Below are 66,756 nucleotides of genomic sequence, written 5' to 3'. Positions count from 1 at the left end.
AGATCAGTAGACAAATATATGTATATATTATTATACATTATATATAATTATATATGTGTATAATTATAGATAATATATATATATTATATATATATATATAAATATAATATGTAATTATAGATATATATATAATATATATATATATATATATATATAATTATATTAATATATATAAAGTTCAAACCGCTTTATGACGGAAACTTAATCTGTCTTGTAATTGTTATATGGGGCTTACAAGCACAGATACAGTAAAAGTGACCGCCGGTAGATTGTATTTTTGTATTTCAGCCAGGGAAAAAAATTCTAAAACGCTATGCTATGACGGTGAGGAAAGGGTCTAGTCCAGCTTTAGCAAAATGTATGTGATTTCGTCTGGTATGCTATGTACGATATGAGAGGCGATGTTTAGCCTTCTTCGTGGCCAGGTGGTTTAGTTTAACCTCAGTCCAACCCATCGTGCGAATCTCCAAACTAGAAATTGGGGTATGTTCATTTGTTCCTAATTCAGGATTTTAGGTTTTGCAGCGACAAGCGTACCCAAAAAAAGAAAGAAAAAAACTGTGAAGAAATCGAAAAGAGGAAACTGCAAAAACTGGAAGAAGGTATTTGCATGGACCATTTCAAACCCTTTCATATTGTAAGCAAAAAAAAAATGCGTCTGCTCTAAACGTGAGGATTTGTTACCCGACTGATCATCATGTGGCCTGGATCTTGCTGCTGCTGGAATGGTCGGGTTTTGGGAGTCTGCTGTGTGGAATGAGGGTGAAAGGAATCTCAAAGGAATCTCTTCTCTCTCATCGCATTTGTCGTCACGAACTTTCCGACGTGATGGTGTCAATCGTCGTTGGTGCTTTCGTGTGTGGAAATTGAGGAGGAGTGGGGGCCAGAGGGGAGAGGGAGGGAGGGAGGGGAGGACGAGGAATAAGTGGTATCTGTCGTATCAAAATGAATGCTATTGATAGCACGTCATGATACGGTTAAAGTTTCCAGAGGTCGGTTCAAGCGCTTCCGTGATGCTGTTCGTGCGCAGGCTCGCATATTTCAGAGAAATGTCGAGGATTTATAATTGTTTGATTTTATTATTATTATTATTATTATTATTATTATTATTATTATTATTATTATTATTATTATTATTTCTCATAAATCTTATTACATTGACATCCCTGGGTTTTTGAAACGTTATTCTGAAAAATAATCTTACATTATTCATATTGTTCCTTTCAGTTGTTTATATTTTGAAGTATTCATTGCATCGTTGCAGTTATAACATCTAGACCCCTTAATGTTGTACTCTCTCTCTCTCTGACTTAATCTCTTCTGTTCTCCATTTTAAGCCTCCTCTCTCCTCTCTCTCTCTCTCTCTCTCTCTCTCTCTCTCTCTCTCTCTCTCTGATCGTGATATTTGATATCTAAAATGTTGAGAACTTCTTACTCGTTTCTTGTTCTTTCAAAGGATCGTCTTCTAGGACAACAGTGTGTTGTGCAAAGGTCTGGAATCCGGGATAAGAGGATAAGAGGATTTTTCTCTTTATTTATTTATGTATTTATTTTTTGTCTTTAAGGTATTTCGCATTTGTTTCAGCTTCAGGAAATGATAATTTACAATGAAAATGAGAAGTCAAGCGTTCTTTGTAAGGCCTTTTGTATTGGATATATATATATATATATATATATATATATATATATATATATATATGTGTGTGTGTGTGTGTGTGTGTGTGTGTGTGTGTGTGTATTATAGATAAACATACTTACATAAATACATGCATACATACATAGTATATACTTCATATATTTTATGACTGAAAAAAGATGAAAGCTAAAAGATTTTATGGGGAAAAATTTTATTTTGACAACTCATTGTTATGCACGTTTTACAAATGTCTCATACATGAACGAAGGTTGAAATCATTTGGAAACTTTGGGCAAATATTTTTCGAATAAACAAATGCAAAAGAAAATATATTTTACGTTACATGTAAAAGAGCGTGTGTATACCGTGGTTTGGTAGACAGAGGTGGAGGATTTGTTGGGGATGGGGTTTTGGGTGGGGTGGGGTGGGGGCTGTGTTGGAGGCATCGGTGGTGGACAAGCTTTTTCGTGTATCTTTTATGATCTGAGCTTTGATAATCTGTGGTGAGCGCCTTAGGGGAATTCTTATAACTTTTTTTTTTTTTGCGAGCGATCTCAGGAAACATATTCAAGAGTGAGCTTATTATGCTATCATGAGAGAGAAAATTCGCTAGAATATGAAAGACTGAAAGAATGGTGCGAGATTATTCTTTAGGATATAAGTATAATCATTGTACAAGTAAATTCGTTATGTGAATCTCTCATCATTTAAACAAGATCATTTCTTTACATTGGTTTGAATATCATACCGATTTTTATTTATTTATTTATTTATTTTACATGGTAATGAAATGTATTTCCCTACAGGAATGTGGAGACGGAATTTTTGGTATTAGAAGATTGCATTGGAGACGTATTTACCGGAAGAGATTTTGAATATTAAGAACTTATACGACCTGTAGTAAGGATGACTGACTTAGTTTTCCAATAGTGTTATTTTTAGGAGTTAAAAATATTATTTTTGAGTTATTTTTACATTACGAAATTGCGAAATGTATATTATAACATTAAAGGAACAGTTAAAGATTTTCAAGTTCCTTTTTCCCCTCTCATGACAGCTTCGAAATCTGACAGAGGTCGAAATCTGACAGCTCCATGGCGGTGGTGTCCTAATGTTAATAACCTGTCACACCACTAGTATTAAACCCTTCTGTAAGTGCATATTCTCTCTCTCTCTCTCTCTCTCTCTCTCTCTCTCTCTCTCTCTCTCTCTCTCTCTGGCAAGAGTAATTCTTCATTCAAGATCTGCAAAGTGGCCTGTCCTGTTCTTTGCTGTGTCTCGCACTGAGAGTCCTCCTTTGAAGGGTGCTCGACCATGACATCATCAACGCGACCAAATACGTCGTTGACGACATCTTTCGTGCATTGCGGATATCCGAGAGGAGAGTTTGGTGGACGAAAGGAAATCGCTGTTGACGTCAGTTGTATACATCGGAACCTCCGTTTCTGATCGTGCAAATGTTAAAGCGACATCCGGCCATAGGAGTATGTCCGTCGGACGTTCTCTCTCTCTCTCTCTCTCTCTCTCTCTCTCTCTCTCTCTCTCTCTCTCTCTCTCTCTCTCGGGGATGGTGATGGGGATACCATTTTGGGGAAATTCTGTTTGCATAGTTGTAAAAATCAGTCATTGCAGTTCACGATTCTGTTTTGTTTTATTTTATTTTATTTTTATTTTTTTTATTAAGTGACACGTTTCTCTCTCTTCTCATTCTAATCCAGCAATGGCATTGGTCCGCATTTATTTGACACGTTATTTGTATGCAACGTGGTTTTATCTTTAATCAGCGGAGGATGATATATGTTATGAATAGTGAGTAGAAAACTTGTTTTGAAGACTCGAGGATTAATTCTCGGGTTGATTGTGTATCTGCTGGGATATTGTTGCTTGTAAGTGTATTTTAAATTGTAAGTAGTCGAGTTTATTTTATAATTGTGAACAGTCGAGTCATAGAACATTTCAAACCAGGTCAGAATGAGGAGACCCGTTATGCTCATCTAAATCTCCAGGAAGGTATATACACTAACTGTCTCTCTAGATCACCCGTCCAGACCTAACCAGATCGTCCTAACCTAACCACACGTAGAAAGGCGGTTGTTGTTGTTGCTGTTGGTCTTTGTGCTACATCCTTTCAACACACTCACTCTGCTGCCCCTGCAGGTTGATAACCGAAGGATGCGTCAGACTTTTTAATTTGCAGGACCTGCCCCTCGAACCCAGCTTGTACCCAATCTGCCATTCACCATTATGGAAGACGAGGAAATTGGGGAGGGTGACGTAAGGTACATTTAGGATGAAAAATTGTTCAACAGCTTAATGATTTCATTATTAGCTAGGGGGGTTTGAGTGGTACGTTTTTGAGGGAGAGAGAGAGTGGAATCATGCATAAAAACTATATATAAAAAATACACTTTATACTTTGAAGTCGCCATCATCCGCAGTATGTATTTAACTCTGGACATACTACTATTACTGTTAAGCAGTATTATTATCATTGTTAATTAAAAATTAACACCAGCGTTAATAGAAATTGTAATATTAATAACGGTAGTAATAATAATGTTATGAGGGTTTGCGTGACTTCGAGCATTTGCATGCTTCGTTCAAAATGAATGGCGGTCAAGAAAGAAGAGACAGCGAGATGTAACTTCGCTGGACATGAACTTATCAAGACTAATGTAATTATCCCAAGATGAGGGAATTTTCCACAACAGGTTGATTACCAAGTTCATATTTGTTTAAATTCGGTCTCCGCCATATTACGTCACAAGTGTCATGTGACCTGAACTTGTAATCTGATTGTGTTTTGGGGTGAAGTTGAAATGCCTTCGGAGGAGGACGTTGGGGTACCTCAGGGGAATTAACTCTTACCCTGAGTGTTCAGGTGGGTATTGGGACACACTCTCTCTCTCTCTCTCTTTTTTAAGTCTGTTTCCCTTGTGCATGTCCTTTGTAGCTTAAATATTTGCAAGTCCATTAAACTTTGCAGAAGTCACTGGACTTTTTGCGGTTGGTCCCTTAGTTTTGATTGCATTTTGTCTCAGTGGTGTAGTGCGGTTGGTCAGTTGAACTCCACTTTTTATGCCTCGTTATAGCAATTAGTTATCATCGTATCTCTTATTCTTGCATCCAAGCTCCTCGTGTATAAATTGCCAGGAGTCACGCAGTTATCATAAGAGAGCCAGTCTTGCGCTACCACCCCGCGCTCGGGGTTGGGAAATGCGTTGCAGTGTAGTGGACTGTGGCCCATTTTGCAAACATCCTCTGGTCGTTCTTTGTAGCATATGGTAAGACGTTGGGCAAGTGCGGAAATGCAGTCGCACAATAGCGTTGTGTAACACGCCATTTCTTGCAGTTGTTCGTCTTGCAGCGACGTTTTCGGCAAAAATACGCGGATTCGGTTCAAAAGGTTCCTTTGTATTTTTGTGGTCTCAAATGCATAGACATTTTTCTGTTATTACTGGCCTTTTCGTCAATGAGGAAATCTTTCAGTAAGTTTTAGTTGTACGGTTTCTCTTCCCTCCCGTCTCTGTTTGCACAACCCGATCTCAAAAGCGTCATTTCAGGAATTAGATTATTTATATTTTTTACTGGTAAGGTGATAAATGATCGATTGCTATAACGACTTGTAGTCATTATATCCATTTGACGACCTTATAGAAAATTTTTATCCTGCGAGTATTTTTTTTACACTGGCTATCACAGAGCAAATGCCGAGTTGACGGAAGTCCAGCTGATTCAAACGAGCAACAAACCAAAACAAGAAAGTCGGAATCACCTGAGTTTCGAAGCAGCAGACACGATAGCAGCGCTTATGAAACGGTTACCCTAATTATTACTCAAAATACGCTCTCATTCAATTGGGACAAGAGAAAATGCTCGCCGACCTCCCAAGCGTGTTACAGGAAAATCAATGCATGGATAACCACATGAGAAAACAGAGCTAAGAGAAGAATAAAGAAGAATAGAAAAGCACAGGAGATAATAGCGCATAAATAAGAAAGGCATCCTTAACTTTCTTCTCCCCTGAGGTGCGAAAGTCCCGTCTTTTCTTAACCACAGGCATTTCCCGTTCGTCCGTGAATTCAGAAAGGCACTGCTGACCAGGGAGACTGGATGATTGTTTAGCTTTTGAAGGAAAAACCGCTAATTGAGTGTCGTCACTCAAATGGGCCTATCAGCCGGAAGAAAGCGTGTCGGTGTAGGCCTTGTGTGTATGTGTGTGTGCGCACTTACACGAGTGTACGGGTCATGTCGTCGGTGGGGGTTGTATTTTGGCGTTATTATTATCATCGTTGTTTTCAGCCGTTATTGACTTTGTTCTGATGACGCTAAAAGTGTTGCAATTGCTGAGGTTTCTCCTAAAATGGTAGAGATTTTGGTGTTTTTGAATTATTAGTATAATTTATTGATGCTGCTTTTTTCGATACCGATTGTAATTTCATTTTCTTATTTATTACTTAAGATTTAGATATTCTGAGTGTGAACTTTAAAAAAGATTGTCAAATAAAAGTTCGAGCCTGAATTTCAGGTAAACTTTGTATACGTTTCATTTAATTCAGTTTTGTGAGAGAATATTTCGTGTGTACGAACCTGAATTTCAGGTAAACTTTGTGTACGTTTCATTTAATTCAGTTTTGTGAGAGAATATTTCCAGTGTACACACACACTCTCTCTCTCTCTCTCTTGCTTAGCACTCGAGACACATACCACACACTTGTGTGGTCCTTATGCTCTTGCCCGGATTTCCAAATATGCTCATGGGGTCAATCTTTTTCGGAATTCGTCGCCCTAGGAGTTGGTCCCTTCAGTGTGCTAAGAGACCCTATCCACGGCTTTTATTTATTCATAATTATTAATATAATTTTGGAGGTCAAGTAATTGCCTCATGACTTTCCTCTTTCCCTATAGAAAAGGAAAGCGATCTTCCCTGAATATAGGCTAATGCAACCTTTACGTCAAAGTTCATGTAATGGGAAGACAAAAACTGATAAGTTTTATTATTATTATTATTATTGTTATTATTATTATCATGGAGTTAGACGGTTCAGGAAACACAGGAGAAGGTCTTCAGGATACAAGACTTCGTATTGTATGAGCCTCTTCACTGATCTTCTATTGGGAGTCCGTGCGTTGCCGATCATGTAATGCCTTTGCAACGCTTCGTGCTGATAAAAGCAAGTCTGCGCTTGCATTGAAAACATCTTTGTGCTTCTGTGACCTTCGAAGGGAGGCGTGTGTGTGTGTGTGTGTGTGTTTGTGCCCGCGCGGTGCTCGAGCTTCGAATTGCTTTCAGGTATTAGTTGCCAAGTGACCGAGGCTGAGAGGATATATTGGGAGTGGTTTGGTATTTCTTTAGCGTACGTTGGTCATGATGTGCAACTAGACAGGTTTAAAATATTACCCTGGTTTACATTTTTACCCTGAATTATGGATGGTCAAGTTATTTCTGCTTTCCTGTGGTTTGTCGAGTTGTGGCTTCTTTTCCCGTCTCTCATTTCGGTTGTGATTTGTTTCTAGTTGTTATCAGATTACCAGGTTGTTTCCTCTCTCTCTCTCTCTCTCTCCAACCCTTGGCAGTAGCTACACCCTTCATCATCATAATTTTTACCTTCCTTAGGTGTGGGCACTCTATAGTAATGCTTATTGTCCAGATCTTCAGCCTACTAACCGCAGTTCATCCTCAGGTTAACCTTAATGTATATGTATGAGTCGACAATTGTGTATTGGGAGGTGGGGCGGGGGGGATAACGACCGGAAGTGGGAAAGGGGGTCTTGATTGGAACATTTCGTGATAGGCTGGTCGTAATGATGGTTTTGATATCTTAGGATTTGTTTTCACCTTTAGTTAAACATATTTGCAAATTTATAATTGGTAATTACATGCTTACACAAGGGTTTGTTGAAAGTTATGCGCTCAATTTTCGAGAAATTAAATGATCTTGATGTGTCAAAATATTAATACTCCATCACAAGTTAGCGTTGCGCTCTCTCTCTCTCTCTCTCTCTCTCAGGGAACGTGTCCAGTATCATTCATTGTTTTTCACAGACCATGCAGAGCATATCAAGCAGATAACTGCAGCGTATATTACTTTTTATACGAAAAAGCAATAAACTCTTCAACACTAGTCTGGGATGTCAGGGATTAGTCAATTTCAGCTTAATGAAAATCCATCTAAATTTGACAGACATGTGTACGTATTAGCTGAAATAGAATTACACCCTTCTTAGTAGAATGGTTTGGGTTAACCACGCCTTAGCATACCATATGTTGGTTCGAATCCCACTGCTGTAGGTTGGACAGGGTTTCTAAGCAAATATTTCCATCTGAATTCAAGGCCTGCAATAATATGTAAATCTATAGGGTGAGGAAATTAATTTTCGTAATTGTTAACAGAAGGGGAATTTTTTTGTTGATATTGATGATAATTTCGTCCTCTCATGGATTTGAACAAACGCAGTGAAGTTACCGACTCGGCAAACATGTGATGTGATAATAATTCACACACACACATATATATATAGATATATATATATATATATATATATATATATATATATATATATAAATTTGTGTGTGTACATATACATACATATAGCTTATGTGTGTGGGAGATACTGTTTATGAAACCAATTTTTCAATGCCATTTCCTGTTCATGAGAAGGAACTTTGAAATATTTGAGATCTTTATTTTTACTTATTTTTAAGATAAGTTTACATTAATGTGATCCATCCTTTCTAGTTAACTGCCTAATAGAGAAATCTTACATCCACTAAACATTATATATACGTATAATAATGACAAATTTTCTTGGGTTGCTGCTAAAGGACAAAAAGAAATTGCACCATGTAAATATCACCGTATAATTTTTGTTGTTCTTTTTCAGGAGATTGGTGAAGTCCTACCAACCTAAGAAGAAAGAATGTGAAGAATTAAAGTAAGTGTATTTTATTTTACCTTTTGGGAAAATGGTAGTATGCTTGTTTGTTTCAGGATGGGGTGCGTGTGGTGAAAATGGGGTTACTGTTGACATTTATATTTTGAGAGTGACAGCAGAAGTGGAAATCCAAGTGTTGAAGGTGAGAAAAACGGGTATGCAAGGATGATAAGATATTGCAGCGTTGTTGAGGGTGGTTTAATCATGTAGAGAGAATGGGTGATAAAGTTTAACCATAATTACTCATGGCGAGCAAGTGGAGGAGACTTAGCAAATAGTTGTTAAATTGAAAGGGCATTGGCATACAGACATTTTGAGAATATATCTTAAGATTTTAAAGCCAATTTGAGCTGTCTCTAATTGAGACTTAACATTGATGATGAGGCATCTGTTTTGATATGAATGTATATCAAATGTGTTTATGTATCTATGTATCATGATTTTCATTTATCATCATCATCTTACCAGGTTCAGCACCGTGAGGTCGTTCCGGGACACTGTCAATGAGACAGCTGATATGGCCGGTCAACACGAGGTCATCTCAGAAACTTTGACCGCCGTTGTCTTGAACGAAATAGGCTCCTTAGTCAAAGAATTAAAAGAGGACAGGAAAAAGGTGAGAACTGCCCAGTTAGTTATTGTAAAACTATGTTTAGTTAATGCAATTGCATAGGAGACTTGAGAAATTAACATAAATTAGAGAAAATTAGTATATCTGATCATTTTTTTTTTACGTATTTACTTATGCTTTTAGGTAGATTTTATCGGATTTGCCGTACATTTATTTCCTGTAAAGCCATTAAGGTTTACAGCAGATCTTTTATAAAGTTCTGTGAATAATATTCTCTCTAAGCATAAATTTTCGTTAAACCAAGAGCTGTACTTCATTATTTTCAATGAAAACATTTCGGTAAAGTATTGGAAGAAAACCTTGTAGTTCCTTAAAATTACAGTAATACAGCTAACTTTCTCTTTATACCAAGTGTTTTAATCACAGGATGCTAAAAAAAAAATACTCATGCCTTTGCATTTACGTGAGTGCCGTGCTTAATTAAGAATGCATGTGCATTCATGGTTTCAGTAACTGTCAGATTCTCTTCGAACTTCAAGAAAAAAAATGAGTGGAAAGCAGAAGCAGAACTGCTAGGGTGCCTTTCAAAAGCATAATTTTGAGTGACACAGTAGAGTAAAATAGCTTATGGAAAATAAACCAAGCCCAAGAATATAGTGATGAAAAAGCAAAGCACTTGTAGTATAATAATGTAGTTCCTGGCCAGATATGAACAGATGGTTTTATATTTTTTGCCATCCAGTATTATGGTGTATTATCAGAAATTTACAAGGAAAATAGTACAGGAATGTATGTGTCGTTTAAAAAGTTATTTCTAAGATAGGATATGAATTAAATAAACAGGAGATAACAGCAGTTTAGTTTGATGTAGTTTGGAAAGCTACCTCATGCTGTTATTTGAGAACTTTCAGCAACAGAGGTTTCTCATTTTTAAGTTTAGTATTTACTTTCTGAAAACGAGCTATAGTAGTCCTAGAAGTGGATATACAAAGATAGTACATAATCATGTTCCTTATTAAATAAGTCTGTGGCATGTGAATTCATTACCGACTGTGCAAGCAAGCAGCAAGATTGTGTCTGTGTGACGTGTCACCACATGAAAACACTTTACTAGCTTTGGCTAGAGATAGTACTATGACCATTGAATCAGTCAAGTCCTAAAATTATATGCTCACAGTAAAAAATATTATCAAATGATAAAGGACTTTGTATTGCAAAACTTATTCAATGGATTTATGTATTTGTTTTATTTAAATGTTCTGTTGTTCATATGTGTTGTATGGCTTTCGTACGTTCAGTTCTAAGGCTTGATTCATACCTACTGTGTGAAATTTCCTTAATATTCTCTGGTTCATTTTATGGTTATGAATCAAGTTCTTGTGTAACTGTTCATTGTATTGGTTGAAATATTGTACTGTCCTGCATTATGCACAAGTAATTAATTTTTTGAAATTGCTTTTTACTTTCCAGAGTTTATCAGAAGGGGGCAGAGTGCAACAGAATTTAGCACATTCTTTGCAACAACTAGAAAAGGCTAAGAAAAACTACGAAAAGGCTTTTAGAGAAGCGGAGAAGGTGAGCAAAGCAACTTTGTGGGAGTTACTTTCAGTCCTACTTGTCTCACCCATTCATCCACCCAGCCTGATTATATTCTGTTTTTAAACTGGAAGTTAATTTTATTTTGAAGTTTTCACAAAGAAATGTGGGGTTCTGACATCATTTTTTTTCAGGCTCATGAAAACTTCACCAAAGCAGATGCAGACCTTCACTTATCTCGTGCCGAAGTTGAGAAGCAGCGCATGAATGCCAGTATCAAAAGTCAGCAGTGTGAAGACAGCAAGAATGAGTATGCTAACCAGTTGCAGAAAACAAATAGGTTACAGGTAAGTGTTTCTCAAATGCATTTAGTACTGAAACTGCTCATCTGCTTTGTAGTAAACCACTCTACAAAAATTTAAGGAGCTTTGAAGAAATATCTTTTGCATCAGTAATTTATCATTGATTATGCACTTTTACCAGGTTATTTATTTTGTTTTTATTAAGGTGTTGTCTTCACTTTTTTACTGACATTTGTATAATCAGCATCTAGCTATTTATTGGTTGATATTAATCTCATTTATTTCATTTGGCTATACATCAGTTTTTAGTGTAGAAGTATTTTATGCACACTACCTTAGACAAAGAGGGATATATAAGTATTTTTACAAATACAGTACAGTATTTGCAAAAAATTTAACCCAGTTTTGATCTCCACATCATTTGCTCTTTTATGAGGTAAACAAGGTAGAAGTTAAGCTTGTCACCAAGCAAATCAAGTAATTGTCACTATTACACACTGCTTGGTCAAGTTATTTTGGAACGTCTTCAAGTGGGATGTTCTTATGTGGGTTATCAAACTCTGTCGTTGATAAAGTCAGTCATGATATATTGCCACCAAGTATTGTAACAGTTTTTACCATTGAGAATTTGCATTACTATTAAGCATGTAGGCACTAATTACCCCTTTATTCTTAGTGCTTGACTCTGAGATAAAACAAGGTAAAAAGTCTCCATTTAATTAATCACTCGTTGTTAAAGAGGGTGATATAACTTCAGGAGGTGATGCCAGATAACTAGTATAATCATGTATGGTAGTTTCCCATAGTGGTGCTCCTGTTTCTGGGGTATTCATCCAAAGTCAAAATTGCTGAAAACTTAACTTTAGATTAAATTTGCATTTGGAATGCAGTAGCTTTGCTTGTTTAACTGTTCTGTAGAAATGAATAATAATTGCATTATTTCTTTTCAGGGTGAACATTACAACACCATAATGCCAGGTATCTTCCAAAGTTTACAGGATTTAGATGAAAAAAGAATAAATAATTTTAAAAATTTGCTCAAAAAAAGTGTTGAAATTGAGAGGTCAGTCTTCCCCATCATCAACAAATGTCTGGATGGTATTGTTAATGCTGCTGATTCAATAGATGAAAAGCAGGTTAGTAACTTTGGATGTTCTTGTTGATAATGCTGTAAGTCCTGTCTGAAACAGTTATTTTAAAAGGCCAAGGGTATATTAAGCAAAATTGCAATATTAATCAAATTTTGTTCAATCATTTTGTCTTTAATTAAGTCATAATTATTGACTCTCTTAAAGGCGAGTAAAAGCAAAAGCTGTATTAAGCCTTTAGCACTACAAACTCATTTTCAGTGACTGAGTTTGTAGTGCTAAAGGCTATGCACCTAAGTATTTTACTTGGAGCTTTTGGTTTTTCTTGTCTTTAAATATTGCCTTTCTTAGAGTTATTTTTTTTAATGCAATCACTGAAATCACTGAAAGTTAGAATGGTTAGTTCCTTCTGTTGGCAGCTCAGGATTTATGCATTGTACAAGTTAACAGTTTTAGGTTAATGGTCTGAGAGAGCTACTATTAAAGTCATTGTAATAATGATTCTTGTTACCATCTATTATGTGATCTTCCCAGGTTTAAATTGCATTAATGGTGCCCATGTTTCTCAGATGCCTGAGATAGTTTTTGGATGATTTATGCACATTCCACTTTTGCCAAAATGTTTTCTTGTGTTGTTGCCAGTGATAGGAATTTTTATAGTTTGGCATCACTGAAAGCTTATTTTAGCTTCTCATTATAAGATTTAATATACACGTATTTGATATACTTCTGTGTAGTTGATGAGTCTGTTTATTACACATTGTATTCGTTATGTTTCTTTTTAAATTTCTTTTAGGATTCCCAAGTTGTGATAGAACGATACAAGTCAGGATTTACGCCACCAGGTGACATACCATTCGATGACCTTAGCACGCCGCGGCAGAATGGTGATATGACCCCTACAGTAAACACTCCAAGTAGACAGGACACTGTGAAAAATACATTATCAATAGCAAAAGCCAAAAAACGCGGAGGATTATTTGGTATATTTGCCTCAAATAAGGTGGGTATTTTTGCACCAGTGCATGGTTTCATTACAACTAGGTGGTTCACAAAAATAAGTCACTTTCCTCTTTCACACTGTTTAGTTTGGTGGTGGTATTCTAGAAGATTTCCTTAAGTAATTTATTAGGAGTACTTTTACACATCCAGTAGAAAGACCTTGCATCTGTTGAGTTGTTTACCAACTAAATTACTAAGTGAAAAGTGGCTAGTACTGGATACATTGTAGCTTTGGATCTGATACTACATTTTTTTGTATGCGATGATATTTGGATAATCTAGGCATTTTTGAGAAAAATATTATATTAATAATGGGCAGGTATGAAAAGTTTCAGTAATGGTAGTAATTATTATAGTGTCACTTATAGATAGTGAAATTTGTAAAATCTTTGAGTGACCTCTGCCATCTCACTTACTCGACTTTGCTTTGGTTTCAGAGTAACAAAATGAACTTTGCTGACTTGTTCCCCTTACAGAAAAATATTGTATATGTAGTTCACTTTTTCCATATTTAGTTTTTATTCCTTTTAAGTTAGGATATTTTGTAAGACCAAACTACACACAATGGCTCTTTATTAAGTAAAATATCCATTTGAATACAGTTTATCATTATACAAGAACAAACATTCATGTATAAAGGTCCTAAAAGACCATAATTTTAAAAGCAACCTTCTGTGTCCTCTTTGATATTTAATAATACTACATATTTTTTGCTAAATGACAAAGTTGCATTTAGTTTTTTATACTATACACAAATAGAAAATTTTTAATTGGAATTGCCCTCATATTATTATCAGGTAAAACTAGATTAACTTTTGATACAGGAAAGTTGCCACCAAATCAGGAGTGGTGTGTATATTTTTTTTAATTTTTACCCCTTGAAGTGGTAGAGGCATTTTTATGAATGTAAAACACATTTCAGACTGATAGGTATTTGAAATAAACAGTACAGTTTGTTACCAATTGTCGAAGAAATTGTTAATTTGAACACACCTTTGTTGTGTTATTTTGTACACACCTTCGTAGTTCCTTTATTTTTTTTTTTACTGATACATTAATTCCCTATGGATTTGATTTTATTATCCACTTGTTTTATAAACTTTGACACACAGTATATACCAATATGTATTCATATTTGTTAACTGGTCAATTATTTATATAATGTCCTGGAGTTAGAAACTATAATGTGCAGCTCAGTTTGACTGTAAGAGGATTATGACACTCCTTTAATTTGTTAGGCAAGAGCTTTTGCAGTGAATTTTTATCAGAAGGGGAGTTGATTTCTCATAATAGCCTAGGTTATGAATATAAACATCTCGACCTTAATGAATGAAGGATCTTCTGTTTTCCCTTTCAAGCTTTTTGAGTGTCAAAAATGTAAAATCACAGAGCTGTCTGAAGTAGTTGTTGGTAAAAATTCAGTTCACTGAAGGTAGGAGAAATCAGAATTGTTTATATTATGCCCTTACAGACAATGTTAGACTTGAAGTTTAAGATGTTCCTCTACACCTTGTGAGAAACTACACCAATACGTTAGTATTACATAGTTTCCCCATGAAGTAGTGTTCTTAAGTACCATAAAGGTGTTCATACTATAAGGTTTGGATGTCACATTTAGTGAAAACAACAGGGTAATCATTTAGATGCGTGTTCCCCCCAAAAAAGGAGAGAGAATTGTCAGTGCCTTTTGTTTAGTTTTTATCTGGGCCATAATGTATCTGGTATTAGTTCTTAAATGTTGATTATGCTATGTTTTTTTGCAGATTGATGCCATATGTAGCCTATTTAACCTCAACCAGATCATGGTATTACAATCTTGTTCAATTTCATTCACATTGCATTAATTTTTTTTATTATTTTACCAATGACACTCATTGTTTTGTATTGTACATTAGTTTTATCATTTATTTTATTTTTTGGCTTTATAGCACTGCATGACATTTGATGAAAGGTCTGTAAAATGATAAAATCACTTGCATAGCTCTCTCTTGAACTTGCATGGCCAGGGCTTTATTGTGTTATTTAGATGCTTTAATCAGTTATGAGAAGTGATTAAAAAAAACTGAAATAATTATTCCTTTGTAAATTATGGTTTTGTCTGTATTGTGCAGTAAATTGAAGTTATTGCATTAACTGAAATATTATAGTAATCAGAAATGATTTTAGTTATAAATTCAATCTACCCATAATAATGTTAAACAGCATTATCATATTACAGAGTAAATGTCATCATGTTCAACTTTGTTCAGATAAACATTCTTTAACACTAGAATAGAACTGTGGATGACTTTTCTTTTGTTGAAGTTCCAAACACTGCAGTGCCGTTTTAGGCCATTGAAACTGTAGGAGGAAGCTATGTATCTAATCAGCACAGTAGAGAATGCAAAAACTTAAAACCATTTACATGATTCATATAATTTCTTGCTAGAGCTGTAAAATACTTTTGATGCTTTACTACAGAATTTGAAGGTTTTTGTTTCTTTCAACAATGATGTGCTATATTACGTATTTAGCCACATACGCTTCGAGGTTATGTGAAGAGATGGTTCACGACTGAGCATTTATTTTTGGCTGTTTTGAATGATGCTATTTTGTTTTATTACCTTGAACTCTAAATTTTATCCAGGCCCATGGTTTTTTAACACTAAATTTGGTTATGCTATCTAAATGTATTAATGCGTATGAAGTTTAAAAATAAAAATGAAAATACGTATTTTAAATTTTAAAATTAATTTTGCATTGTCACTGCAATTATGTACTAGGTGTGGGGAACTGCCATCAATACTCAAAACTTTTTTTAATACTTTACCTTATCATATTATACTTATTTACTTTCCCATTTATTACATGATCCAGTTCTGTCCTGCTATGAATATCTGTTATGATATCTTTTGTACCGTTATACAAAAGCCCATATTTTGTCTGTAACCCCTTGGTTATAGCAACAATTACTGGTAATTCGAAGTATTAGAAACTGAGTACCCTAATGACTCACCCCATGGAATATGCATTGTTGAATATTGATTGAACTCCTGTGATTTGCCTGCACTGGAATTAGCATTAACAAATATAATTTCCCTCTCTGTGTGTTCTTGGGTGTGGTGGTTTTGGGCTCTGGTTTTTGGGTGGCGTTCACTGCATTTCGGCTCAACCCACCACTGGTGTAAGTATGAAACTGCATTACTTTGCAGCTGAAGAGCTTATGAGGTTTTGAATTTGTTTGTTTGTTTAGTATTGTTATTTTTTGCTTGGCTGTGCTTGAGATGATTCTGCTTCTGCTGCTGCTGTGACATGTTTGAAAATCTTGTCTGAAGGATAATTATTCTTTCCAGGAATAGATGTTAAATAATTTTTCATGCAGTTAGTAACTGATATGCATAATGGATTGAAATGTATATACACTGGCATTCACTAATTGCAAATTACCAGTATTAGTTCTCCCAGGTATAAATAACTGGCATCAAAACAAAGCCATATTAAGACTTTATAACAAGCCATATTATTTCATTACATTACTTTCTTACTCTGTTTTTTTTTTCTTATACTGGTAAAGTTAATATCTAGTCACACACTAGTATAGACTTAGAAAAAATCTTATGAAACACTAATGTTTATTATGTTGTAGTTTATGGTATGGGTAATTTTGATACAAAAGTATTGAATTTCCTTAGTAAACTTACAGAAACAAGAATGAATTATAGATTAGTATATTGAGACCAGTGTGTCACATTTCTACTCATCCAAAGACTTTACGTATTTTTAAACGAAAGGTGATGAGTAGTGGAAGGAAAAATTAATGAAGTTGGGCAGCTATAAGTGGGACAAGAGCAAAGGCAGTAGTTGAAAAGTATAAAGTTGAAAGCATTGCAGCTTGGGCTAAAAGGACAATGCAAAGTCTTCTTACCATCTACAGTGGAGGACACAAGGCACGCTTTACCCCTTTATGGGAAAAGTTGTAGGAGAAATATGATTTGGTGTAAAAGGAATGTTTTAATTACAATTTATTGGTCTTTATTGTACATGTTAAATAGCAAATTACATACAGTATGTTGTGTATTCATAATATTTTAATAAGTTTGATTTCCTTTGTCTATTTTCTGGCCAGAATTCTTTGCAGTTTTAAAGTGAAAACTATAATTTTCTTTTCTGTAAAGAATACTGTATATTTTCATTTTAGCAAGTTTCGTTGTCATCATAGTATGTAAAATACTGTTTTCCAAAGTCCACAGTCATTCATAGCCTAATAGTTGAAGTATTACATTTTAGTAAGCAAATGTAATGCAGAAGTAATAAAAGTAACATAAAGCATGAAATTAGGGCTTTTGAGATATTACAGTATATTAGAGCACTTAGGAATATGTGATGAAAATTATGCATCACCATCTTAACTTGAAATTTATTCAAATTATGTTGCTTGTGTTGTGTATTCTCATTATCTACAAGGTTTAATCTGACACTAATATTTCATGAGTACCCAGCCTACAGTACAGCACTGGGAGATTTGCAATATTCCTAATGAAATTTCTTGATTTCAGAGCATGATTGGAGTCAAGACTAAGTTTTAGTATCAATACAATCTTAGTGGCATAAATATAATTTTACAGTGTAGCAATAACAGTTTGATAATGCAAACCACAAAATTGTTAATCAGTGAGTTTGTCTCACTTTAAATGTAAATATGGACTTGTAAAATACAAAACCTTTTTAGGAAAGCTTCCAGGAATATTTAGGTTTAGAATATCTTTAGATACTGCCGAGTGAAGGACAGAAAATACTGGTAACTGCAGGCAGCTATAGCCATAAGTTATATATATAAAGGTTCTTCAATATTAAAGTTTACTGGCATCCAAAGATAATTTTTTGGACACCTATGCCAGATAGCTGTCACATCAATAGATTAAAACTCTTTGGTCTTTCATATCTTTTTAGGGTATCTTATATTGATATCTAAGCAGAGGATAGTATTACCTCTGAAGGAAAGAATGATCTGCAATGCATTCCCAACATTTGTACAGCTTGTCAAAGCCTTTTGTCTTCAAAAGTATAGTAGTTTAAAAGATGACCCTGTTAACAGTTCTTGGGTTACATTCATTTCTAAAAAGCATTCTGAGAAAAGTAATGAGTAATTTTTTTGATATAGGAGTGTATTTTCTCAATGACCCCTCCATAAGATCTGAAAAACCTAATGCTTAAATGGATAAATATAATACAGCCTCCCCAGGAGATAGCCAGTTTACTTGAAAAAAATTGTTACAATGGTATAAATGGATTTTGTGAATGGAAACCAACCGAATAATATAAGGCTTTCCAAAAAATTAAATTGAAGATTTTATATATTTTCAGGAATTGTTACTGGAAAACTTTTGTGACCAAGTTTTGTCTTATGTACCATAGGAATTCACCTTGTAGGGATTGTAGTTTTCAGTATACTTGATTTAGCAGGAAAGTATAGGATACAGGCTAAAGAGAACCATTAATTTAATGTTTATCTTTTTTTTATTCGTATAACACCCAAATGTTACAGAATGTGGGAAATTATTTTTATTACAGTGAATTATAGACATTATAGTTATTTAAATTTTTCTTTTATTTCGATAAAATGATGATTCATATATGTATATGTACATATATATTTTTTTGGTTTCCTGATAAGAGTATGGGCATGTGGAAAGTACAAATTATTACTATAGTTTGGTGACACGCTCAAAACCTTCCAATACTCAAATGGTTGAGTTTTACTTGTGAAAGATATCTGTCAGGGAGTGTTATTGATTGTTTGTTTGTACGTGACCCTTTGGCATTTACCTATTCATCAATTGAAATTCAAATACTAAACTTGAACTGGCTGGCTCTCTCTCTTATCAACTGCAATTTACTGATTATTCCAGTCTTCCGTTTTCTATGGAAAAACAAGTGTTACGTTACTTTGATGTAAGATTGATTATATATTAGAAATATTTCATATTACTCAAAGCAAGAAATATTTTACAAACAAACATATGATATCTTTCAAGTATAGTATAGTTATAGGTGTATTAAGTGGGATGTATGAAATCAGGCTTTTCATTTATATAAGCTTTTGCTTATGAACAAAATCAGGACAACTTGCTAAGTTTGCTTTTGTATGCTGGATTATGCTGATCTGTTGCATGATTTGTTTTTTTTATTTTGCTCAATTCAATTTTGCACTGGAATATTTGTAAATAGGCTAACTCTAACTTGTGTATAGTATAACAATACTTTTTCAGGGTTGTCAGTGTTTTGTGTGGTATTTGTATGAGCTAAAAAATTTCTAAGGAAACATTATGAAGAAAAATTCACATAAGTATTTAGAGTTAAATGGTGTATGATTCAATATTTATAATTATATTAGTTATGAAAATTAATGTCCCAGGCCATTTTTAATGAGTTAATCTTGCATTTTACTTTACTTTGATCGTGAAAGATCAACGTATACCATAGAAAAATTGCGGATCTTACAGGAAAACATTTAATCCCAGTTAAGAGTAAATATTGTAACTGTAACTGGAAAGAACTTTGATAATTGTTTTTAGTTTTAATTGTAGGAATTAAAGCCATCTAAGGCCGTGAACTGCATGTTATTAACAGTATTTTTCCTCTTGTGTCTTTTGACACGGAGAAATAAAAAAGAACTGATTTGGATATTTGAGAAATTGCATTGAAACTGATTCAGTAACCACATTATTCTATTCATTCAATTCAGAAGCCTGGATTAATTAAAGTTATTACTGTGTATGTGGTTTGTATGTGCTAGGCCTTTTCAAATTGGTGCTTTTCAAACTAGTTGCTCGTATATTGTTTCCATATCTAGTAAGTACATTATGATAATCTTATCTATGTATTTCTATGGGAAAATTCTTTTGTTTCACAGCACTTGCAATAAAACTACTTCATTTAAAGTTTAACTGACTGATCGATTGGAAATGGTAAAGGGAAATTAATTTTCTTTCAAGAAATTAGTATTGTACAAAATGTGCCATTCTTTTCCCTTTGGCAAGGAAGCAGCCCTGTAAGTAATCTATTGACAGATGAAGTATAAAAGCAAATAACTGTGACTAGAGAAAGCTGGACATTTCTTGTGCTAGTTACAGATTTTGATTTGCATTGTTTATAGAAAGAGAAGAATTATCACACCTTTTCATGCTTGTCTTCCTCTGGGATCATATATGATATGGTCACAAATGATTCTACCTTTTATTTATGATTAGTTTTATGTTTATGTAAATGTCAACATATTTCCCTATTTAGGTTAGTCATTTAATAGTAAACTGAATTCATGAATGGTAAGAAATCAGTTACAAGTAAGTGACTCGGTGTTGAAAGTACAATTCAGTTTTACTTTGTAGAATTTCTTTATTATTTGCTCTACAAGTACCACCATAAGCCCCAATTTGCGATCAACCTAGTTTGCCATTAGGAATAGGAGATATGCTTGGAAATAAACTTGATAAGTTGATGAATGAGGTTAGATACTTTTGCCATTGTCAGGAAACAGTATAAATTACCATTTTCTTCTTTACATCAGAAAATAGTGTCTACCATTTTAATGTAATTAACAGTGTGAATAACACACAAAGAACTACAAGAGCAGAACCTGTCTTATTTTCTCTTCATTCACAAAAGTGCTTTTCTTTTGCAGAATAATTTCTCTTTCTCTGAAAAGGAGGATTTCAATGACTTACCCCCTAATCAAAGAAAGAAGCGTATCCAACAACGCATTGATGACGTCACAACAAAGCTCCATCAGGAAACAGCTGCAAGGTTGATTGTTTTTCTCTTATTTTATACGTACTCGTTTCTTCTTTTCTTATAGTTGCCTCTCTTCTTTTTTCCTTCCTTAATGAAATATAAAGTAAAACGATCATCTTATTTAATTGATGCTTATGGTAAATGTTATCATCCTTCTTAAATGTCTAGACCATTTCTGCATATCTCCCTTGTTTTTTCTCCTTCACTTTTTGTACAAATATGTATGTTGAACAAATCCCCCCTCCCCCCCATGATATTCTAACATCTAACAAAACATTCCCAATTATTATATACTATCTTCTCACCATCATTTACTTTAATTTTTCATTATTGTATTACATAGTGGCCCTTATTACATTAAGTGCCAGTTTTGTAGGCTTTGCCCCAAGTACCTTGTAACATGAATCCATTCTGGTGGGCCTTATATTTCTAACTTTAAAATTTAGTCTAGTTTATAAATTTTGGTCTATTTAGTTTCATTTGAAAATTTATCGGTAATTTTGTTATGCCAAACATATTTAAGAAAGATAATTCATATTTATTAATTTTGTTTTATGGCATGATTTGTGTTTTCCAGAGATGGCTTGCTGAAAATGAAAGAAGTGTACGAAGGAAATCCATCTCTTGGTGACCCTATGAGTATTACAGGGCAGCTTACTGATTCCTGCCAGAAGATTGAAAAGCTTCGCGCTGACCTCCAGCGGTATCAGAGTCTGTTGGAAGACGTTGATACACTTGGCACTGGAGGGGCCACATCAGGAGGACCTTCTACGCCAAATTCTTTGGCACGACACCACAGCAACGTCATGTCTCCTCATCACAATGGAGGGGCTTCACCTCGCTCCTCAGTCACATCCCATCGCACCTCTCTCAGCGATGAGTCTCTCTCCCGGTCAGCTTCCGATTCATCAGTGTGCACAAACCCACCCTCCTCATCCACTGCCACTACTACAACCACTTCCTCCTTACATCGAGTGGCCATCTCCACTTTGGCCACGACCACCACCACTACCACAACAGGGGAGGGCAACAAACCGAATCCCCCTGACCCTATTAGCTCTCAGGGGTCAGTTCTGCACTCATCTTCACAGCTGGCAAACATTCATTTTGGATGCTTAGTTTCAAAGTCAAGTGAAGTCTTGCTATTCAGTAAAGATTTGGGATATACATTTGTTTAATTTTTTTAAGTAAATCCTCAACTTCTTGGTATCTTTATTTTATTATTTTTTTTGGAGAGAGAGAGAGATATTTTCCCTGTAAAGTAAAAAATTGTTCTTGTGGGTTGGGTAGTCTGGAGATTTAACAGCTTCCTACTTCCTTTCTCCCCTTACCACTTATGGCAAGGTTCTGCTGGGATAAAGCTAGTTTAAATTAAACCAACCAATGTCACTTTGTAAGAGAATACCCCTCCCCTCATTAGTTTATGTAAGATTAAAGTTAATTCTGATGTAAATTTTATGTCATATATCATTGAATAATTTTTGATGAAAGATTAATGAGATAAAGAAATCTTTATTCTTAATTTGGTCTTTCTGGGGAAACTGATAAATTATATTTTTTGTCTCAAAAAGTTTACTAAACTAAGATTCAGTAAGTTGAGGTTTACTAATAATGAAAGATTTATTTTCAAGTACTCTGTCAAGAAGAATGCAAGAAAATTTCAATTACAATATGTTAATTTACCTCCTTATTGCTTGCAATTATTTAAAAGTTAACCTGCAATCACAAAATGTGTGTTTGCCATGTCTATGGTGTAAGGTCAACCTGGCTTTTGATTTTTTGGTGTTGGTATTTCAGTGTACTGTATTTTGTATTTCTTATGCATTTAATTCTTAGACATTCCTATACTACCTATCATAAGAAAATGCATATTGCCTGTATACCTCAGTCTAGAAAATTTAATGTATATTACTATTTTATTTGATGATAAATGTATCTATTACAGTATTACTTATTACAGAGTAGAAATTTTTATCTTTTACTTTTTACAAGATGCATGGAAGTCTCATATTTAGTGTTTCTCTTCATATTTTTAATTAAGAATATCTTCTTGAGGTTTTGTTAACTACTCTAATTGCCTTGCTACTGACGTTTAAGTGTACACTCACAATTTTATTTAATTTTTTGGTATTGGTTGAATGCATGGACTAAGTGCAGTAGTTGCTGTTTGGGATTTTCGAAATTGAGTCTCTCTCACTAATTCCTTGTTTGAATGTCACTTTCCCTCATCATACTTAGGTAATGGGAGTCTAGGAAGGCTATAGATGGCTTCGTTTGACAGTGGCAGTACTCATAATTTGTGGTGGACTATGTGTAGGGAGCTTGATTATGTATGTAATCATAGTTAGGCTTGCTTATGATGGATGTATTTGGTATGGGATTTTCATGGTTTCTTTACTATGCTTCAACACAAACATAGACATACACAAACAATTTACACTTTTCCCCCAATACATTTGTGTGGTTAGTGGTTAGAAATTTATTTTGTAAATACTGATTTTTTTGTTTTGATGGCTTTCATAGTGAATAGCAGTACAGTATATCTCATGAAATAGAGTGGATTTTCTTTTAAACTGGTGTGCTATATTTTATTTATGGTTTTCATGTACAGACCTTTGATCAATACAGTATTTTGAGATTTGAACTAAATCAGCCACTGATTGCTTTACTAAACATAAGTAAAGGATATTTCAGAATTTACCAACAAATATTTACGTACTTGTACAAATGCACTAAAAACAAGATATATTAATTTCCAAATTGACATATGCAGCAGTCATAAGATTACTATATTCAACCAAATATAAAGCTTTTTAAATTACAAGTGTCGGCTAAGTACAAAATAAGCACATTCACTGGGACAGCTAAGTTGCAAGATTTTTATCACAAAGTTAAAGAATTTGGCTTCAGGTACGCAGAGCTTAGTACGTATGTTTTAAAACTTTTAGGATAATAAATATGGGAACTGACTTAACCTCTGGATTTGCTTCCAAATTACATGACTGGTTACTTGACATGTATTTTATATTTAAATATCTGTGATTCTAAGGGCAAAAGATTTTGATCAACATATTTGAAAAATTTGTTCAATTACTATTTTTGCATTATCTTGTTAGTTATCTTATGACTGTTGAATATTTAGGTAAATGATGATGATGATTATAGTGCTGGTAAATATTCAACAGAATAAGGTTTAAAGTGAACATATTTGATGGTTTTTATAAAGAAATTACAGTGGTATTCCATATTCAGAATTTCGATATATGGATTTGTCTTTTCAGAAATTATATTCTTTGAGGGTTCACAGTGTTTTACCTATGTAAATGGTACTAAATATTCTTTTTAATGTCTCAGTCCTCAGCTGCATTACTTTGCCTTTTACTTTCCTCCATTTCCCTTGGTCTCTTACCACCTAGGTGTTCAACTTCTGGAACATTAAACTTGCTTCAGTTTTTATCTCTCACTATAGAACATCCTTTGGGTGAACCCTTTGAAGTCGAGATATGTGACTCAGTCATCTTATGAAACTATTAAACAGCAATATAATCCTAAATTAAATACAGACCTCCTATCTCAAAAATAAATCCACAAGGTAACCCCCCTCTTCCATTGCTATCTGTTGGCTCTGGAGTATTAGGAACTTGTCATAACATATACTACTTGGATTCCTAGTCTAAAACCTAGAATCTTTTGCTTTAGGTCAGAAGTAGAGTTGGTAGTTCATGTTTTTTGTCTCTAATGCTTAGGTGTATAAAATTTTAAAAACTTGTAATTGAGTAATACTGAGAGCATTAAGGTGAATGGTTTACAGTTGCCTTTAAGTACACAGAGGCTTTCAAACATTCTTCATTTTCCCCTTCTCAGTAAAGCATTAGCAGTCATATCTTGTTTCAGTGCTTTGTTTATCCATTCATTTGTATGTATATTCTAATTAGTGCCTTCAGCGAGTTAACTTTTTTTTTTTAAATGTGAAAAAAAATTTAGCTTTGTTTACAGAAGTATTTCCTGTCTAACGGTATACTCATCTCAGGTTGCATAAATTTTCTTCATGTTTTTTCCCATTTTGTTATGGAATAGATCATTGGACTAATTTTCTTGTTAGCACAAAATGTTTTCATAGTTAACTTATGGCCTGGAAATGTACTTACAAGAGACTGTATGTCTAAAGTACATGACAAGGTTATTTGGGAGTTTAACTTTCTAGTTTTGCTCTCTTGTCACATGGATAGGTTTTGTGAATCGCTTTGAGGACTATATACGTACTTTGATGATACTATAGAGGGAGCGTACAGTAGGTCGTTTCACTAATGCTATTGTGGTTGTTATCTCTTTAAGTTTAGTTGTATTGCTGTGACTGCCATGATGTTTTTGTTTTTAGGTTAACATTATTTTCCTTATCAGATAGCTAGTAAAGTGAATATAAATAATATTTAGGTATTCTCTGGTGGGGCCAAGTGTCTGTAGTTGAGTAGGAGGCCTAAACTTGAGCATGTTGATAGTGCACTGACTTTTTCAGTGCATACATGAGGAACAGTATTCTAAAGCTATTTTGAAGTCAGAGTCTTTTGAATTGTAGCAAGTGTGATGATACTGTAATTCCCTAAGGAAATGAGTACTAGGTGGAACTTTGTATAACTGGATAGTCGGTTGCTCTTTAACCCTTTTGATGATCTGTTCAGTTTTGAGATTCCAAGGAAAATGCTTGGTTTCAGATAAACAAGAATTTTATATCGCTACTGATATTAAAACTTTATAGTTTTAACATCATTGCCCCCTCCCTAAAAAGAAATATGGGGTATTTTATTTTGTCTTTAGCTACCTGTAAAGAAAGGTGTACCCTTGAGGGAATTGCAGTTGTTAGGTCCTAACAGGTTTGCTCAGATTTTTATTATTATTATTATTATTTTTTGCTGCTAACTTTTTTGTATTTTTGATAATCTTGGCATTTTGATTTATATTGCATTCCTGTGCTGTTTGGCTGGAATTGATTTACATTACTGAATTCAGAATGGTTATTTTCAGTTCAATTGAATATCAATTGAACTTGAGGGTAGTTAAGTTTCACAAAATTCTATGAAGGCAAGGTAATTAGGGGATTGGTGTAGTTTGTAGTGTTGCTTTAGAGGAATTCCCATTGAAATATGACATGAATTCAGTAGTGGAAACTTTTCTGTTGGTTTGGCTTGTGTTTGCTTGGCTTGTGTGTGTGCTAACAATTATCTTCCACTAATTCAGCTCGTCTCATAGTCCGGAGAGTGGTATCGGCCTTAGTCACAACTCCCTGCCGGGCTCGGACACGTACGACCAACCTGATGGACCAGATGATGATAATGCTGAGTTTTATGATGCAGAACCTCTACCAATCATAGGAACTTGTCGAGCAATGTATGCATTTGAAGGTATGTACAATATCTGAAATCATTTAATTGAGTTAAATACTTTTAACTTGGTGGTTTTGTTAGGCTTCCTAATAATGACAAGGGGATATGGGTATTATGATGTAAACTTGATGGTGTTTAGAAATTGCTGCATTTTTAATAAATGGTCCAGTAAAAGCCTCAAATTCAAAGGAGAAGTAAATGAAGCAGCCCTCTTTTGCTTGATGGTGAGAGTGAGATTTCTGCTAATTTGTTGCATAGGTTGCAAGTAACCTCACTCTAACCACTTTATCAGTTCAAATCTTACAAAAGAAGGGAGAGCTTCAGTTTTCTTCTCCTTGGAATTAAGGCTTTCCTTTGGAAGAATATATTCAGAAAAGTTAGGATGCCAATGTGGCCATAAAAAAATACCAGTAGTATATATTTCTGGTAGTCTTATTTTTAGTCTTATTGGCAAAGAAATTGGTCCTTTTTTCCATGAAATAGAACTCCAACATATACTCCTTTATTTTTTTATGTAACAGAACGCCAAAAAGTCTTTTAAGATGAGGTAGAGCAGACCTTTAAATTATAGGATCTAAATCCTAACATGTTCTAAACACACTGGAAAGTGAGACAATTTTGTTTTACGACTCAATGGTGTTCAGAACCATATAGAATATCTGGGACCTGTTATGTATGTAAATTTTACTTTAATTTTTTTTTTATGTTCAAACGGTTTTATAGAACAAGATACCTATTCATTATGCAACATTTTTTTTTATTGCTATGATTCATTTTTTTTTTTAACTTGAATAAGAAGTTTACAGGCATAATTAATTTCTTGTACATAATGTACAAAGTAATCCTGTATGAACCAGTTACAGTAATTCTTAAGTCTCTTTTAATCAAAACAACTTGGGTTCATTGGGGAAAAGCAATCAAATATTTCGGTTAGTGCCTTGATTGACACTTTGTGTCACACACAATACTACGTAGCTGTCAAATGGATATATCAGTACTGTATGTGACTTATAAAAGAAATAGAACTCTTCTATACCTACAAGGCTTCATTTTGAAACAGGTTCCTATTAATATTATTATTATTAGGTTCCTGTTAATTTATTATTATTATTATTATTATTATCATTAAAGATAGTTCTGCTTTTTTGCCTACAAGGCCTACTGATCACATGAAATTCACCATTTTCATTACTGATGCTAAAAGTTTATTTCATGCTTAAGTAATGAAATTGTAAATTGGTCACATATAATTTTAATCAAATTATTTTACCTACCGACTGCTTGCCCTCCATACTCCTGTCAGAAAAAATATTCAGTAAATTTAGCAGATATTTCCAATCATATTACTGTAACACTAAGGTAATAAAAATTCAGTACATCAGTTGTATGCAACAGTGTATGGGTGACTGAATATGCATGTGTCTGTTGTCTAAAAACCATATTGGAGTTGCACAGTGTTGTCATCTTAAGAGTTTTTAATAGATAGATCCAGATGTTTTTTATATATCCAGAAAAAAACAGATCAAGTGGGATTCTGAAGCACAATAACACTCAGTAATGATAATGGAGGACAGTAGATATATAGCAAATTAGTATTTTTCTTAATGGAAAATAATTTTAGGGAATGTTAACTCTGGTTTCACAGCAGTTACTCGAGTTGCTAATGGTTACAAGATTTTCAGACCAAAAAATTTAACAAAAATATATGTACTTTTGAGGCTTGGTGTGCCCCAAAATTTTAGATCCTTTCAGTTTATATTACAAACTTTTTACAGAGCCATGCGATAGATTGTTCTCTATATAAAGTTCCTTAAATGGTAGTCCTCATACATGGCTGTATGTAAAAATGGGTATATATGTGCACTGTAAATTAAACACATTAAATCAAACCATTTGGGTTCACTTATGGTCAGTCACATTTTGCCTGCATTCAGACTTTTCCTATTGTTGGTGTGCTGTATCAACATAGTAGTTATTAGTTAAGTGAATACCACAGGAAAATGATAGGCAGAAATCCAAGTGCTTTCGTCTTTACTAAAACATTGTCAAGATGGAAGCGATTAGATTTCTGCCTATCATTTTCTTGTGGTATCAGCTTATCTAATGAAGTCATGTACATCTACTGTGATTTTTTAAGCATAGTTATTAGTATTTAGTTATTCATAATTCTCATTAGTGCAAGATGGTACGTAATTACCTCGTATGTCTTCTCCTGGTAAGACAGAATTACATTTTTTAATTTTTTTTTAACTTGTGAGACTGACTCTTCCCACAAGGTCCCACAAAAGTAAATGAAAATCAGGAAGTCGGTCTTAAAATTGATGGTGGAAAAATGAAAATGGATTATTCATTTAGGTACTATAGTAGTACCAATCTAAGGTGAGGGTTTGGGCGTGTCTAAAAGCGAAAACACGCGTTGCCATATCTTAAAGTTCTTTGTAGAAGCAGCCAAAGTCAAAGCTCTGTATTTCTTACTAATCACCCAAGGGAAACATTACCCTTAGGTCTTAACCTCTGTCCTGTACAGATTATCCTCCTTTCAGAGTCTGGTGAAAGGGGAATGCCCACTCTAATTGTCTTAGAAAGGTTCGCTGGTATAAATTTATTTTTCCTTTATTCAGATAGTGTGTATTGGCATTAAAACTTCATGTATGAAACAGTTCTTTTTATTCTTCAATTAACTTATTAACAACCTACATGAGAGAAAACTAAAGGGAAATCATGGATATGATAAATTTCGTACAATAATTATTTCTTTATTTTAGAAACATTCTAGTAATAAATACTGTATATCTAATAAATAAGAATAGTAATGATACACTATTTAACCTCGTGATGCATGCATTGACAATGGTTTTCAAAGAGAACAGTACAGAACAGCGTAAAAAGACGAGAGAGAGAGAGAGAGAGAGAGAGAGACCTTAGACCTTACCTTACAGACCTTACAGTTCGTTCGGGTTGCCCCAGGTCCCTCAGTGTGAGGCGCCTCTAATGTCTACCAGAGAGTTGCTAGTACATCTTCCGGTATATTTTGCATCTTCCAATCTTGGATGGTCTGGATGCAGTTTTAGATATTTGTTGAGCTTATTCTTAAACACATCTACGCTCACTCCTGATAATATTCCTCAGATGAGCTGGCAACGCATTGAATAAGACGCTGCATTATCGATGCTGGTGGCGTAGTGGATTAATGTCCTGTGTGCTTTCCTTATTTTTCCTGGTATAGTTTTGGGCACTATTAATCTACCTCTGCTTGCTCTTTCTGATATTTTTAGTTCCATGATATTTTCTGTTATTTCCTTCTATCTGTTCCATGCCTGAATTATCATGTAGCGTTCTCTTCTCCTTTCTAGACTATATAATTTTAAGGATTGTAGTCTTTCCCAGTAGTCTAGGTCCTTAATTCTTCTATTTTTCTAGCTGTAAAGGACCTTTGTACACTCTCTATTTGTGCAATATCCTTTTGATAGTGTGGGTACCATATCATATTGCAATATTCAAGTGGACTACGAACATATGTTTTTATAAAGCATAATCATGTGTTCAGCTTTTCTTGTTTTGAAGTGCCGTAACAACATTCCCATTTTTGCTCTTTACATTTTGCCAACAGAATTGCTATTTGATCATTGCATAAACATGTTCCTATTTCATCATCACACCAAGGTCTTTAACTGCTTCCTTATTTGTGATTGTCTCATTATTAGGTCCCCTATATGCATATAGCTTTCCTTCTCTGTCTCCATAATTTATTGATTCAAATTTATCAGAGTTAAATACCATCCTATTTACCTCTGCCCAATCTTATACTTTGTTAAGGTCTCTTTGTAGAGCGTTCCTATCTTCATCAACAAGTATTTCTCTACTTATTCTGTGTCATCACAGCGGAAAACTACTCACTAGCCGAATCTTAACATTACTGTCTATGTCTTTCAATCATAATAACAAACAATATTGCAGCTAGCACCGTACCTTGTGGCTACACCGGATATTACCTTGGTTTCATCCGATTTCTCATCGTTTGCAATAACTATCTGTTTTTCTGTTGTGTAAAAATTCTTTTAACCATCTTCCTACTTTATCTACGATATTGTTGTTTTCTAATTTTCTTGCTAATATATTATGGTCTACTTTGTCAAAAAGCTTTTGCAAAGTCTAAATAAACCCAACATCTGTTTCATTTCCGCTTTTCATATTTTTGAATATGTTCTCACGGTGGACTACAGATTGGGTTTGTGTACTTTTTCCGGGTACGAAACCGTGTTGTCCTATATTAAAACAAATTATTTTTTATTAAATGTTTCATAATATTTTTCTTCATTACCACTTTCATACACTGTTTCATAATATGTGATGTTAGACTCACAGGCCTATAAAATTACTTGCCTCTGTCTTGACCACTTTTGAAAGTAGGGGTGATTATGCTAATTTGTGCTCATCCAAAATAAAAATCTGCCTGTATCTACACTTTGTCTTAATAATATTGCAAAGTGGCTTTTGCGATAGAATGAACTACTTTCTTTAACAAAATAGCAGGGACTCCATCCGGCCCTGCAGCAGCTCCATTTTTAATTTCATTAATTGCCTGCACAATATCAGCTTCATTTATTTCTATGTCAGATAAATATTCACTATTTTCTTCCCATTACTTCTATATCATTATCTTCATTATCTATTCTAGGGGTGAATTCTCTCTTATATCGTTCTGCCAGATGTTGCAAATTTCCTTTTTTTTCATTCGTTAATCTCCCTTCAATTCTCAGAGGGCCTATTCTATTCTTCTTTTATTCATCTTCTTCGCATATGAGTATAATAGCTTGGGGTTTTGCTTGATATTTAATAGGGTTTTTTCCTTCCAAGTCCCGTTTTTCATTTTCTTTTGTTGTATAATCTTTTGTCTGCATTTTCTATCTTACTTTTTAGTTTCTATAACTTTCCATGCATTTTTTCTTTTGCAAGACCTTTTTTCCACTCTGGATTTTCTGGAACAAGATCCTTCTGTCTCTTGGTATGCATGAATGATGTTTACTTTTCTTCTTCGGTATATATTTTTCCACTATTTTCTCCAATATATTTTATATAATATCTCCGTATTTACCCTTATGTCATCACTACGAAAATGTTTATCCCAATCTTTGTTTAATTCTTCATTAATTTCTGACCATTTTATATTTTTACTGTAGAAGTTGTATTTTCCATATCCTTCCCACTTTTTCATTTCTTGCTTATCTCTATTTTCACTTGCTTTGGAATGAACTGTTAATTCTATGACATTATGTCTGAAATACTCGCATTATAAACTATTATTTCTTAACATAATTCATCTCGTTCACAAATACTAGGTCTAAAGTATTTTCCTTTCTTGTTGGCAGGTGATTTATTTGTTGAATGTTGTATTCTAGTAGCATATCTAATAGCTTTTCAAATTGCCTCTTATCTTCTGCACTACTATTACTCTCTTTTTTATATGTATAAGTACAACCACAATCTCCTATTCGTTCTTTCCATTCTACGAAAGGAAAGTTGAAGTCACCAGATAGGAGAGAGTCCAGTCCTTGTGATTTCTACATATATCATCCAATTTTTTCAATTATTAAGTCAAACTCTTTAGTATTAGGCAGGTCTATATATTACTATGTCATCATTTTTCAGATTCAAATTCTACCGCTATTAGTTCACATCCGAGTTACTATATTCTCATATATTTTTCCTTGTTTTTTGTCTTTTTCCCATATATTGCGGTTCCCTTGATTCCTATTTTTTCTATCTGATCTATAAGTTTGGAACCCTTTTATTTGATCATCATTCCCAGTCTCTTGGGAATACCAGGTTTCACTTATATTCATTATATCTATTTTCTTTTCATTTTGGGTTAGTTCTTCTAAGTACTCTATTTTTCTTTTTGAGTTACTCGTAACTAAACCCTGCGCATTCATCACTATGATGGTTTGCGTGTTTTCTCCTTCATTTAATACTAGGTAGTAATAAGGATTTTCCCATGTCTCTTTCCTGTTCTGGTATGTTGTTCTTTTTTTCATTTCCAGAAATTCTGACATTAAAAAATCCAACTTTTCCATAATATTTGATCTTCCTTCATCATAATTATTCATTTTGTGTCTGAATCTGCAATTTTCTCCGTTTCTGCAATATCCTCTTGCATAATAAATACAGTTATTATCTCTTGAGTAGAATTTTGGAGCTGATGCTTTGAAATTTTTTGCTGACACCTCTGCATATCTCATTGTGGTTTGCTTTTCTCTTTTACCTGATATTCTTGATTTCTCCTCTTTATTTGTTATTTCTTTCTTATTTTGGATTTTATTACTTGGTTGGTTAGTTTATTTGATTATGATTCATGGCTATAGGGTGCATATATTTGCATTTTTTGTCGAACTTACATCCTTTTCCTTCTTTTAGGTTTTTACATATTTTTGGATGCAGATCTCTGCAATCATCCCCCATATCCATCTAAGTATGCACATTTACCATATATTTCATAGTTTTGACATATCTTAGGATGTTTGTAGTAACATCTTTCTCCAAATCTGCAATTCCCTCTTTTCAAAAGGTTGCAGATTTTGTCTTTCTTGTCTATTTTTTCCTCTTTCCCGTCATTGTGTAGATCTGGGTAGAGCCTCTTCGGGATTTGCTTTTCTGTTGTCATATCGTAATTTATTTCTTCGTAGGTATGCTGCTTTATTGCCTCATATGTAGTATCAATGAGTATCTCTGCATCCATACTTTTATCTTGTTCTTTGTTTTCCTTATTTTTTTCTGTCATTTCATTTTTGTTTACTTTCTCTTCCGTTTTCTCTTCTTCTTTTTCTTCTTCTTCTTCTTCCTCTTCCTCTTCATCCTCAACTATTTGTACATTCAATCTTGATTTAATAACATTGTCTATCCATGATAGAGAGAGAGAGAGAGAGAAGAGAGAGAGAGAGAGAGGAGAGATGCGAGAGAGACGAGAGAGAGGATGCTAAGAGGACCCTCATCAGAAGATTCCTCATCAGAAGAGTCAAGACTTACAATAAATGAATCATATATTTATCAATCAAGATATCTTTTGCTGCATCTTCCACTTGCAATTGCTCGGCATGTCTTACGGCCTTTTCCCAATTTTCAGGTGTCACAGTATCCAGAGCTTCTTTAGTAAGTTCCTATAGATTTGCCATATTAAAATCGTTTAGTTTCGCTATGAAACTTTTCACTTGGCCCCAAATTTCTCAATTTATAGAAAAGTTCAGATAACAGACATCTTTTAAGCATTTAATCACACACAAATACACACGTGTTTGAGCGCCAACTATATTTACATCCGCTAATCCTTTCTTCACATAAAAGGACCCCAGCTTATAAGATTTGACCATTCTTAAGAGATTAACTCGAAGGGTATATTGTTCTTGACTGACAGATACAGATTCGATACTTGACCTGAGAATCGAGATGTAGATGTGGCACATGTCTGCCAGCGGTTTCTCAAATATGATATTGAAAAACTTAAGAATGTTGATCATTAACAAAACTGTTATACGTAAAAAAACATGTTTAGCAAATATTTCAGAGTAATTCCTTCAGTTTTTGGCATATACACGACTATATTCCATAAAATTTTCCTTAGAATGGAAGTTTGGCACGCGCGTAAATGACTGTCGACCCAACAAAACCCTCACCATAGATTGGTACTACTCATAGGAGTAAACTTACAGGATAATGGTATAGGTTGAAAAAATAAGCAAAGCAAGGAAAACAGACAGGTGTATGAAAATGGTTAAGAAAACAAGAGGAATGCCAGTGGATGTTTGAATGTATGATGGGATTGTCCTCTTTAATGGAGGCTAAGTATTGATAACAAGTGCCAGCAAAAGAAAAAAGGCAAGATTTGGTAGAGCAGTTGGAATGAGTTTAAAAATGCTATACATATTGGTTTTGTACATGGAACTTACCCAGCAGATATATACTTAGCTATAGACTCCGTCGTCCCCGACAGAAATTCGAATTTCGCGGCACACGCTGCAGGTAGGTCAGGTGATCTACCGCCCTGCCGCTGGGTGGCAGGAATAGGAACGATTACCGTTCTAGAACCAGATTTTCTCTGTCGCGGTAGTGTCAACTACGTTGTTGCTACCTCCTGACTTGATTTTCGTTTTTTCATCGCCATCGACCTTCTGGGCTGTCTTTTGCAGGGAAGTACTGGGTCTTTGGTTTGGCATACGCTTTTATTAATTTTTTAATGAATTTGGCTTCGAAATTTCGAAAAATATATTACGTGAAACTACCGAATTTTTCGGTAGACACTTATATTTTGCAATAAGGGAAATATTGATATTTTTTCACTAATACGTGTATAAGTGTTAGAACTTGATGAAGGAAATATAAAATCTAACTTCCTACTTTAGGAAGTCAGAAAGCATATAAACTAGATACGCTTCCTTTAGAAGCTTTAAGAGCTCTCGTACTAAACGAGCAGTTAGAGTATTGACAATTCTAGTAGTTGTTGCATCCTCATCACCTTCTTACTCCACAGAATCTACAAATTCATATGTGCAAATTTGAAGAGAAATGGATGGAGCTCAAAAGGCGAGCTCTAAAAAGGTAAGAAGTGAATATAGTGTTTCCCAGTGCAGTGGAGGGTGCGTCTGATCGGCTCCGTAGCGCTTCCAGGCCTAGACCTCTTCCAAACTCCCAGACCCAGTGGAGGAGGAAAGTCGACAGCCGCAGGAAGGTTAGGGAGAACCCCCACCGGTCAGGCGTCCCCTCGGCGGGTTCTGTAGAACGTCCCAGACTGCCAAGGATAGCCATTGATAAGGCATCCTTAAAAAAGTGCGTCTCTTCATCTTACATCCGAAAGACGAAGAATGTATGTTTGGAGTCGATGATCTAGCGCGTTCTCTGAAAACTAAGAGAACACTGAGGCCAGCGCTGCCCGGAAGCCGCGTTCCAGCAAGCTAGCGTGAGCTACGTTCCTATAGCCAGCAGCGAGGCGGGCGTTCAGCTAACAGACTAGCGCGAGCCGCGTTCCACACCAAAACGCGAGCCGCGTTCTAGAAAATTTTTCTTGGCGCAAGGCGCCTTCAAAGAGAGGAAGCGCCAGCCTGGCGCAAATTGCGCCAGAATCAGAGACGGCTAGAGCAAGGAGCCTTACAGTAGAGTGGCAATCAGAACGATCCTTCCATTGAACGTTTCCGGGCAAGAGGCTCTTTCTAAAAGGGGTCTAGTAGGCGCTCGGAACTGTCAGGGCGCACTGGGACCTTCCACGCAAGCGGAACGTTCCAGGAGCGAGTCTCCTTTCTAGCGTGCGGAACATTCCAGGCGCTAGGTGCAAGGATCCAGGCAATTGCTCAAGAGACCAGAATATCCTTTCTCTATCTGCCTCGGCAGGGAAAGAAGGTAGTAGAGTATCTGCTGTGTGAGAATACGATACGGCAAATCATAAGCACATACCGTTTACTTCTTTCTTTGCCCTTGAGCAACTCAGTTACCAGTATCCTTCCAGGAATTTCCTAGGAAGGACTACGCTTAAAGGGATTGTTAAGACAACACCTACTTAGCTTCTAGATTTATCGAAGTCTTGTTTCGCATTATAAGAACTTCCTGAAGTTCGATAATAATTTATAAGATTCCTTTAGTTAAATGGAGTAGCTGGCAACTCTGGAAGAGTAAAGGCCAGTCGGCTAACGAGACTGCTATCGCTTAGACACCAACGCAGTATCATGTAGGTGTCGGTCATGAGTGGTCGGTAACATGTCTCTCTCCTGCGGGATGGAATGAATAACCGTCTCTCTCCCCTACAATCGTGGTTTTAAAGCCTCTGATTGAGGGGATAGTTAAGCAAACATAAATAAAATTGTCTGCCTTTGCTAAGAAGCTTTCAATAAGAAAGATATTACAACATTTCAATGCTGTTTACCGTAGGTAACATTTTTAAAAGATTCTAACGCAGCGGAACTCTATATTGTATAATGCTCTCATGCTTACGAAAGCATGGCTTATTAGAGTACATGCTTAGTGAGAAGATGAATGTAGTAGAGAATTCACTTTAAGACTACGGTATGGTCAAGTCTTATGCACATACCGAGGTTAACTACAGAATTCCTAGTATCCTTACAAAGGTTTCCTAGATTAATGCTGTTTACCACAATGTGACAGTATTATAAAGGATTCTAATACGGCAGCGCGCGATATATATAATTCTCTCATCCTTTCGAGAAACGCACACAACCTTTTTAAATTCGGATATTGCTCAAGAGAAGTTGGGCGAGTCGGATGGGAAACATTCTCTTAGTGGCAGAAGTTGTTTCCCTGAATGGACTATACTACGTATATAAAAGTTTTTTTCCCACTAAGAACGGAATTAACATGTGAAGGATGTCGGGTACCATAAAGGCATAGATGTTATGGCACATAACCTAAAAAGAACTAGAAGGAAGCGCCACCCTGGCGCAAATTGCGCCAGAAGCGCCTGCCGCGCCAGAAGCACCATCCAAGATATTTTCTCGTTTTAGCGAGTTATTAACCTAAGAGTCCAGTAGCCTCTCGACAGCAGGCTCGTAACGGCAAGATTCGTTCCTGATTTCGTTACCCATTTAATCGAAAAGGTCGCTTACAAGGAATGATGAAATGATTATTTTAATCACTTAGGCCAATTCCACGACTCTCTCATATCGCAAAGAGCATCGAGAATCTCCTTTTTCGCCCCTGTTCGCGTTAACAAAAGAGAACCTATTTGGGAACAGACACGGAACGTAACGATCCTTAAGAGGTTCGATGCAAGATTTTGCATGTCCGTGAGAACCTTCTCGATCGAAGATAATAACTGTTAACGTATGTCTAACACAATTATTGAAAAGAGTTGTGAGAACCTGCGGAAAGTCTTCTTCATAGATCTCTTTGTAAGGTAGAAGACGAACAGGCTTCCTTTAGACTACTGCTTTTTCCCTCGAACCAAGAGAGGTAGCAATATAAGACATCTTAAAATTTAAAGAAGGGGAATAAACTTTAGCCTTTTTTTTCCCTAGTTATAAATTCTTAACAGATATTAAGATACTGGGCGTCAAAGGAAGAGAGGATGTATGCTCATTTTGGCCTTAGAGAGGTTGGATTCACAGAAGTCACGTTCTTCTCACAGCATGTTTCGTACAAGGCTTTTCCAAGAGTATCTGGATATTCTATCAGAATCTATTATAAATAGACCTATAAAACCTCTCCACTCTGAGTCTGTCCGCGTGCAGACGACCAGAAGTGGACATGAATGAGAGTTTTTTTTTTCAAGGTAAATGACAATAGTCATGGCTAGACATAGAATTGCTGCAGATCGTGCTAGATGGAATGAGGAAACTGTCCTCTTCCGATACCTCTGTGAACCACATAGCGAGGTTTTTTCTTCACTTTCAGAGGGAAGAATCACCTATGTATATATCTGCTATCAAAGAACGCAGTAAAAGGCCATACTCTGTCTCTACAAAGGGAATTGAGATAACAGAGGATTAAGAATCTTCGGGATCTTATACGATACCGCAATACGACAAGAGTAGGATATCATGTACTTCGAATGGGATTTTTTTTTTTTTGTGGCCACAGATTCCCGTGTTCCGACAAAAATGGAACTGCTCCTCATCAAACTTCTTTGAGGAAGTTTATGAAGGAATTCTTTGTTTCTCTTAGCCCTAAACGACCAAGAAGACAAGTGAATTTTTTGTGCATTGGAATCTCGCATCAGATTCAATGGAGACTCGGCAATGGGTTCTTGCCAGCATAGTATGTCTGGCAAAGAAATAAATCCCTCTATTCCTGACGCAACGCTTTCAGATAGAAGTTTAGTTGCCCAGGCAGGGTACTTACATTTTCATCTACAGAAGAGATGGTTTAAACGTTTGCCTACAGAGTCTTCGGGGTGCGATGAGGGCTCAAAATGCTTCCCAGAAGGTATTCAGAAGGATACAATAAGAGCTAGAAATCAGGGTTCCGCCCAATTTCAGCTCAGAGTCTCCTTCGACTTCCAGACTCCTTCCCTTCCTTCGGGCAAGGATAGGAAGATTCTGCAACGAGGAACCTCATCAACATGTAAGAAGAGATCTCGTTAGCAAAAGAAGTGTTCACGAAGGATCCTCCTCGGAGGAAGACTCTTCTCTCTTCTATTGTTAGATATCCTGTCGTCTACTGGGTGTAGCTGACTAAAATCACCTCCCCTTGCCAGGGGCCAAAAGCTCAAAGGGGAAGAATTTCTTCCACCCTTCTCCAGTCTCCTGATAAACTATGTGGTTGTTCAGGACTCTCGACAATGTAGCGCCAGCAAGCGCCAAATGCCAATACAGGACGAAAAACGCCAGAGGCGGACAGTTCCAAGGAACTCTGTCATGGTCGGATACTGAGAAGGAGCGGGCCTCCAACCTGGCGCAAATGCACCAGAGGCGAACAAATCGGACAGATATAAGAGTGTCCGATGTGGACATTGCCAGACAGCCTAGAGACTCTTCCAAGCTCGAAGCTCCAGCAAGTGTGGAGGAGCCAAGCCAGGCGCGAGGCGCCAGCCAGGCGCGAGGCGCCAGCCAGGCTCTAGGAGCCAGCCAGGCGCGAGGCGCCAGCCAGGCTCTAGGAGCCAGCCAGGCTCTAGGAGCCAGCCAGGCTAGGAGCCAACCAGGCTCTAGGAGCCAGCCAGGCTCTAGGAGCCAGCCAGGCTCTAGGAGCCAGCCAGGCTCTAGGAGCCAGCCAGCCTCTAGGAGCCAGCCAGGCTCTAGGAGCCAGCCAGGCTCTAGGAGCCAGCCAGGTCTCTAGGAGCCAGCCAGGCTCTAGAAGCCAGCCAGGTGCCAGGCTCCTTCAAGGCTAGGCTCCAGTCAGGATTGAGGATCCATCCAGACGCAAGGCTCCTTCCAGTAAAGAGAAACCTAAAGCTCTGTCATGTAAGAGGGCTAGTCCCCATTGATATGATACAGGTAAGGCTCTGCCATGTAAGTGGGTCAGCCCCCATTGGCACGATCCGAGAAGGCTCTGTCGTGTAAGCGGGCTAGCCCCCATTGACATGATCCAGAAGGGTTTGTCAGTCATAGGTCCCTACCTCGCTGAAACTCTTGAGGCATGCAGACTCATAGACAGTAATCATGAAGTCTTCTGCCAGGCTCCAGGTGCCTTCCAGCGCAAGGCACCAGCCAGACGCAATGCTCCAGCCAGGCGCGAGGCGCGAGCCAGGAAGGAGGAGCCAATCAGGCACCAGCCAGGCGCGAGGCGCCAGCCAGGCGCAAGGCGCCATCTAGGCGCGAGGCTCCAGCCAGGCTCTAGGCGCCATTCAGGCGCAAGGCTCCAGCCAGGCGCGAGGCGCTAGACAGGCTCTAGGCGCCTTGCCAGGCACGAAGCGCTAGCCAGGCTCCAGGCTTCACCCAGAAGAGATCTATATCAAAGAACGCCCTGGCCTTCTTTGAGACATTGTGATCTCCTAAGCACTTGATAAGTGCATTGAGATTCCTTCAAACAGCTGAGAATTAAAAGTGCATGAAGTGCAGCTTTTCCGAATTCTTGTCTTTCCCTAACAATATGTCATAAGGACATATTAGCTGTCACATACGGGAGATGCAACTCTGTGTTGACTTCCCATTATCCGAAGGATGTCAGATAACCTTCGGGGATCCTTCTCTCTTGGTTGATACGTGTCTGCTGATACATTGCTGGGATAGGGAGCAGATACTGATCCTTAACTAGTGAGTTAAATTTATTTAACGTCGTGTCTTGGGTTGTTTGAAAGGAGTTTGTAGATAACTCTTTTCAACTTAAGCACTAACCCTCGTGTTAGGATCAGGTGATCGGGATCGGTGTTGTGCTCCTTAATTATGCCACTAGGCATAGGCATATTGTCATGTAAGAGGCTCTGTCGAGTAAATGGATAAGACCCCATCGACAGACCCACAAGAAACTCTTAGCCATAGGTCACATCCTCGCTGAGGCTCTTGAGGCGAAGCAGATTCCTAGGCATTAGCCATGGAGTCTTCCGCCTGATCAAGTAGGAACCAAGGTTTTATTTATTTATTACCTACAACGTATGTTGTTTACCTGTCTATTCAGTAAATAGTGTCTCTTTCCCACCACCAAGGGTGTCAATCAGCTAAAGTATATATCTGCTGGGTAAGTTCCATGTACAAAAATGATTATTGTTAAGATACAATAAAGTTTTGTACATACTTACCTGGCAGATATATACGATTGATGGCCCACCCACCTCCCCTCAGGAGACAGGTGGAAGAGAAAATCTGGTTCTAGAACGGTAATCGTTCCTATTCCTGCCACCCAGCGCAGGGGCGGTAGATCACCTGACCTACCTGCAGCGTGTGCCGCGAAATTCGAATTTCTGTCGGGACGACGGAGTCTATAGCTAAGTATATATCTGCCAGGTAAGTATGTACAAAACTTTATTGTATCTTAACAATATCATTTTTAGTGAAAATGCTAAATGAACAGGCATCCTAATGTTCATATCTAGTCAAAATTGAAGAAACTTTAAAATAACCTGAAAAGGGATAGGTCTCAACTCAAAAGGTAGCTTTAGACCTACCTTGTACAGTAAGGGAAGTTGAAATACAGTGGACCCTCATATTTGTGTTCCCGCCATTCATGCCTACCTATTATGCGTGGGAAATTTGCATATTCTCTGTATGTTTCAATGAGAAATATCAACAAATTACTTTAATTTCAGATCAGTTTCATGATTAAATGTACTTTTTGTAATAAAACTATTAAAAAACCAGGTATATAAGCATTTTTAGTTGGATTTTCTTGAGTTTGAACTAACAAAATAGACAGTTTTAAGCATTTTTATAGAGGTTCTAAATACGTACTCATGGATTCTAGCTATTTGCAGGGGGAGTTTGGAATGCCTCCCCTGTGAATACACGCAGGGGGGGGGGGGGGGGGGGGGGGGGGGGGGGGGGGGGGGGTGGGGGGGGGGGGGGGGGGGATCCACTGTACTTAGGAAATAACTTAATCAGAAAGAGTATTTTAGAAGATTTCATCAAATGTGAGACAGAAGATAAGATAGTAACCTTGGGGTGAATTTGAAAAGTTTCAAGGCTTTTGATGATGGAAATAGCCTAAGAGCAGCCACAAATACTGATTATGGGTGTAAATGTTAACTTATTTCAGTATTTTGCCTACTGAACGTGGATTGCCCTATGAATGTTTATATTTAGGTAAATATATTAAGTGTTTCAGATGATTGATTTAATGTTGTTAATAATACTTGTGCGGAAAATAAATGTGTGGGTGTGCATGGAAAATAAATGTGCAGGTCCTGCTGAGTGACACTGACAAATTGGATCTGATGAAACACCTATGGTAGTGACAGTAGTATATCATGAGGTGTATGTTTTCATTTCTGTAAACAACTTGTATAAATTGAGGTCATCATTTTAGACAGTATATAGCTAATATCAAAAAAGTATTGCTGTATTTGGAGCATAACTTGAAAATTGCACTTAAGCATCACCTCTCAGATTTGCTGCTAACATCTATCAGTTCAACTGTAAACTTTGATGAACAAAAATGCAAATGACTTAAATTCAGTGGGCTTGTATTTGTGTATCTTGTATAATGGTAAAGTAGTGAAGACGATGGCTTCAGTTTAGTTCTTGTATTCCAGGTACCAGTGAAGGAAGCATGAGCATGGCGGAAGGGGAAGAACTGAGCATAATAGAATTAGACCAAGGTGATGGCTGGACTAGAGTGAGAAGAGTAGGGGAATTTGAAGAAGGATTTGTTCCTACTTCTTACATTGAAATGAATCTTTATAATAATTGTTGAACATTCTTTATGATTAGTGGTAATGTTCCATATAGTATAAAGAGACTTTTATATCTGCTTATGAATTTATATATATTTACTGTACATACATAATACAGATATACTCCCTACTGTTTACATATAACACCAAAATAACACATTTCACAAAGCATGTGTTGTATGTTTTTATACAAAGAAGCATAAGCAACTACTACTTGAATCATTTGAAGCCAGACATTTTGCTTCTCAGACTCGGAACAAAATATTGTAAATTTATTCCTAGTGCACTGAAATGTGGAATTACCAAATCTTGGCATGCAAGTAGCACACAACAGTACATTGTTGAGTTCTGTTTACATTTGTATATGCTACATTGCCACATTGGAATTTTTGTAAGTGATTTTAAGATATAGTAAACAACCGTGATGGATAAGGAAGAGGCTGTCCTGTCAAAAGTTTTTTTTATTTAGCACAGAGGTGTTTTCTCTATCCTCGTGTTCCACTATAACTTTTATTTTGTCATGTATATATATTTTTATCCAGCTGTAGACAGTGCAGTGAAAATTATAGGAGTACTGTATGGTTTGATAAGATAATACAGTACTTAGTTTTCTCTAAAATTGTGTAGGCTAAATGCAGGCTCTGATGCATGCAATTGTCTGTGCAAGATTATTTAAATCAAACTTCAAAAGAAATAGTCTTACATAAACCTGCTCAAATAGAAAATGTATCTCATTATTTTCATGTATAAATACTGTGTAGTAATACTCGAGGTGGACAATGAACAATTTTGATAATGGTCAGTAAGTTATATGATAGGATGGATGTTTAAAATTCACAGTGCAAGTGTATAGAAAATGCTTTTGAAATGATTTCATTTAATGTACTATATGCCTTCTCAAGAACTATTTTAATTGTGAATGTGTGAATAGTGTATGAATGAAACTACTGTATATTACATTTAAATTGGATGGAAAGCATTTCCTTTTTTATAGTTTTATTATGCATTTTATAACTGGCTGTGGCATTTGAACTACAATGGAAAAGAACAGTGTACTATATTCATTAAGTCCTTGTTTGTAGTGCTACTACTTTTGGAAGTTTCTCCAATAAACTTTGTACGATGATTGACCAAAGGTCTCAAGGAACGTGATTTGTATAGCATTTTTACAACATTGCCTTAACTAAGGCTAGGATCACACTAGCCTTTGGCAGTGTGTTGTTTTTGTACTTCTGTGAAGTGCAAGTATAGGGGTAATATTTTAACTAGATTTAGAGAAAATGCTTGTGTTATCCATAGATTTGTCTGCCTCAAAATATTCATATGCTATTTGAAGTGGATGAAGCTGGCAGATGTTTGACACGTCCACCCATGATGATTTACTCAGGACCAGCCATGACTCAAAACTATGCACATAATTTGGCCTGCCATAACTCAGTGGTTTTGATCATAAGACAGCTTGACTCATTTAACCATGGCATTGAGAGTAACTAATAGACTACAAACAGTCATATGCTTGTTATTACAGCAACTGTCAAACATGGGAAAATCATGTTAAGAGAAAGTAAAGCAACAAAAGTCATGTATAGTGAATCACTATTTGCTTAATTTCCAGCCAGTGTGTGGTTTTGCATAATCTGCACTTATGCCCAACCACTACCAGTAATGATAATTCTACTACATATGTCCTGCCAATAATAAAACAAGATTTCAATGGAGCCCACTGCATTCACATTTTACAGCTTCTGTAAACCTGTGATAAAAGGTCACAAACTTTTATTACTAGATTGCAAGTTACGTTTTATACTGTTGCAATGAAATCAAATGATGTAGCTCAACTAGCAATTGTTCAATGTAGACTTTTTTTTTTTCTTTTTCTTTCAGTTCATGAAAAGTTTACTTGTAATCAGGGGCACCCTTAGTCTAGTCTATTACGTGCTTGGCAATAAGGGATCCCAAATGTCCAATATGAAACTAATTCAACAAAAGGCATTCTGAATTTGTAGGGACTCATGCTAAGCATGCCCCCCCCACGCTTTGGGCTGTTTCCCTGTTTACTTGCACTTGGGTTTCTTAATGACTCTACCATACTTTGTAGATTTTTCTACATCTTCCTTTTTCTTTGTAAAAAGGTTAACTAATTTTATTCACTTTGTTAAAGAATAAAGAGAATTCTGTAATAATACTGATGAAAAATTTTGAAGCTGACATACTTTGTTTTTCATCAATCGCTAACATATACAACTAAAAATGCCCTGATCTCGTTAGCTCAGAGTAAAAATCTAGGTTTGATACCCAAAATACTAGTGTAGACTACTCATTTCTGCTTTTGAAAACAAAGTATTCAACTGATAGCTATTCAATTCCTGATTTTAGTTTGTTGTGGTTTGTTGTTGTCCTTCTTAGTTGTGCTTTTAGTGTTTTTACTAGGATCACTATATTTGGGTAAACTGAGTATTGATAAGGAAAGTTTTATAAAATTACCGTATGTATTTACCGATTCAAGCAGAGAATAAGCAGATTGCATTTTCTCAACATAGTATTTGTTCCAAGGATTAGGAATAAAATTCAATTCCACTTAAAAAATTGAAGCACATTTTGTTTTTATCAGACATGTTTGAAGGAAACAGACAAAATTTGTTTAGTATTGAAGGTTTAAATCCCCTTCTTTTGTTTGGTTAGAGCAGAAATGGCTTTTTTGTTCTTTTTATTCTGAATGAGTCCAACCCTTAATGGGAAGTGATATGTAACTGTGTACACTTGCATATGTCTACTTTGAGAGACACTTGTGGGGCCTCCAAGAAGTGTTGATATGAAACACTTTATGTACATTTTATGTAACTTCTTCTGTACATTTTATTTGTATTTTGTAAATATTTTTGTATTATAGGATGTTTTATAGAAGTCATTAAGGAGATGCTTTTTTCCATGTGCTTATCAGGGAATGATTACATAATAGCAAAAGATAACAAAATGCTTTGCTTTTATGTCAGCTTTGTAGTTATATCCCCCTGATAAATGATGTATTAATATTATATCTGTAATAAAATACAATGTGTTAAGTAGAATTTTATTTCACCTTATTTTATTGAGTATGTTACCTAGGCAAAGATTGTTTTCTGGAAGGTTTGCAAATGTCAGTGTGACATACTAACTAATAAGGTACTGGCTGGTTTAAAAGCACTGGCCAAAATAAAAACCAAGCCTGCTTTGATGTTACTCAAAAGACTACCTTACAAGAAAAATCATGGAATTAAATGCTTGAGAAAACAATGCTAAGTTAGCATTGCAGCACCAAAAAATGCTGTAAACTTTGCTTTGCCATTCACTACAACACAAACTTTGCTTTGCCATTCACTACAACACAAATTTATGAAAGAAATTTTAAGAAAAGTAAGAAAGATATTAGAATTAACATACAACTGGAAAGCAAAAGTACTAACAAAGGCTGGAGAAGAGCAGGCCTAGCTAAACACCACTGTTAACTGATCTAAGGTTCCTGAAAAAGTGATCTGGATATGCATGCATAATGCTGCCATGGTGGAGAACTTTACTGTTTAAATCCCAGTCAATGAAAACAAGATCTTAGGGAACAAAAACTGTTCATACACTATATGATTAACATTCATTACTGTGGAGATGCAACACAGTGCCTTACTAGAATCTATTACTGCATTATTTCCAATGGCAAACCAACTTAGGGTTTGTAAAAGAAATAAACAACTTCAAGTATGTGAGAGTAGTGCTGAATAGCTTTAGTACTTAGCCAATAGACAGAGCTTTGATCTGAAATATTGCAGAACTTTCCAAGTGGATGATGAGTGCCTTACAAATATAAGGCTATGTCGTCATTTCTTCACCCAGCCTTAATTGACATTTTTCCGTTTGCATCCAAAAGTGTGTGGAGGTTCTGTTCCCAACTCTTCTCTATTTTTCCTCAATTCATTTCCAAAAAGTAGTACATATACGTACTACCTCAAACTTGAAAATGGAAAAAAACAAACAAACAAACAAAACAAAGTCAGCTTGCCTTTCTGCCAGATATTAAAACCTCAACTATTTTTAGAGAGTGATATCAATTCTTACTGAGCCACAACATATGACATAAAAAACATTTCTGTTCTAACAAACACATCTTGTGCACCACCCTATCTGATTGCCTTTCAGTCTGCTTATTATTCTTGTCTAACAAATTTATTCCAAAATAAGGTGGAAATTGAAGTAAGGCAAATGTTAAAGAAGCTGGATAGCCAGGTAAAAAGAAACTAGGAAGGAATGGAAATGTAAAAGGGAGAAATTGACACTGCAAAGAACCTCAATTACCTTCTGCATATGCTAAACTAGCATAATCTGCAAACTGAAAGTAGCCCCACAAACAATTTATAACCACTATTCATTTTATGGATGGTAAAGTACCTAATTTTACCATGTGTGTGAAGGTCCACAATATTCTCTTTATACATCTAATTATGTCTTCATTTTCTCCTATGAAATCTTCAAGCATTTGGCAATCAGTGTTATGCTGTCAGACTCTGCCATTGGCATTGTAATTACATCACAAAAAAGTAAGTATGGATGCAGCAAACAACCTAAATACTACTAACAGACTAATGGCATGTTAGGCCATGAGAGGAAATGGGAATTTGATCCCTGGAATACAGTGGACCATGCAAGTCGCACAATAAGTGGACAATTGAAAGGCAATCAGATAGGGTGGTGCTTGAGATGTGTTTGTCAGAAGAGAAATATTTTAATGAATCATGTTGTGGCTCAGTATACACTACTGTCACTTTCCAAAAATAAAAGTTTTCAATATCGTAGCAGAAAGAAGGGCAGACAATAGTTGTTAAATCTACCAACTATAAGGTCTAAGGCAACAAGAAACTTAGGAGAGAAACTGGTCTGTCTCAATGGGGTTCAGGCTACTACACGATGTTCAGCCACCACCACAGATTCTAAGGAGATTGTATCTAAAGACTTGTGGGTGATGTCAATCAGGTAGAAAGAGGTAATGATGGTTTTGAGAAGTCAACCACCTGAACTCAGTATCCTGACACTGAAAAGCTCCTCTTGAAGGACGGACGTCACAATGCCCGAGATTTTGTGAGTTATTGCCCACAGTACCAAATCTTTCTCCTTCCCAAATCAGAATTAGAGTGTTCTTGATACTTCTTAGTTGTGTTTACCAGTAAAAATCAACAGATGTCAACATAAAGCATGAGATGTTGAGAACATTGTATACAGTACTGTAAAACATGCACTGGACAGGACAGCATTTATTTTTGGCCCTCAACTACAGTCTTGAAGGGAAAACTATAAGGCAACAAGAAACGATATTCAAGATTTTAGCCACAAACTAGGAATGAAAGGTGATGAGACGAATCCACACCTGCCAACTGACTGACTGAGTAGGAGAGACTGTGTATACCCTCTGTCCATAGTCTCCATCAAGAATTTGTACCATAGATATAGAGGAGAGAGATTAGACAGACAAGTGAAGATCGTGCGAATAAATGCATTTTTATGCATTTATTCTCAAAAATGGCAGTGGGAGTGACTGCAGAGACCAGCAGCAACAAAGCCACTTCTGGCACCCAGTGCTGGCCCACCAGCTGTCACTTACAGAAACAAGATCACAATAGAACAGGGAATCACATTTCACAAGTAAGTAAGAGACCTATTTTCATTCATGAAAATCTTTATAACTGTGTTGAAACATCCTCAAGTATACATGTGTTAGATCACAGCTAACGAAGTCAATTTCATGCCTGCTTTTTGAGCTAATAAAATAAGGAATGTTTTAATAACCTTTTTATTAAAGTCAGTCTATCATTAAATTCATATAGTTTAATACATTAGCATGTAGGGTTACTGTCAGTCCATATAAACATGGTTAAGGCTGACCATTTTTCCTACTAGTACTAGTATACTAAAATGTACATAGTATCATGAGGCCTAGCCCTAGGCCTGCTGCAGTTTTAAGTGGTAATGAAGTGTTATAAAATTATTTACCACATTATCAGTGATTTCTCAAACCTCCTTGTATGCAGAACTCAGCTGAATTTGATCTGCCAAAACACTAAAAGGTAGTCTTCAATTACACCATTATCATTTTTAACCTGAAGGATACTTCAAATTCAACACCATTATCATTTTTACCCTGAAGGATACTTCAAATTCATACTACAGTACAATAGCTTTAAAAGTAATCTTTACCAACTAGCTAGTCTACCAGGGTTGATCATCAAATAACCAAGGGTAGCCTAGCACAGCCTAACCTTACCTTAGCAAAGGTAGCCTAACCTGGCATTACCTTCAGGAATGCTGATTTTTTCTATCTATCCCTCTCCACAAATTAGTCTTACAGGCTAGCATAACTTAAGCCGTACAATGCTGATAAGTAGGTTGTATATTATGGGTCAGTATGACTGTGACATGTTACATAGCTTAATACAGTACATAAACATATATACCTCCTAGTAATATATAATTGCACTTGTAGATGTGTATACAAAAAGCTTCTATGTCTCATGGTTCAGATGCTCTGGTCTGATTCAGTAAAGTACATAAGTGTACTCTCCCATGAAGCACAACTGTGTTTATATGAATTAATGCAGATTGTAATTACATTTATACTGTAATTAAATACGTACATAATTTCTCTTATAAGATCTGTAAATAGCCACATAGGTTATATGCCTTACAAATGTCTGCTGGTCAGTGTAGGAAGCCTATTGTCAATATGTAATATGTGATGTGAGATTTAGGACTGATTTCTGTCAAGTTTGTGTTTAAGATTTCCTTGCAAGAACAAAGAGTCAAACTGCTGCCTTACTTTGGTTAAAAACTGCAGAAGGGATAAAGAGCCAAACTATGGATCACACATACTGCAGCAAGCACTTGGGTACATTTTCAAGTCTCCTGGCATGCATGAGCTTTGAAGTCCAGAATATGTTAAGAGGCAACAATGTTGTTATGAAAGCAGATTAAGTCTAATAAGAAGTAACCAGAAGGGGCAAGTTGGCATATACATCAGTACTGGTAACAGCAAGATTTATACAGCCCTGCAAACTACAATATTAATTGTATCCCTATTAATATTATTAGATACAGTAAATTTTCAAATCCAATATAGTGATAGTGCAATTATTGAATAATGGCTGTTAGGTATCAGGCTACTACATATAAATACTACATATAATGCCTATGGATGAAGCTTATACAGGATAAAAACGATGGAGATGACAATTATTTTTGCATAGTGTCGTCAAATTTTACTGCCTGTCAGCTTGACCCATGAATAAAGAACGATAATAATTAGTTCTGCCTCTAAAGAGTAAAAATGTAAATTTATGGTGGCAAGAAAGGTACATAATGTCAGCAAATAGTCAACTTTATTGCTATATAGTACACACTGTCCTTGGTAAATGGTGCAAAGATCATTTACCAATCTTTACAACTGAGGAGAAAATTGGCAGTCAATGCAGCATGATCATAATGCTGTAACATCACCATATCTGAAATATTTTATGGCTTAACTGTGAAAGAAATATGTCAGTAAAATTAATTATTTTTATTTCTGCATATAGTACATACTGTATTTAGTAAATGGTTTCCCATTAGATTGTATGAGTTGTGCCCTTGTTTACATAATAATCAACACACAGCGATGGCGCCAAGCCGTGCATGTCATAAACTGGTTTGGCTATCATAGGCCATCTAAACTTTCCACTCGTATTGCTATGGTTTGTACAGCACCAAAGTGAGATTAAGAGGGATGTATCACATCCCACTCTAAAAAGTCTAAAAGTATGTAAAACAGTTCAAAGCTCCTTGAGTGCATGGGAACTTCCCTACAAAGGCATAGGTGTCCCAACCTTTATGAGTAACTGGGAGGCCCAGGAAAGGGCCAAGATAGACAAGAAACTTCATAATCTGTTGTAAAGTGTTTACTGCAGAGACAACACTAACCATTGTGTTCTCAGTACCTAAATGAGGAGGCCCAACAGATCAGGATAACACATGGTTTGTGGTCAGCAAGTAGGCACCATGATCATCCTATTCTAAGACTGAATGTTCACTATAGCTCAGGCTGAATGAAGTAGAAGCATACTAGTCAGAGTTGCTTCAAGGAGCTGGTGGATGTCTTGCAATATAGCCTAGGGTCTGGCACTGCAGATGTTAGAACCCCTACATCACTAATCTTGTCCATGTTGACAATTAATAGCATTAGTGGTTGTAAGGTGCCATGAAAATCATTGTTGATACAAAGAGAGAATGGAAGTCTATCCATTTTCCAATCCACTACAGGGTCTTCTGGTGCTTTTTCTTGCTCAGTCAACTTGCTCAACCCACCACTTGCTGTGGTAGTTTCTTCACCTGTTTCTGATATTCTTGTAATTCAATTGCAGTCTACCTTGATCTTTTACAATGGAGAGAAGTGATACTCATGGTCTGAGTATGGTGAAGAAGTCAAAGCATGATTCTCCTTCTTCTCCACCTTATCACCAAGTTGTTGCACCTAGTTTTTTGCAATTTCTTCCTCTCACATAAAGAGGATAGCTTCTCACAAAAAGTCCCACAAGGCTTTGCATGGGCATGCTCCTTTGCTGAAGATAGGTGACAGTATATACTCATCCTTCCAAGATCCTATTTCTGTAGGCTGAGTTGACTTGGAGATCCCTGAACATACTTGTGATCCCTAATCTTCCTTGGTGAAACTTTTCATCCTTGGAGGACTTTGTTCCACATGGGCACCTACACCAGTGCTAATTTTGGTGATGCCTCAAGCAACTTACTGACCTCCCATCCTCTCTCTCATCCTGTGTCCCTTCAGCCAGGAAGTAAGGAACAATCTTGTCAGCAGCAGAAACCTCACAGTGGGCATTCAGCTGAACTCCCCTCCTCCACAGATACTGCTGTTGTTGGATGTGTTAATGAAGGAGTGGGGAGCACACTTGGAGAGTCTAGTCACTTACTATGTGTGGAAAAATCAGCTTAAACTGCACATCAATATCTTAGACATAAGAGCAACACTGCTGTCCTTACAAGTGCTAAAGTTCGAGTGATACACCATACAATAGCACAGAAAAACAACAACACATCTGCAGTTGCAAACATCAATAAAAAGGAGGTGGACAGTCTCCTTTTCCTTCTGTCAGTTGTCAACCCATCACTTAGGTATATTTTGTGGCAAGCAGATCAGTCACCAGGGGCAAGCATTGGGATTGAAAAGTCTTTAGATCACTGCATGGCAGAGAGGCTGTTTGAGCTTTGGATATTGCATGTAATCAACCTTTTTCACCACACAGTTAAACAAGAAGCTCCTGGTATTCCCAACTACAGGCTGCTCTGGAGGATGCCTTCCAGCACCTATGGGACCATCTGGATTTCTATGCCTTTCCCCATTCAGCCTGATTCACTGTGATCAACCTAGGACCAAGATGACCCTCTTGGTTCGTTGGCCACTAAGCTGAGTAGCAACTCCAATCTACTGGCTCTTCTGGTTGAGGTACTCTTCTTTGTCATCATTACATCCTGTGCAGGAGAGGTCTTGCTGCCTGCAGCAGTCCTCAGCAGCAGTATACATATCCCTAAAGCTGCACCATACAACCATCCAAGGTAAATAAAGGTGACTAAAACATACGAATGTTAACTACAGTATACTGCAGTAAATTTGTTAATCAGGCCAATTTTAATGTACACAAGAATTACAGTGGATTATCCTGAAAAGGACTGAAGCACTGAGCATAATGTTTTAAATTACTGTACTATTATTCAAGCAGAGTTGCCCAATTCACTGCAGACCAACAATGCAAGTTTTAGTTGTAAAGTCTTTTCTGCTACCTTAAGGCCACACTATGGATGTGAAGGAGAAGTTAAGAGAGCACTAAGAAAAAGAGTATCTGCAGCATGGATGATATATAGAAAGATAGCTATACTGCTGGTATATAAAATGATCCCATTAGCTGAGAGACCAAAGAGTTACTAACAACACATAGTAAGCTTGTATAGCTCTATGCTGCAGAAACTTCAGCACTGCCAACTAAAATGATTTTGGAATGTTAAAAGATCAAGAGACTAAAAAGAGAAAGATCTCAAGGACTGCAATGCTCTAGACATATGATGAGAAACAGCTATCAGAAAAGTGATAGATATGGCAGTAGCAGGATGAAAACTTACAGGAGTACAGTAGGTCCCCGGGTTACGACGGCCCCGGCTTACGACGTTCCGAGGTTGCGACGCTTTTTCTTAAATATTCATTGAAAAATCCGCCCTGGGTTACGACGCTTGTTCCGAGGTTTACGACGCTGATGCTTCCAACGCTCCGAGTTAACGACGCTTTTAAAAAAACGCATACTATGATAAGAATCCTTTATAGTTTAGCACAGTATATTTAATAGAAATAAGTGGTTAGATTACAACCAAAAAAATTTTGAGGTTATGATGATTTCGACACTTTTTATGTTGTATTTTTTAATTATTTTAACTTTTTTAGTGACGCCTCATATGCGGAACTAGTTTCCGAGCAAATGAATACACTAGCTTGGGATGAGCAATAACAGTCCAAAAGTGCAAATAATGAAAAAATCATTTTGCTTGTTTCCAGTACTATTAATATAACGAAAACTAAGTTTCTGCGGTTAGATTACAATGCAAATTCCAAGGTTACGATGGTTTTTTATGCTTTTTAACGATACCTCATACGCAGAACTAGTTTCTGAGCGGAGGGCGCATAAATTAATTTACGCTATTAAACTGTATAGTAACCATAGTCAAGGATCAAGGAACGCATTCTCAAACAGTATACATATCCTTTAATACAAAACAGCAAAATATCATTGAAACATTATTTCTTTCTTACTTTAAAGAATCCATTTATACTCTACTTAGACTTGGATATAAAAACAAAAACCATAGTTTCTCTCTCTCTCTCTCTCTCTCTTTGTATTTTCCGAACAAAAAAATAATCACTAATTAGTGTATAGTTGATGTTTATTTTCATGACTAAATACATTTTTATAATACATATATAATAACCTCTCTCTTCTCTCTCTCTCTCTTCTAATCTAATAAATCTCTCTCTCTCTCTCTTTACTACAAAGATGTATGTTCTTTGTATGATAAATAAACATGATTTACTATTTTCAAATATTAATATTAATTTATACAGCAATAATATCAATTCATTAAAGAAAAATAACCATAGTGAATACGTAAGATTTTAGCATATATTTATTTAAAAAAATTATGGAAGAATGAAGGAAATCCCAGTCTTCTTCTCTAACCTTTCTCTAACTCCAGATACTAAAACTGTCAAGATATATCAAGTTCTGTGACAGCCAGGAGGGTGAAGAGCTGCTTGTGTTTTGACATCAAGTGCTCATGATTATTCCCCCCCCCCCCCCCCCCCCCCCTCTCTCTCTCTCTCTCTCTCTCTCTCTTTCTCTCTCTCTCTCTCTCTCTCTCTCTCTCTCTCTCATTTACTGAGAACTCGAGATTTTTTATGTACTTGTACTATTTGTTTTTATACTTTCAAATAATAATAATAAATAATAATAATAATAATAATAATAATAAAATAATAACAATAACTGTAATTACAAAATTCATATGTGACAGTATTTAAAGAAATACAATAATAATCTATCCATGTCACTTTTAATTAAGGTTAACTCTCTCTCTCTCTAATCTCGTCTCTCTCTCTCTCTCTCTCTCTCTCTCTCTCTCTCTCTCTTGCCACACAAGATAATAATGTGTCATAGTGGTAACTCCCTCCTATCTTTCCGCTGGAAGCGTTATAAGTATCTTTTGAGAGAACAGAGAGAGATAAACACTCTCTCTCTCTCTCTTTTACCGAGATGAAAGAATTTTTATGGTACCAGTATGTAAAATGTTGTATTGATAATAGTATTTAATAATAATAATAATAATAATAAAACTGTAATTACAAAATTCATAATGGTCGTATTTTAAAGAGATGAAAATGACCTTTCCATTTCACTTGTAAGGATAATTCCTCTTTCTTACTGAGATGAGAGAATTTTTATGGTAGATGCACGTGTTTATTATATTTTCAAATAATAATGATAATAATAATAATAGAAGTAGTAATAATACGATAACTAATTTCAAAAGAAAATTCTTCCCTTTGTCTTTTTCTGTATCAATTTCCCTACCTCATAACTCCAGTGACACTCGGAGCTGGGAAAGTAACAATGCCATACAATGGTCAACGAATTTAATGGTTTTATGTAATCTCTAATCTCTCTCTCTCGTCTCTCGTCTCTCTCTCTCTTTCTTGTATTTTAATGAAATATACAGTAATTTGTGAATACACAGTGTTGCACATGAAAAAAGTAAATTAGTGATAATTTTAGAGATACGGCCCTAAGAAAAATTGCAAATTAGTGAAATTTTCCCTGTGGACATGTTTTCAACAACGTTGTTCCGGCTTACGATGAATTTCGGGTTACGACGCGTCTTAAGAATGGAACCCCTGTCGTAACCCGGGGACTGCCTGTACAGTGAAACCCTGTATTCGCGAACTCCGGATTTCTCTTTGTAACATATACCCCCAATTATAAGCGGAAAATTTACCTACTTGCAGCATTTTTCTAAGAGAAATATCCACAAATTCCAGTTTTCTTCAATTTCACCATAAAATGCACTTTTTGTGATAAAAATGATATTTTAGTGATAAAATAAGGTTTCATATATACTCACCAAACAATTACATAAGCTGTACACTTTCTTACGTACAGCTAATGTAATTGTTTGGTAAGTCACTTATGTGAAAATGATATTTTAATGATAAAATAAGGTTTCACATATACTTACCAAACAATTACATTAGCTGTACGTAAGAAAGCGTACAGCTAATGTAATTATTTGGTAAGTTACTTATGTGAAAATTGGTTTTTCTTGAGTTTGAACTAACAAAATAGGCAGTTTTAAGAGTGTTTATTGGGGTTTCAACTATTCACGGATTCTGGCTATTTGCAGGGGGGTCTGGTACACATCCCCCACGAATATGGGGAACACTGTACCATAAATCACTGACGAAGAGGACAGATGAAGACCTACACATAACATGGATCTAGGCAATAGCAGCACAGAGAAGAATGGAGAAAGCTTATCTAACATATATAAAAACATTTATGATGATGAAATTTCCATAACCAACATCCAAACATAAACTAGTAATTACTACTTATGTACTATAAGTATTTGCCAAAATCAATTGATTTCAACCATAAATGCTATCAAAATTTTTTTTAATTTAAAACCTCTCAACCTATATTTCTTGCTGAGTAAATGGCTTATACCAACACAAATCCATCTCACAATCTGTAAAGTACTATTTTGGTTAATATTTTACAGATACAGTATAGTAATTTTCATTTGTATAATTTCTAGTCTTTAGGTTTAAGTAACCTGGGATTGTGGGAATGACATCTGGCATTAAACAATGGTTGCCCAAGAAGTGGCAGACTGTGCGGGAGGTATTAGGGTAAATGACCGAGCAGCAACATACCCACCTTCTCAAAAAAGTACTTAAATTCGCTGCCATGAGCATCAGTCAAGAGTTGTGGCCCATCCAGGCAGCAGAACGCGACCTCGATACTCGTCTCGAATTAAGTCTTTTCTCCTAAACTATTATATTTTGGCATAATTCAAGTGCTTTTTTCGGGAAGTGGCCATATTCTGGGAGAGGTGGCTGCTATGTCGACGCTTGGTCATTTATCCTATATTTCAGTAGATCAGGGATGGTTGGCCTATATGCTAACTAGGCCAAGGCAAATGCATAACTTTTGCATTAATCAACCATCACATCTGTAAGGCACATTATCATTGTTCTTGCCCTTCTGTCTTAATTAGATTGTTTAAAAGTTTATTTTGGGCAACAAATGGGAACTTGGTTAAGCTAAATGTCAGCAGATATTTCTTACCCAAAAATGCTCATTGGGATGCTGTTACTACCCTTCCAGAATATAGGCTAAAGCTTCCAAAATCTTACAAACACAGCCTTAAGACTTACAAATTAAAATGAGAGCAGAACCCCGCTGACCACCGACGAAACTGTCCAGGCCATGTGGCCTTGGTTGCTTTGGAATAGCCTAATCTACCAACGCTTCAAGAGGAACGTAGAGGTCTCGGTGAGCTGCCAGGATGGGCCACAACTCTTGACTGATGCTCACCAGGCAGGGCCAAATTCAAACTATTGAGGTGGATACATTCCAGGATTCGGCCAGCTGAAAATTATGTCGCCACTTTTTTCGGGTCATTTACCCTAGGCCTATTTATTAATTAGGCTAATGTCAGTGTGCCTTACCTTTTAACTTGGAGGTTCATAGATACTGTGCTAGGCTACCCAACTTTACAATTTTAGAAGATTACTACTTTTTAGTTTTTCATCTTTGGGTGCAATAAGTAGCTATAGGCTAAAATGAATGATCCAACTGGCATACCTATGAAAACATTACAACTGATAAAAAGGTGTAGTACCTAATAAGTATCGTTCCTTAAAAATAAAGGAAACTTACCTTATAACTACTAGCTATGCTATGGCTAGCTGCTATTTTATTTTCTCCTGTAGGCCTAAATCTTGCGACACTTTATAGAAACCATGCTGCATTATGAAATTAAATACCTGGCGAATGCAATAAACATGGACGATAAGGGGCTTCATAAACCAGATGGACGGCTAAACATCTAGTCCTATCTAAAGTAAGTTAGGCCTATGCTACCTAGCCTATACTAGGTACTATTTCGAACGTGTTAGCCATTTCCATACAACTCATTTATAATTTCTAAGTGAAATTCGGTTACTGTTCCTTTCAGATTCACGTATTGCCTATTATACTAACTAAGTCTATGACATTTGCAAAGTCGGCTAAATATGCTAGGCGTACATTCACTACTTAGGCCTAGGCAATAGCCTACTAAAGCAAACGCAGTATAACCAAATAGTAGTAGGCCTAGTATGGGTAATTAAAATCAAGCCATGCTAACTTGTAATTATCAAACAAATTAGAATTCGTGAAATAACCGGCATAGCTCACAAAAAAAATATATCTTCGCAATTTCACAATAACCAGCTTACCGTACCTTGCTCCTTGCTATTTATCAGCACATGAACATGGCGACAACAATGAACAAAATTATAGTAGCTACAAATTCTCCATATTTATAATGTTTTGGCATGACCAATAACTTTAGAAAGATAAGAAAACTACTCAGAATATGAACATTTAATGATTAATTCTCAGCAATCGAACATTTCAGCGTAAAACAATCAATTTGGAGGAAGCATGGGGTCATTAATTGACATTATGGGAGGAACGGTGAATTGAAGTCCCCTAAAAAATAGGAAAAGAAACATTAAAAAATATATATATAAAATCATACCTGAGACTTCATAAACACCAGTTGAAGAAGTTATCAAGTCATCAAAATCACTACTATTTAAATATATTATTTTTTGTTAGCGTTTCCTCATTAATTGCGCATAGAACTTTCCCAACAAGAGACCTGACACTGAGGGATGCTGCCATCTGTCGATAGTGATTAAAAATAAAAGCCTAGTAAAAATATATAAACAAGAGAAAAATCTATCAGAATTTTTACAAAATACCCTCGGTAAAATACCTCAAAGCTACTCAGTAGATGAGTTAATAGGGTAAAGTTATATACTAACAATAATTAACAAAGCAGGACAAATTGCAGTCTACACATCGACGGGAAATTTTTTGCGCCCGTTAATTTCCAGAGTGGACATTGTGACCCTTTCTGGAGATAATATTAATCTACAGTAAATAATAAAGATATGTTGTGTGATATGAACTATTAAAAATGTGTACAGAAAGATTTGTATTATTCGTGACGTACGTGATATCACATGTATTTTGAACTGATCATAAAATAACGACAAAATATCCATTGAGATGATATTGTAATATAGTATATAATGAATACTTGTATTCTGCATAACTTACCTTCATAAACTGAGCAAAGCAACGTACGAAGTATTTGTATAAGAACGTAGCACAAATGGATAGATACAAAGATTAGATAACATTATCATCATATGAATATATTACAAATGGACAGTTCTTTCTGTTGAGCTGATAAATAGATGAAATTAAAAAAACATTAATAAGAGATAAATGACTGGAAAGTATAGTGTATAAGCTTAAGAATAAATTAATTCCTTTTATACATTTTACCTTCATCAAGGTTTTGTCGTATCTTGTTTCCGTCGTAATTTTTAAAATGTAATTTCTTGTTTCCTTTTTAATAAGTTGGTTTCGCGTTCTGTTTATACGTTTTTACAAAGCAACTGTGATACCCACTTGCAACGTAACAAAAGCCCCCCCCCCCACCTATCTCTCTCGACATCAGAAAGTGTATGCCATTTACCCATTGCATACGTTTTGCATTTATTTATGAGGAAAATGAAAATACTACTATACGATATAATGATAATGGTAGTTATTTTATGAGTTATCTTGTTGCATATTATTTGCACTAATAGATAATTAATTGATCTGCGATGACGTATATTATATATATATATATATATATATATATATATATATATATATATATATATATATATATAATACATACATACATACATATATACAGACACACGCACACACATATATATATATATATATATATATATATATATATATATATATATATATATATGTGTGTGTGTGTGTGTGTGTGTGTGTGTGTGTGTGTGTGTGTGTGTGTGTATGAGTAAAATATCTTCCAGAATCAAGAAATCAAAGTACAAACAGCAGTGTGTAACATTTTGTCTAATCACCCCTGTACGAATTTCTCAGACAATCGAAAGCTAGTTCTGTAAGCATTTAAAATGTTTCTTCCCAGCTCAAAGAGAAAAAAACAAAGAAAGCCTAAATTCTTTGCTAGGTATGTCGCCAACGAAAACAGCAAGACTTCAGCGGCAGTTTGAAAACAACCCGAGGACAAAGAATGCAATTAGAGGACGGATTTGGTAACATTTGGACAACATCTTGAAAGACGGCATTCTCAATGTAAACAAAAAACAGAGTTCATGGCAAATGAGGCAACGACTCGCCCGAAAACACCGAAAAGGTTGTCACTCACGATTCCTTTTCCTCAATATTGACCGCTAGCACCATAACACCTTCCTCTAATTGCGCTGTTTCCTCCAGTTACGGTTATCACGTTCGTCGGGAAGGGAACGTCTGGAGAGGAGATCGACATAAACGAAACTCTATGCAGTGACCCTGTTCCTCGGAAACGGTTTGGTGTTTCTTTGGTTCACTGCGAGTTGGTGCGGATGCGGGAGAGGTGCATCCGTGTTCTCGTCAATAGTACTACCAGTCATGAAGCTCATCCATTTTCTGTGCTTTGTTTTGATATTGTTGTGTTATCTTCACGAGGTAAGAAAGTTAATTAAACTTGCATTAGTCTTGTAGAAGCTTGTAAATATTAGTAACATGATGTTTGCGCTTTTGGGAGAGTATACTTCACAATCATCCAGACTTACTGTATTTGGAAGTACTCCTGCAAGTTTCTTTAGTTGCAGAGCTTGAGATTATAAATAAGCTTTTATCTCATTAGCTTAGTAAATGATGGGTGGGGGTAGGGGGTTGAGGGAATAGGAGCCGTACATTATATAATGCAGCCGAGGTCTGACGAATATAATAGGGGCATTGCCACTTACCTTCTGTTAACATTTGCCTATTTTTATCTGCGAGACAGGTTGTTCTTGAAGCTCGTACTCTGTAAATTCTACGTATAAAACTCAGAAGGCGCTGTTTTATGCAATGAGTTTGATAATCGCAATGGTGACTGTGATTTGCTAACTTATTTTTTTGTATTCAACATTTAGTAATCAATACCTAACCCTTTGTAACCAGTTCAACAGTCATACTGAAGATCAAAACAAGGTTTTCTTTAGATTTTGACAATCAAATCTTATGTACAGTTGGCATTTAACGCCTCTAGTATCATTATTATGATTATTCCAATCGAAACTTTTCTTGAACGATTTGCTCATCAGCGTCGTATATTTATCGACTGACAATTCTTTGGTTTTAACTTTTTGATTAAAGACTCTATCATAGTTTAGATAAATTGTTAGATTAAGAAATTTTTTAGAACTTACAAGTTGTTTCAGCCTGGTTTTAATGTCGAACATGCTAGGATACGCTATAAAATGAAAAATTAAGAAATTTATTCATACCTACAACTACTATCCCCGTAGAGCTGTGTATTAATTTCGTGCAACTTATTAATAGTAGTAGGGCTATGCCTTTGTAACAGCTCCTATATTAACTGTGAATTCCTATCTCACTACTAAAATCTTAAATTAAATTTTGGGTGCATCAGCAATTCGTTCAACACTTTCAAAGGGGGATTAAAAGGATATTTCATTAGATATTTTGGCAATTGGTTTAATTGGCGAATACTACTGGTTTGCCCAGAAACCATATGAGTCGGCTGTAGTAATACCAGGATAAGTTTTGTTATATATATGTCATGCCATGTCTGTTATCTCATTAAAAAAAGCGTCTTGATAGTATTACTGGAGGAAATATTATGTATAAATTTGCTTCACCTACCTTGTTTGGTTTTATGTATACACCCCTCCACAGGTACTATAGATTTCATAAGCAGTCCTCCACAGGCACTATAGATTTCGTAAGCAAAGCAGCCACTCGCACCCCTATAAAGTGAAAGCAAATAGAAATCTGCGCTTTTAACCTTTTCATTTTGCCCATTTCCAGGTAGCTGACGGTCAAAGCCTTGCAAACACCACTGGGACCCCGGTATCGGCAAATGTCAATGGGACCAAGGTAACTGCTAATGTCACTACGACCAAGACACCTGATGGTCCAGCCCTTACCAACTCCACAGGGACCAAGATTACAAACACCACTGGGAGCCAGGCATCAACAAACACCACTGGAAGCCAGGCATCAACAAACTCCACTGGGAGCCAGGCATCAACAAACTCCACTGGGAGCCAGGCATCAACAAGTCCCAATGGGACTCAAGTATCTACAAACACTAATGGGACCCAGGTATCTACAAACTCCACCGGGACCCAGGTATCTTCAACTCAGAAACCCGCTGGTACGCTACTTGTAGAGGGAGGGACTTGGAGCAGTGGCACATACAAAAAACCCCAGTGGCCTTGGAAAGGTTTTCATTATGTTGTCACCCTCAAAGAACCCGACATCGGTAGGTTTTCCTTTCACAGTTATTATTTACTTGGGAAGTACGAAGAACCTGAAAAGGTCTAGGCATTTTTCTCCAGTATCAGTGGGAATGACTGAGGTATATAGTTTACCTGAAGTTCATGTATTGTTAGCTAGTTGTGAATTTAATAGAACAGGGGTCAGTGATTTTAGTTTTTAAAAAATTAGAATGATTGTTTGTGCAACTGTTTCTAAAGTATCTTGGTTCTTAATTTGTTCCTAAAGATCATCATTTTTTGTACCCTGTCTCAACCTCCGTTGCCAAACTTCTCAGAGGTTTACTAAGCATTTGAGAAATTGTCAAATAATTCCACAGATAGGATGAACTACTACATAGTATGAGACTATTCTATTCTTAATTTCAGCAGACTAATGGATTTCCTCTACTCAGAAGCCAAGCTAAGTTAACTATTGATAGATAGCTTAGGAAGTATATTTAAAGCTTTCCGTTTTATATTCATGCATACAAATTAGATAGCATTAGAGATGATATGAGGGAGAAGGAAGGACGGGAGGAAATGACACAGGACAGAGGTAGATGGAAGAGACTTAAAAACGGGGATAAAGCTGGGAAGAGAAGAAGATTCATACATACAAATTTAAGTTATATTGGCCTTTTCGAAATAGTAATTTATCACATCAAATGAAAAAATTGGTTTTTGACAGCCCAATGTTCTCAGTATACTCAACCTTAAGTCCCGTCCACACGGTCGTGCTTTGCTCAACGAAGTCTGCTCGATGTGACGTCAGAAGCGGAGAAACAGTGGGCAAGGTACTCTAAAAAATGAAATTACTTTTCAGATAGGTGTAACCGACCCGGAGGAAGTATATAAACTTTCTCTCTTATGCCACAAAATATTCGAATTTCCTCTTCTTTGGGAGGATTGCAAGCTTGTTCCCTTATCACTAAAAATAATAATAATGGTCTGCGTTTCAGGGGATCCATTGCACAAGAACTTAGAGTTTGCAATGGGAGACTGGGGTTTCTCCTCTTGCATTGAGTTCGTCTTCGCGAAAGGTAAGCCAGTGTACTACCCCTTTTTTCATGTCCTTCGTGTTCGTATTAATGATTCGTTTTTCATATCCGAGAAATAAGTGGTGACTGCTGTGTGCAGAACGCGTGTATACTGATATGCTTAAGGGAGATATAGAGTAAAGGGTCCCATACCCTGAACGATTGTTTGAAAGATTGTCGTTACGGACACACACACTATTCAGACAGAATGAACGATCTCCGCACCGATTTCTATCTGAACAAAGACTGTCTCTAGAAGACATGGTATCAGTTCTAGGAGAGACGTGCACGAAAGCGTTATATCGGTAGACAGACACATGCATTGAACGACATGTGTATGACCACGGCCGTATGACACTTGAGTCGCAAACCAGCAACCTGGTCGGGACAGATTCCCGCTGAGATCGTTAGTCCACGAAACTCCGCCCAATTTTGCATTCAGTCAAGCCCATGCACAATGTTTTTGCGAACGATTGACAATCGTTCAGTGTATGGGGGTCCTAAAGAGTAAGGCTTATATTGATAAATTAGTCTGAGGATAATGGTATTTTGGCTGTGGTGATGATGAGGATGGTGATGACAGCTTAGGTAAGAGTACCTACGTGATAGCATTGATGAAACCGCCATTTCAACCTTTTACTTCAAAACAGATGAGAAAACAGACTTGGTTTTCAAACGAGGGACGGAGTGTTCTGTCGACTACGGTACTCCGGGAACTCCGAGCGTCATCCATGTGAATGACGGGTGCATTTCGGTAAGAATATTACAAATATGTTCGCATCAGTAGCCTTGATTATTTATGAATGAGTTTCTCTGCGAGAATCCATTTTTTAATAGTTTTATTTATGGTGCCTTTAATTGTTTATGACCTTTACCTCTAGTTAGAATCAAATATAATATTATATATATATATATATATTATTATATATCATAATAATAATATATTTATTATATATAATTAATATAATATATATATAAATATAATATATATATATATATATAATATATATATATATATATATATATAATATATATATATATATATATATAATATATATCACTATAATATATATATACAAATATATATATATATATTAAATATATCATATATAATATATATATATATCATATATATATATATATATATATAAATTATTATGTATTGTGCGTGAAGTGAAGGTTTAAATTTAAATCGTTAAGAATCCTGAAGAATTATTATTAGTTTTCGGAGCTTTAATATTAGACTGCTTTCCCTCAAAAGGAATCCAGACCTTTTTGCACGAATACTTAAGGACATCTGAGGCTTTAAATTTAACAACATTTAAATCGACATCTTTGGCTGTATCAATATTATTCAGGAGTGGTGGGGGTTGGGGGGCGCTGGCTTAGCCCTTCATTTTGGCCATTAAGAGAGGAGGGTCCATTTATTTGCTAACAAAAATTTATATCGAATCTTAAACGACTTGCATTTGTCTTATAAATTTCAGAAGGATAGTTTTTTTTTTCTGTCGAGTATCTGCATCTATAACGGTCTTTTTATTTTTATTTAATTCTGAGACAACTGAAGCTTAGGCAATTGTGTGTTTAGTGAGAAAGCTTTGCTCCTTTGTAAGCTGACCATTTCCTTATCAAATTTAATAAAATTCTTATTTTATCAAATTTAATAACTTTTAGTCAGACTTACCTGAAAATATCACAAATAACGAGATTTTTTTTATTTCGTCCATATATTCAAATTAAGGAAATATAAAGGAAATCTTAGTTTTGTTTCCAATTTTGTCAAATCGTGAAGTTATAAATGAGTATTGATGAGCACCTATATAATAGGATGTCGAAGGACGAATTTGACGTCAGCAGAGCTGAGACCGAGACACTGTGAATAAAAAACCAAAGTTAGGTGGTTTTCAAGATTTGTAAGCTGCTGTTTGGTTTCAAAGTGATTTTTCTTTCGTTGAGAGTAGTTTTAGAAAACGGTAAATGAAAAAGTTCTCATTACTTATACAGTCTTAAATTTTCTCTCAGAGAGAGAGAGAGAGAGAGAGAGAGAGAGAGAGAGAGGGGTGGGGGTGGGGGTGGGGGAGAGCGTCTTAGAAAAACTAAAATGGTCAATCACTATATACATAGGAGAGAGAGGGAGAGAGCGTCTTAGAAAAACTAAAATGGCCGATCACTATATACATGAGAGAGAGAGAGAAGAGAGAGAGAGAGAGAGAGAGAGAGAGAAAGAGAGAGAGAGCTAACTAGCGAGCAAGCTTATGTTAAAAATTTTCTTCAATCTATTTAGACACGCCACATACACCACTTCTTGGGCCATTATCTGGGCTTGTTTGACGAGCAGAGGAGACCAGACAGAGACGAATACATCGAAGTACTACAGAAGGACTTGCCTCCAGCCACGCAGAAGCTCATGTCGAAATTCGACAGCTCTCAAGTGAAGCTCTATTCTACGATGTACGACTTGTCTTCAGTCATGCACATGTCGCCGAGGGTGAGTTGATGTAGAAGACTCGTGTGTGTGTGTTTTTTCAGATATTCCTTCCTCACTCCAGTAGCTTAGAAAATCTGAAACTTTTGAATAAAGGGCCATTTTTATAATTCGTCAGCTTTTCTGTCAAATTCTTCCATATATTTTTTAGGACCATCCAGCGTCAAATTTCGTGAACTTTGAAACTTTTTATTCATGTTATATTTATTACTCGAGGAAGAGTACAGATTTATTTTTGATGTAATTATTACGTAATCTCCCCAATATTTCCATGTTTTTTTGGAGACTTTTGTGCAATTGTAGAGTTTATGCTCAATTTCCTTTCCCTTAACATAGCTACAATGGTAAACAGCCTCATAAGATAACGACTTGAGTTAGTACTTACAGATGATTCCCTATTACCCGGATAGCTCAAACTATTTGGTTCTAACGGAAATGAATAGCTTATTATCATTATTATTTTCTAAGCAACTCTGTGGTTGCTTAGAAAATAAAAACTAAATATCTTTTAATTTTGGGTACTGTGTTGTTTCTGCATAGTCTGTTTCTATACATGGTCCTGAACCGAAGTAGTTATCATCATCATCATCATTTCCAGTCTATGGATGACGGGGACAAGGCCATCTTCCGCACCAAAGACCCAAAATTACACGGCATTCCAGGCAGGGTCAAGCATCCGTCCCATTGGGACTTTTACCGCGTGAACGCTATACACGGCTGTCAAGGTAGGCGGTGTTTTGTAAACATAGGTCTAGTTGTAGACTAGGGTAATGCTACATATCTCCATAGTGTTTTATAAATAACCAGTATTGAAAAGGGTGTATTTAGTGTAGTACAGGTGAGATAATGCGAGAAATTTACTGTAATTTGTTTTTGCTAGTGTCTGACGAGTACTATAGTTTAAACACTGCGTCTAGCTGTGCTCTGCAGAACCACCAACTTTGTGCACAAATTTCTTTTTTTTCTTATGCTTTTATATGCTGCTTCTACCATTTAGTTTAAATAGATCCACGCTAAGAATTACGATTGACTATACTCTGTTTTTTTCCATCTGTCCATCAGCCTGTGGTGGTCGCGCATGGTAACACTGCGTCTCGAGGTTTAAATAGTTACGCTATGTGTAAGTTTTAGGTAAATAAAAGGATATCTTGGTGTACATTTGCATCTGAAAAGTGTTTTAATAATTTACTGTATGCGAATTACACCGTTAATATTCGAAATAGGACATTATTTAAAGCCAGGGACGCAGTATTACCATGCGCAAACACAACAGGCGGATGGACAGATGAAAAAAAAAAAAAAAAAAACTTATAGGAGAATGAGGTTGGAGTTTTTAAGAATATGTACAGTACTTTGAATAAGCACCAAGTTCGACCAAGTTAAATGAGTGGACTTAACGAAATGCCTGTTCTTAAGGGTCACTATTAGAAGAAGCATGTTTTCTGCCTTGAGTTTCTTTTCATTTCAAGATTGAAGACAAGACTGCCAGGGATACAGATGTAATCATAATGACTCTTCTTTCTGCAGAAAAATTACACGCAAGATGCGAGATCGCTCCAAACACGTGCAAAAACAGAGGCTTCTTAACTCACTTTTGTGTATGCCTATGCCCGCCCGGTACGAATGGCACTTACTGTGAACATGTCACGGGACATCCTTACGGTAAGCGATCTTCTTTTATTTTTCTGGGGTTTCACCTTCATCCTGATTCGTGTTTGTCTCTAAAGATCCATTTTTTTCTTTAGTAAGAGAGTATCTGAGTAACAACCTGCTCCCCTACACGCACCTCACTGGTGCGCTGTAGGCATTACTTGAAGGGTGTTTGCTGCCTTCCTTCGGCCCCTAGCTGCAATCAACCTCTCTAGCCTGAGACTGAAACCTCCGTCCCGCCTCCTTTTTAGTTTATGGTCTAATTTTCATTAAATCTAATCAACGAGGTACTCTGTGTCATACCTGTTTTTTTCTAATTTCCCTTGCATTACCTCTTAGTTGCAAAATATCGTGTGGATCTA

General features: G+C 36.0%; 2 protein-coding genes across 2 annotated transcripts in view; both read left to right on the top strand.

Moving 5' to 3' along the window:
• The first annotated feature begins 8,521 nt into the window (after nt 1-8,521).
• Nucleotides 8,522-45,041, top strand: LOC135207694 (formin-binding protein 1 homolog). The gene is made up of 10 exons (XM_064239528.1): nt 8,522-8,572; nt 9,041-9,188; nt 10,614-10,718; nt 10,874-11,026; nt 11,932-12,117; nt 12,866-13,072; nt 20,732-20,853; nt 21,419-21,907; nt 26,077-26,240; nt 41,839-45,041. The coding sequence occupies exons 2-10, from the start codon at nt 9,090-9,092 to the stop codon at nt 41,997-41,999; spliced, it is 1,686 nt and encodes a 561-aa protein (XP_064095598.1). The 5' UTR covers nt 8,522-8,572; nt 9,041-9,089; the 3' UTR covers nt 42,000-45,041.
• A 14,070-nt stretch (nt 45,042-59,111) lies between these two features.
• Nucleotides 59,112-66,756, top strand: part of LOC135207670 (blastula protease 10-like) — an 11,663-nt gene continuing 4,018 nt past the window's right edge. Inside the window, exons 1-7 of the mRNA XM_064239516.1 lie at nt 59,112-59,420; nt 60,771-61,227; nt 62,182-62,262; nt 62,910-63,013; nt 64,544-64,747; nt 65,343-65,469; nt 66,272-66,406. Of these exons, the coding sequence (XP_064095586.1) occupies nt 59,364-59,420; nt 60,771-61,227; nt 62,182-62,262; nt 62,910-63,013; nt 64,544-64,747; nt 65,343-65,469; nt 66,272-66,406 (1,165 nt within the window). The 5' untranslated portion in view covers nt 59,112-59,363. The remainder of the gene's footprint in view (nt 59,421-60,770; nt 61,228-62,181; nt 62,263-62,909; nt 63,014-64,543; nt 64,748-65,342; nt 65,470-66,271; nt 66,407-66,756) is intronic.

The sequence above is a fragment of the Macrobrachium nipponense genome, chromosome 11 (genome assembly GCF_015104395.2).
Source record: "Macrobrachium nipponense isolate FS-2020 chromosome 11, ASM1510439v2, whole genome shotgun sequence".
In the NCBI taxonomy this organism is placed as follows: domain Eukaryota; kingdom Metazoa; phylum Arthropoda; class Malacostraca; order Decapoda; family Palaemonidae; genus Macrobrachium; species Macrobrachium nipponense.
Note: the sequence above shows the minus strand (reverse complement) of the source record. Positions and strands in the feature narration are given on the sequence as shown.

What these genes read in the sequence shown, in the direction of transcription:
- LOC135207694 (XM_064239528.1), top strand. Translation starts at nt 9,090, where the DNA reads ATGGCCGGTCAACACGAGGTCATCTCAGAAACTTTGACCGCCGTTGTC. An exon ending in ATTCAATAGATGAAAAGCAG is followed by an intron (nt 12,118 to 12,865) that starts GTTAGTAACTTT and finishes AATTTCTTTTAG; the next exon opens with GATTCCCAAGTTGTGATAGA. An exon ending in GACCCTATTAGCTCTCAGGG is followed by an intron (nt 21,908 to 26,076) that starts GTCAGTTCTGCA and finishes CCACTAATTCAG; the next exon opens with CTCGTCTCATAGTCCGGAGA.